We start from the raw sequence: 67,996 nt of genomic DNA, 5'->3' as shown, positions 1-67,996 counted from the left end.
GGTTTTCAAAAGACAATTCTTGATTTAATTTTCTGGATTCAGAACGCCTGGTTGTGAGATACTAGCAATTAGTTCTATAAATTTTTTGCTCTTAAGTAATTTATAAATATTCTCAGTCTTTAATTCTACTGTATGTTTCATTGGGACTAAATATTTTCTATTTTTCCTTTTAAATTATATTAATTCAATTATAGGGCATTACTCCATTATACATTGAAAGCACTAATTAGTGCTTTTCAACATCAAAATCAAAGTAATTAGAAACTTAATGAACCAAAAATAGTATCACAGGATGTCCTCTAATATCCACTAGAGCAGCAATAATTTAATATAAAGAGAGGCACTCCAAGATTTCCCAGAGCAAGAGAAAACTAAAGGGTGGTCAGAGTTGCTAGAGTCATGCAGCCATTAAAAAAAAAAAAAGTGTCTGCATTTAAGTTCAGGCAGAAAAAAGGACCTTAGGAGACCTTGAAAACTGCTTTCTTGAGCAGCACATTGCGTATTGGTGGCATCTTGGTTTCATCTGTAAAAAAAAGTTACAGCTTGTTTCTCAGAGCTACTGCAAGCTGCATTTTACACATTACAAATTTACATAATATAGATTTTTTTTTCGTTGGGGGCAATTGTTTGAAACCCAGACATCTTCCTGTTGCTCATTTAAAATGTGGCTTTTCTGTCCTTTAATCAAGTTGGGACCGGAAGGTGCTTTCTGGATCTGATCCTCTGTCACCCCTCTGCTGTGCACGGCCATTGGGGAGGTGCTGTCTTTAGCAGGTTTGGTGCAAGCTGTGAGACCTGTCTTTGCTCTAACACGTAATTTGCATACATGTGTTCCTGACTGAGCAGCAGAGAGAAGACACGCTGTAAGATCCGGCTTCAGGGAGGTGGGAACCTTTGAGTAATATTAGTAGCCTGACTAATGCCATTTAGGCTTTTAATTCCATCATTTAGGGATACCATGTCATATACTTAAAATCTACAAAAAGCAGTCACTTAGAAGTGAGGAAATGAGGGGTGTAAAATATTTTACATTGCCCGCATCAGCAGTTTTTTTCTCCTCAAGCACATGCATTTCTTCACAATGCAATAACCTTCATGTTAACTCAAAATTAATATTGTTCTGTGAATAGCAAGGCTGACAAGGAATGCAGATGTGACTTCAAGGGAGATGATTGCTTCTAGAAACAAACTGGTCATTATGACAGGATTTATCTTGTCCAACTTTAGCTGTATCTGAAGATGAGTATCTACCATAAGTCAGATATCCCTTGCTTACAACACTGCAGTGCCCTGGACCTTACACCCTCCCACTTACAGCATCACTGCCGATAAAGAGGTCATCTGGGCTTCCTCTGTAGCTGGAGGAAAGAGCATGCAGTTCAGGAGATCTTGTTTGTCCAGTCACAGGAGAGGAACCTGGGTGGGTCATCATGGATGTCCCTCCAGGGTGTCTGGGTCTCCCTCTAACGTTAGAGGGAACCTAGGCAGATTGCAGGGGAAGTGCTTCACTTTCAGATAGCTACCAATAGCTGGGAGGAATGGCTCCATTCATCGAAGGTTGGAAAGATGCTGCTGATACATCTTGTTTAGAGCACAGCCAATTAAATACTAAAGAGAGCCTCTTCCTTGTGTTGCACTTGTTAGACTGCTCTAAGACCTTCCAATTATCCATACTGATCATGAAATGAAAAGCAAAATAACACATTGGATGCAGGAGTCTCTAATTATGTATCACAGTTCTTTATAGGGAAATCCATGGCCCACATTTGTTTACCCTGCATTTATGTTTCTTTTCAGTTTCTTGCAGGTAAAGGTAAGTGGTTGTTTCAATGTGTCTAACATGAACAACATATTAAAATAAACTAAGGGTAAGCTGTACTAATGTGGATATACCTAACACCAGCTAATTCAGAGCAGGATGTTTCTTTCTTTAGAGTTCTGTTGTTAGGTGACCACCCAAAAAATTCCCACGTTCTTCAGCAGCATTTCACTTGCTTAGTGCTTTTGATAACTGGTGTCCGTCACTGTGCAGGTCACACAATGAAAGTACCCAACAGTCAACCAAGTGGGACATTCACATTCCAGCTGTAGCACATCTTAAGAAAACTGAGGTTTCTTCTTGATAGTGTAAACGACCGATACTCCTTTACATAGGAAAGGAGTAGAGATTCCTGCCTAGCACGTGTGCAGTGTGGCTGAATTGGTTGGGCTGTTTGAGCACAGCAGTTTTTATGCCTGCAGTCATTAGTCCAAAATCAAGCATTTCCCAGTGAAATAAAAAAGAGAATTTACTGAGATCTGAGGTTACATTTCTTGTCTCTCTTACGGCTCTGACAAACCGTCATCACTTTTCATGTTGAAACACATGAATAATGGGTTTGCAAATTTGAAGGGAAAAAAATCAATCCTAAAGAGTCAGGTCTTAAAAGCTAACCTGAAAACAGGCGGTGAACTGAGAAGTGAGTTGCCGTGATGAGGTGTTGCAAACTAGCCTGCAGATGCTTTCTAAGGTCTAAAATAAAAACACTCCGATAATTAAGAGGAGGATTGTTTCATTGGCACCAGAATAACTCTGCTGATTACAGCTCATTATCACTGTGCAAATACTGTATGTGTAAAGTAGTTTATAACATCTTCAAATCTGGAGTGCCCTAATTTAATACAACTTAAGCTGGGAAGGGAGAATTTTGAGATTGTTGGTATTGGACATTTTCTTTGGAGATTACAGTCTCCATGTGTGCCATTAGATCAAAACACCAGAAGGTGTAAACTAAAAAAACTTGGAGGTGATCAAGTCCAAAATTGTGAAGCAAAAACCAGAATGCTGGAAAACACAAGCTGAAATAGGAAGATAAATCAGACAGGCTTCTTTTCATAGGGAAAGTAGTTGTATATGTTGAAATGACTGTGAAGTACAGATTTCTAAAAAGCGTGCATTGTCCAGCAGTTCCTGTCTAAGCAGGCAAAGCAGATTATTAAAGTTCCTGGTGGTTGTGTGCAGGGGAGCACCAGATAGCCATCTTTCCTCAAACGGAATGCAACACATTGGCTATTGAAAATGTCCCTATAATTTCCCTGTGCAGGTGAGGTTTAATGTCCGTGTGCCCAGCTGTGTGAGAAGCACTGCTGAGTCTGAGTGACTAATACATTTGCCAGCACAGCATCTGCAATGTCTAATTTATTGCTGTGTGGACTGTCTGGGTAGCTCAGCCTTGCAGCCTTTTATTCTGCCAGTTGCTGATCACCTCCTGAGAGGTGCTAAGACAGCTCATTTGTCAGTGGGTGCTTGGTGCCTGCACTAAGTGATCAGTGCCTTGTTGGGTTTGACCCATGAGTGCTGAAAAATAAAGGTTATCCATCCTCTCACATGGAGAGACAGCTTACACAAAGCTGGCGCCCTTGAAAGAGCCACTTTGACCTCTGTTGTGAGCAGTTCAGAAGACATCACTCAGTCTGCTGAATCTGCTCACTAGCTGCTGAAATAAAGCATAGTAGTTCTTTTAGCTTCTCCTACTCTACCATTTCAAAGCTCGAAGGTATGTTTCTGTAAGTGGCAAATTGTAATGAACTGAGTGCCACCAGTGTGAGGGTCTCCCCAGGCAGACTCAGGCACGGGGTGATGCCCAGCTGAGTACTAAGGGAGGCTGCAGAGGTTAGTCCTCATGCTTCATCCTCCTGCCTGGCTGCCCCTGCTGGCATGCATAGGTTGGTTTGTGCTGGGATCATGTCCCTGGCACGGCTGGGTCAGCTCCCAGCACTGACACTACATCCTGCATCCTTCAAGCTGACCTGCTTCAGACTTTGGTTCTTTGCCTGGGGCTCCGAGTGGCATACTGATGAGGGATCTCTTCCCTACCAGAAAGCCCCAACTTAATATGTAACAGGAACATCACCTGAGGCAGGGATCAGCTGGATCATCTCCCCATCTCCGCTAGAAACTACACCTGCAGCTTGCAGCATTCTAATTAAACAAGTCAGTGCAGCTTTCAGGAGCAAAACGGATGCTGATGTCCTGCAAGAAGTATTTGAAATTAGTTTGTTTGCCAACTTGTGTTGCTACTTCTTTGCTGATTGTGAGAAAATATTTCTTTGAAGTGAGGAAGCAAACAGGTATAACTACTATTTTCTCCCTTCTGCTGGCAAATATTTCTGCCACAGGTTGTATAGCTTTCAGCATCAGCCATCAGGAAAAACATAAGATTCCCTGAAAAAAGCTGACAAAGAAGTAATTTATTTTCTTGTTTCTTTGCCCTCTCCTTGCTCTCTAAGAGTCAAACAGTGGATGAATCTAGGAATTATTTCAATAGCTCAATAGAGACACAGGGCAGGGTGCTGCCTCCCTGCCACCAGCACCACCAGCTTCTCCTCCAGGGTGCCACTGCATCTGCATGGGAGCAGCCATGCTGCAGCACCATGGCTGGCACCCTGGTGTCAGGAACTACATGGCATTTAGTTTCTTCCTATGGAGGGTTATTTCCATCCAGAATTTCACAGGATTCAGAAAAGGACAGAACATTTAAAGGCTAGCAGAGATTTCCAGAGCAAGGAAGAAGAGCCAATACACGTGTCCTGCTACACACATCACCAGTTGTGTGATCCGCAGCTGATTGTGAGCAAGTTGTATGATTGCACTTAAAATAATTTACATTACAGTTGTGTCTAAACCAGCACTGCTGAGAGAACTCTGGTCAGGGATCTCAATGAAAGCAAGTTTTGCCTGGTGTCACTATGTGACTTGTCCTGCAGTCCTAGAGCAAACCCTAGATCTCTTTGCTATATCCCAGTCACTTCAGTATGCCCCTGGCTCTGTTGCTCCTGGCAGACAGGCTGCTGAGCCCAGTTTTGTTTTGGACATACCTAGCTAAAAAAACTAAGCTAAACAAGTGAGGTGTAGGTGCAGAGGCTGAGATCAGAGTCCTGTTTCATTAGGCTTCATATAAAGATGTGTTGATACTCAGCCTGTCTCACAAAGTGTGTGCAACTTGACAGACTGGAAGGGAAACAGCTATAATGAGAAGTGCCTTGCCAAAATTTATGCAACAGATCAAATGCTGAGCCAAAAACATTAGCCAGGTATCCCAGCTCCTGCCATCACTTGTTCAAGTAGACCTGCTTTCAAAGCAGGTAGCAGGTGGATCTGTGTATTTATTCATACCGGTGGCTTCTGCCTCTTAAGAAATATAGTAAAAAAAATTACACTGCTGAATTAAATATGCTTTGGAGAAATTGCTGCCCCCTGGCTGAACAGCACTTCAGCCAAGGAACAGCTCCAGCAACAGCTGCTCCTGCTGGATGATTAACATCACCTTCCTTGAATTTTGCAAAGCTAACAACCTACAAGGACCTACTGAAGTGCCAGATGGCACCATTGACTTCTAGTCCACATTCGCCCTTGAATTCAACAGGGAGTTCTACCTAAAAATAATCACTGGTACTTAGCCTTGAAGAATAAATATGCCTAGGGTTTTCAAGACGTAAGAGTTTAATTCAGTATTCAGATCCCTCTTTCTGCATGAGAAGAAATCACTGGATCTTATCTAGTCATTTCCACATCAAGATTGTGACCTTTGTTTGAATGACAAATTATACTGCTGCAGTATGCATGCTGGCTGAGTGCTGCTCACTTTGGCTGGAATTAAACCATGGGAGAAGGAGTCCTCCTCCCAAACCGCCCTGACCTTTTGAATGAATGTGGTTTGTCTCAAAGTATCACAAATAATTTTAGCTCCTTGTGTACCTGGCAGATTCTACCTGCTCTGCACCTTCCAGTATATTAACTGAAACCAGCTCCCTGTCAAGAAGGATTAGGTTTGGAATTTGCTTTTGACTATGTTGCCCAGTAGGTCTGCCAGAAAAAAAGTACTGCTGTAACTGGAGAAACATAACCCTGATACACTGGATCACTAGGCATGCACTTAGAATTATGTACTTAAGGCTTGTGTTGTGGCTAACCCACTGCATTTTTAATTAGGGAATTCAAAGTCCTTAGTTCTAGTCAATCTCTTTTAACTATTTTGCAGTGAGCTGATCCAATTTGTTTCACCTCAGCCTGAAGTCTTTCCGTGGAGTGTACTGGTGAAAGGGACAGAAGGACAGAGGTGAGGTCCTCAGAATGAAAAGTATAGAAACAAGAAACTGAACTGTGGAGGTTACATACAGTGTTAAAACCCCACAGCCAATGGAGGGAAATCAAGGGTGATGCTGAAGGAAGAACAATCAGAACTCAGGGGTTGTCTGTCATAACAAGGGGGTCAGGGGGGTGTTGTGATACAAAGTAATAGGAATGGAGTTTGCCAGCAAAGTTTAGCTGCTCTGTAGGGCTAGCGCTGTATGGGTTGCTGGTGGCTGTACTACCCAGGCTGCTTTCACAGACCTTCTCCTGAGAAAACTGTTCTTGTGGCCATGACACTGAACGATTATATGAAAAATCTGTGAGTGTCACCAAAATGATGTGTTTTCATCCATTTTGTCAGCTCAGGTATTGGAGACGACGTGTTTCTAAACCAGACAGAGCTTGCAAGTGTCTGCCAGCAGCAGAGAGCATTTTCTCATGGCTCAATGTAGACCAAGTAAAATAAACTTTCTGTCAAAAAAGTGACTTCCTGCCAAGAGGAAGAAGAAGCACAGTTGTGCTGTGCTACAGCAACATAAAAGGACATGTAGGAAATTTGAGGCAGTGCCCTGCTGAGTGACAAGTGGTGATAATTCTGCTGTTGCCCTTCTCCCTAGGTTAGTGAAAGGGACAGGTCTGGTTTCAGGGCCATTACATCTTTATGTGGCCAGATTGTTCATTTTTCTTGTTTGGCTGCCAGTCACAGGGAAAGAGTTTGATTCATTGTACAACCTTTGCCATTTCTGGTTTGTTTTGGTTTTTTTTTTTCCTTGGTCTTTTATAAAATTCTGTATGGGATGCGCATCAATAGGGCAAAAATTACACTTGCCAAAGGCAACAGCTGTTACACTCGTGCTTGAAGAGGAAGAAATAAAATCTTTTTACTATGCCTGCCAATAACCTCTTCATCCTTTTTGGGTAAGAGTGAAACAACAGCTGGTACATACACGTGTTACTCTCCCTTCCTATCTTGAATTATTAGCAACTGTTAGTGCAAGTCAAAATAATGATCATTTACTGGTAATAAGTAATTTTATCTGAAAATAGTTAATATCCTACATGTGTGAACATATTCTCAAATGGAAAGATACAAATTAGTCACAGTCATTTTTTTTAAGTAAATGGGGTTTTAGGCTGTTTGGATTGAAACTTGCACAGCATCTGATGTTTATGGCTAGAGCAATAAAGCAATAATTATATTTTCATCAGATCACTTGAATGAGAGGCTAGAAACTTGTAATGCTCTGTCTGAGAAACTGGTTACACAACACTCTTTGTTAAGCAATTGCAGCATTGCTGTTGGTAGGAAGTGAGACTGTCAACATCTCTTCAGACTGAGGGACAAAAACGTCACAAAAGCACACTTTGCTGTGATTGAAAAATCTTTCCACTGAAGAGAAATAAAAGACAATACCAAAGGGTTTCAAACAGAGCATCAACAGCAGGTTGACACACAGCACTTGTCCCAACCCAGGCAATGTGCTAGTGATGAGCTGCCCCTCCAGCTGTCTGCCTTCTTCACTCTTTGCTCCTCAGAGAGGGACAGGCCCAAAATACATTTGCTTTTGCCATTTTCACTGAGGACAATATGTCATTGCTTCTGTTACCTCGCTCAACTCAAGGAAGAGCAGGAGAAATAAATCTTGGGTGCATGTATCTTTGTTCCAGGGGAAGGAGTCTGCTTTACTCTTTGAGCTCTTCTGAATAAGTTTCTTAACCCTTCCTGCCAATTCCTGGGAAAGAAGCTGAGCAACACATTTTCATACAGAAGGCCTGTCTCCAGTAGGACAGGGAGGGCACTGCATCTACCCTAGGAGAGTGAGCGAGTACCTGGCTCTCACAACAGCTTCCCTGTGACAGCTCTGGCTGGAAGGTGGTAGCAAGAGCTGCTGCTTGCAAGGAACAGCTGCTAAAGCTGAGCAGTTCTCCAGTGCAGATGGAGCCTCCAAAGGAGATCCTTCCAAGTTACACGGAGATCCCTTGGGCAGGTATCTTGGGTAGTCACCATGGTGCATTAATCAACCACAGAACTCTGATCAGAGTCCCCAGGGTGATGCAGACATGAAACAAGGTCAGTATAGTAGTCAGATGGCATTTGTAGCTATCCCATTAAGGCAGAGATTGAGCTTTTACCTGCAATCCTGTGACTCAGCCTGGTCACTCCTGTTCAGAGAAGATGAAGTCAGATGGAAGCAGGTGAACATTTGGGGCATTTTTTGGCAGAGAATGCACTAAAAGGTGCCAAGAACAAGTCATTGTTGGGGTTGCTAGCAAGGAGGGCATACTGGGACTCTCTCCAGTCCCACCACTGCCTGAGTAGACCAAGCCAGCCCTGTGATATAAGGCTGCAGCCAGCAGCCAGGCCTGTGAGCGAGCTCCACCTCTGAGTCATTCCTCCATCTCCAGCATGGCTGTGAGTCATCCCTTCTTGGCTCTTCTTCGTCTCAAAGTGTCAGCACAAAAGTGTGCTGGGTAGAGCAAGCTAGATGGCTCTCATAAGAAACAGTCACACACTCGCTAACTTCCTTGGGGGCATCCAGGAAGACCAGTGGCTGTGGTTAAGATCTTTCCCTCTCTGTAAAACACTAATTGCCCAGGGCATCTGGCATAATCAAACCCTTTCTTTTGATTTACTCTAATTTCAGTTTACCAAGTTCCCAGCCACTGCTACATGCAGGGGAGCACGGATGGCTGGGGCTGGCAAAGACCTCATCATGTCCTCTGAGCAGCCGCAGTGAGGCAGTGTCAGCAGACCTCAGATGAGATGTGTTCACAGCTAGAAAAATGGAGGAAACAGTACTGACTACTGGCAGCACCCCACTTCAGGGAACATAACACCATGCTCAGAGCAAAGATGATGCCCTGAACATGCCATACCATCCACTGCTACCCATCAGAACTGATGTTAAAGGAGCTTCTTTTTTCTTATCCTGAAGACTTAAGTCTGGTGGTGAGTTCTCTGGGCAGGAAGCACCGGTCCTGCTGTTGCTTTCACACCATCCTGAACTCCTCAAAATCCCCAGTGACCTTCCCAGCTACACATATGTAGCTTTCCTGTTTCTTACTGTCATTGATCCTTATATGAAGCTCCTCATCTGACCTGGGCTTACCTCCCAAGCAAGCCAATCCTGCCACAGACCCTCTGGTCTAGTCCAGGAGCTGACTCTTTTGTCCCTCCCAGGGCATACAAGGAAGTTGCCCCTGTGGTGCCTCCTTCATGACCTGATGAAGGGTAAAAATTCAGCTCTCTTCTAGTCTTTTCTGAATTCACTTGCTTTTAGAGCAGGAAACTCCCTTAGTTTTCTTTCCTCTATTGGCTTATATTAACCATCTGAGATTGTAGCTGTTGAATTAAGTTGGGGCCCTAGTGGTGAAGGATATAGAGAAGGCAGAGTTACTGAATGCCTCCTTTGCCTCTGTCTTCACTGCTAAGGCTGACCCTCAGGAGTCCCACAACATAAAGACCAAGAAGAAGTCCAGCAAAAGGAATACTTTGGCTTGGTTGAAGAGGTTTGGGTTAGGAATCAATTAAGTAAACTAAACATTCACAAATCCATGGGCCCTGATGAAATGCACTCATGGGTGCTGAGAGAGCTGACAGAAGTTGTTTCATCTTTGAAAAGTCCTGGAGAACACAAGAGGTGCCTGAGGACCAGAGGAAAGACAGCATTACCCTAATCTTCAAATAATGCAAGAAGGAGGACCCAGGTAGCTATAGGTCAGTCAGCCTTATCTCCATCCCTGTAAAGGTGATCCTTGGCACCATCTCAAAGCATGTTGAGGACAGGAGGGTAATCAGGAGTTTTCAGCGTGGATTCACCAAGGGGAAGTGATGCTTTACCAAAGTGATAGACTTTTATGATGGCATAACTAGGTGGATGGACAAGGGGAGGGCTGTTGACGTGGTCTACATCAACCTCAGCAGTGCATTAATAAGAGTGAGGCCAGCAGGGCAGGGGAGGTTTTTCTCCCCCTCTACTCTGCCCTGGTGAGGCCTCACCTGAAGTATTGTGTGCAGTTCTGGGGTTCCCAGTTCAAGAAGGACAAGGAACTACTGGAGAGAATCCAGCACAGGGCCACTAGGATGATTAAGAGACTGGAGCATCTGCTCTATGAGGAAAGGCTGAGAGAGCTGTGTCTGTTTAGCTTAGAGAAAAGGAGGCTGAGGGAAATCTCATCAGTATGGGTGGGTGTCAGGAGGATGGGGTCAGACTCTTCTCGGTGGTCTCCAGTGACAGAACAAGGGGCAATGGTCACAAACTGGTACACAGGAGGTTTAACCTAAATGTAAGAAAAGAATTCTTTACTCTGAAGGAACAGAGCACTGGAACCGGCTGCCCAGGATGGCTGTGTAGTCTCCATCCCTGTGGAGACACTCAAAACACATCTGGACGTGTTCCTGTGTAATCTGCTCTAGGAGATTCTGCTCTAGCAGGAGATTGGACTAGATGATCTCCAGAGGTCTCTTCCAATGCCTACCATTCTGTGACTCTATGTAGGCTGCATGCTAGGTAGGTGCATAATGGAAGCATGCAGGGTACAGGCTTACATCTCCCAGGGTGGCAAAATCACAACTAGTAGCATCCTGGAGAGCCTGAAGCTCAAATCTTCAAAACAGAGGGCAAATGTTGAGATCTATTTCAAAGGCAGCAGAAGAAAATCCCAAGAGGGGCAAGAGATGGCAGAGCATTAACCCCACAGAGCCAAACCACAGCTGACAGATTGCCAGCTCAGGTGGGGTCTGAAGAGTGATGCTGGACTTGCTGACACAGACCCAAACAACACACCACACATTTGAGAAGACTTCAGAAACCTTGGAGGGGATTGAAGGAGAGGAAACTCTCCGAGGAGGTTGTTCTTGGCACACGAACAAGAGAAAACCAATGCAAACTGTAAGCCAATCAAATGGGATCAAATGTCACAAGGTTTTACCATCACAGGATGCTGAGGGAGGAAGAGCTGTGTGGGTTGGCCTCCATCCACAGGAGAAGTGGCACTCTCTACTTAAGCTGGTGGCTAAACATGACTGGAAAGCATTACTCTGGCACAGGAGTACAATCCAGTCCATTCTGCTCCTCTCTGAGAGCCCAAGACATAGGCGGAGAAGAAATTCTGGAATATGTGTGAAACAGCATCTCAGTCAAAAACCAGGAAAAACGGTAACAGTGCTTTATGAAAAGAAGCTTTCCTGAATTGCTGTGGCTAACACATGGCTGGATACTGGGTAGGAACAGTGCTACAGGCCACTAACGTATCTGAACAGAGAGCACATGGGTGAAAACAGAGCCTTGCTGAAGTCAGGGAGGATTTCACCATTTGGCGTGCAGCAAAGCACAGGTTTCCAAGCCTGACTTCAGTCCAGTGTTACTGGCACAGCTCCAGGGCATCCATCTCAGTTTTGGGACAGCCACCACATTTGGCTGTTTACAACTTCATCTACAGATATGCTAATGACCACCTGGGTTCAAGCTCTAGCTTGCTGGCTGTGAAGCTGAAGTTCTATCTACCACACATGAGAGGACTGACATAGTTCAGTCAGCACTCCCAGAAACATTTCTCAGTGTGTGAGGCTGGCAGGACATGCCAGGGCAAGGTTTCACTTTGCTGCACAGAAGGCAGGATTAGTATGTTGAAATACACATTTTTCTATTTACTACCAGAGTACCAGTTTTAAATTCCCAAGGAGGGAAAAGAGGATTTACATCAGGCTGCTCCACAGATGCAAACATATTTTAATTCCTCCAAGTCAACCTTTTATCCCAGGAGTAATGTTTGCTGGTATTTTTAAATTGTCTGTAGGCCTGCTAAAGCCAGCTTCCTGCACTCTAGAAATCCACCATGAACACGTTTGTTTGTTTGTTTCTTCTACCTGAATGTCTTCCAAGTTTGTAATTGGTGAAAGGACAGGTTTTCTCTTCCTGCAGAGATCTGAAACACAGATTTTATGGTCAAATGACAGAGATACTATTTTGGCAGAGCAAGATATCCAAATAATCTGCAAGCTGCTCTCTTGCCAGAGAGATGGGAATAATTTCAGGAGTTTCCATCACAGAAAACAGATTCACTTGGGGCTGTGTGTTTGTGTACTTGGCCTTTGCTGAGAAAGGAGGACTTTGCTCTGGTGTAACATCCTGAGCTGTGGCAGTCCCCTGTTAGGGAGGATGAGGAACATGAGGCTGAGGATGCGGATGAGGAAGAGGACTCTTGGGGTTACCAGGAGCTGAGTTCCCCTTCACAGGTGTGATAACCAGTGTTCTGTTGGCAGGGGAGCCTGTGACCATCTCCCGAGGACTGGTGGGCACAGCGTGGGTGCACAGGAGTCTCGTGGAGCTTCTCCCACTCTCACCACTCAGTCAGGCAGGGGAAACCTGTTCCACCCAGGCTTGGTTCAGGCCCAGGACTGAAGGTTGCTGTGAACCTCTCAGCAGCCTCCTCATCTTTTATCACACAGTATAAAAATGCAACAGATCTCCATATAGTGAAGGACCTTTGCTCACAATAGCAACACTGCAGGGTGAAAAAAATTCAGGCCAAACAGACATGATATGTTTGGTATAGTAGGGAAGTGTGGCTGTACTGGCTGTGTGGTAATACAATACAGGGTGCTCTTGATTGTAACCACATGTATGTAATCTCACATGGCAAACTTGGGAGAAGTAGGCTAGTGGACTAGAAAACAACCTGGCAGGTGCCTGTGATGCTGGAGCTGGTATGAGAAGAGTTCAAATAGGATAACTCAGGTTCTGGGAATGACTGTGTAGGTCAGAGTGCCCAAACACAGCTGTCTCCTGCCTGGCCATAAGCAACGAATATGCCAGTAGTGGATAGATGTAGGGTCACCAGAGTATACTTCTAGCATCCCTGTCCCCTATGTGGGATTAGAGGCTTCCAGCTTGGGTGTTCTGAAACACTGCCTGGAGGAGCTAATGTCTCCATTGACTCTGCTGGGGGAGGAGGCTTGGCATCCAGCTGAAAGACATGGTGGTGGGATTATTCTAAACACTGCATCAGTTAAGCTCAGCCTGTTATCTTTTTTTTTTTCTTTTTTTTTTTTCAGAAAAGCAAACTTCAGCTTGCTCAGGGCTCAGTTGGAAAGGTTCCCATGGGAAGCTTCCATGGAGGGCAAGGGGCTAATGAGCTAATGAGTGCTGGGAGTTTTTCAACAACACTCCCCTAGATATGCAAAATCGGTTCATCCCCCTCTAAAGACAAGGGAAGTAGGTGGTGCAAGAGACCCTCTTGGCTTAACTGCGAACTTCTGGGTCTGCTCAGAACCAAAAGGGAAATGTACCAGAGGTGGAAAAGTAGAATGTTACCAGCTAGAAATTACAAGGGCATTGCCAGGGTATGCAGAGATGCAGTTAAGAAAGCAAAAGCTCAGCTTGAGCTGACATTGGGCAGAGATGTCAAAAATTTTAAGAAAGGTTCTTCAGATACATTTACCACAAGCAGAAACAGAGGAATATTATTGACCCACTATTAAACAGGAGAGGTGAACTAGTCACCAACAATGCTGAAAAGGCAACCTCAACACCTTCTTCACCTGTCTTTAACAGTGCTCTTGGGTCCCAGGCCATAGGAACAAAAGTCCAGGTTGATGCAGACCCTGACCCACCATCAGTGAAGGAAGAGTTGGTATGTCAACTGTTACAAGAGCTTGACCCATACAATTCAATGGGTCTGGATGCCATCCACCCTAGGGTGCTGAGAGAGCTGGCTGATGTTGTTGCAAAGCTGCTCTCCATAATCTTTGAGAAGTCGTGGAGACTGGGAGATGTCTCTGAGGACTGGAGGAAGGCTAATGTCATCCCCATTTATAGGAAGGGTTCCAAGGAAGACCCAGGTACTTACAGAGTCATTCATCTCACTTCAGTCCCTGGGAAATCATGAAGCAAATCCTCCTGGGGACTGTCAGAAGTCAATTGAAGCAAAGGAACTAACTTAATAAACTTCTGAAAACGGTGTCATTTTCTTTTACCTTTTAGACTTCCAGCACTAAGGACAGGTCCATTGGAAAGGTGCTTGTTAACTTGGGGTAACGTAAAGCAGAACCAGACCTGAACATCACCCTTTTCCAAATTTTACCTTTAGGCACTTGTTGATGTCTGCCCACCAAATTTGCTCCCATGGACATCAAACTTGTTACCTCACTAGTGAACAATCAAGTTTTCTTGAGCAGCTCAATGGCCATCAATGCCTTTACACACAGAGTATGGTACTACTCATGAGACTCTGGCAGGCCCTGACCCTGATCAGATGGTTTTATCAGAAGTTTCCAATGTTTGTGTTTCCTAGATTACATTACTCATGCAGGGACAGCAGTGTTTGAGTTTGATAGGACATGTCTCTAGAAAAGAGACTGCTCTGAGCAAGTAGACTGGTTCAGGAAGAGCCCAGGAGTGGCAGAAGAGAGGACATGAGGCTTCCACAGTTATGCTTGGATTTAAATGAGACCCTATGGTGATTTGCATTAAAAGGGATTTTGTTCAGTTGACAAGTGAATCAAACACAAGCAGGCAATCCCTCTGCTGTCAGCAAATAATCCTAACGTTCAATGGGTGACATGAATTAGCCTTTATCTGTAGTGAAATATCACAGAAATAGCTCCTCAAGATGCATTTCAGTGTATTTGAATATCTTACATGTCTTTAGAATATGCTGCAACATGATTATAACACTGTCTCCCAAGACTATGCAACAGGCTGCATCTTACTTGTGTTGTATCAGAATCTACAGGCCTCAAATGAGTTTGGGACTGCTTTGCCAAGTGCTGCAAAACAAACCCTGGCCTTCAAGACCATTTTCAGAGACAAGCAATAGACAGGGAAACAATCCCAGAAGTGGTGAGCAACTTGCTGGAGTTTGTCAGTTTGTCAGTGACACCCTCAAGAGTACAAAACAGATATTCTTGAGTCCAGGCCATGAGAGCACTCTACCTACCTAGGGAGAGTTCCTCGGTATTTGTGGTTTCAGGACGCACCACGGTTTTCATATTTCTGCAGGAACATTCAGAGATTCTGGCCAAGTGTAAGAGGTTTCATGTTCTGGGAACATCATGGGAGCAACAGTGCAGCTCCCAGAAGTGTGTTTTTACTAAAGACAGTCATTCAAGGGCCAAAATTGGGGTTTTTTGCTTTTTGTGTAAATATATTATGTAAAGTGTGTATTTTAAAATAATAGCCATAAATGCTCTATGTTGCCAGGAGCCAGTTTTCTATTGTCTTGAGCAACCTCTCATCTGAAGCATGGAGTGAAGCCAGGCAAAGGGCTGAAGTGTGTGTGGCACTTAAGAGATGGGAATGAGGGCTGGCAGGTTCCATTGTTCTCCTCTTTGCCTCCCAGTGAACAGCATTTAATTCTGTTTTTGGTTGTCAGAAGAGATTAGATATCTAAATTCTCATATCAATAAGTGGTCTTTCTGATCACTTAGGTGTAGAAAACATGTTTCACAGAAGAAACTGTCAGATGGAGGATTAAGCCATTTGTTTACTACCACAGCAGTGTGGCACATGTTTACGGAAAGTCAGCTTTTGAAAAAAACACACACTTGAACAATACAAAAATAATTAAATTAACAAGAGTCCTGGGGATAAAGGATTAATTTTCCCAGCAGGCTGCCAGAGAGGATAAAGGCTGGTCATCAGCTCCATGTAAGCTTTCTAGCAGAGCAGCAACACTCAGAGCTATCCTGAGGAAGGCCCTCTCCAGAGGAATAGAACCCAAACATATATAAATGTTCCTCAAAGATACATGAAAACTAAACTGTGAATGGTGGAAGGAAGCCAAACAGAAAAACAGTATTGCAAAAGAGGGAGAAAAGGAACAAGCTATTATTCTAAATGCTTACCAGTAGAGGACACTTCTGTTAGCTTTTGCAGAACAAAAGGACATAGCAAAGAAAATCAGAAAAGTGCTAGTTTACAAAACACCATGCAGTGAACCCTGAAATCATATGTGTAGACAACAAGCAGAGGCTTGAGTAGAGAGACATGAAAATATAGAATCATAGAATCATTAAGGTTGGAAGGGACCTTAAAGATCATCAAGTTCCAACCCCCCTGCCATGAGCAGGGAACCCTACCACTAGACCAGGCTGCACAAGACCTTGTCCAACCTGGCCTTAAAGACCTCCAGGGATGGGGTACCAACAACCTCCCTGGGCAACCTATTCCAGTTCCTCACCACCCTTATACTGAAGAATTTCTTCTTAATATCTAACCTAAATCTCCCCTCTCTCAGTTTAAAACCATTACCCCTTGTCCTACCACTACCCTCTCTGCTGAAAAGCCCATCCCCAGCTTTCCTGTAGCCCCCTTCAGGTACTAGAAGGCTGCTCTAAAGTCTCCCTGGAGCCTTCTCTTCTCCAGGCTGAACAGCCCCAACTCTCTCAGCCTGTCTTCATAGCAGAGGTGCTCCAGGCCCTTTGATCATCATAGTGGCCCTTCTCTGGACCCTTTCCAACAGGTCTATATCTTTCTTGTGCTGAGGGCACCAGAACTGTACACAGTATTCCAGGTGGGGTCTCACCAGAGCAGAGCAGAGGGGCAAAATCACCTCCCTGGCCCTGCTGGCCACACTTCTTTTGATGCAGCCCAGGATGCAGTTGGCTCTCTGGGCTCCAGCACACACTGGCGGCTCATGTCGAGCTTCTCATCTCCTACCACCTCCAAGTCTTTCTCCTCAGGGCTGCTCTCCAGCCATTCTCCCCCCAGCCTGTGTTTGTGACTGGGGTTGTGCCGACCCAGGTGCACGACCTTGCACTTGGCCTTGTTGAACTTCATGAGCTTGGCACTGGCCCCACCTCTCCAGCCTGTCAAGGTCCCTCTGGATGGCATCTCTTCCCTCTTGGGTGTCAACCACACCACACAGCTTGGTATCATAAAAAATTTACTGAGGACACACTCAATCCCACTGTCCATGTCTCCAACAAAGATGCTAAACAGCACTGGTCCCAATACGGACCCCTGAGGGACACCACTCATCACCTGCCTCCATTTGAACATTGAGCCATTGACCACAACTCTGGGTGTGGCCATCCAGCCAATCTCTTATCCACCGAGTGGTCCACCTGTCAAATCCATGTTTTGTCAGTTTGGAGACCAGGATGTCATGTGGGACAGTGTCAAATGCCTTGCACAAATCCAGGTAGATGATGTCAGTTGTTCTGCCACCATCCACCATCTCTGTAGCCTTGTTGTAGAAGGCCACCAGATTGGTAAGGCATGACTTGCCCTTAGTGAAGCCATGTTGGCTGTCACCAATCACCTCTTTATTTTCCATGTGCCTTAGCAGACTTTCCTGGAGGATCTGCTCCATGACCTTGCTAGGCACAGAGGTGAGACTGACCAGCCTGTAGTTCCCTGGGTCTTCCTTTTTCCCCTTTTTAAAAATAGGGACCATGTTCCCTTTTTTCCAACCAGGGGGAATCTCACCATACTGCCATGACCTCTCAAATATGATGGACAGAGGCTTAGCAATTTCATCCATCAGCTCCCTCAGGACCTGTGGGTGAATCCCATCAGGCCCCATAGATTTATGCCCCTTCAGGTTCTTTAGATGGTCACGAAACTGCTCTACACCTATGGTGGGGGGTAATTCATTCTCCCAGTCCCTGCTTTCACCTTCTGTGACCTTTGTGTTAAGGTTGGAGCACTTGCTTGAGAAGATTGAAGCAAAGAAGTCATTGAGGACCTCAGCCTTCTCAATATCCGGTGTTGCTACTTCACCCATTTCCTTCAGGAGAGGACCTACACTCTCCTTGGGTGTCCTTTTCTCCCCAGCATACTTAAAGAAGCTTTTCTTATTGTTCTTAACGTCCCTCCTGGCAAGATTTAATTCTAGCAGGGATTTGTCTCTCCTAACCTGATCCCTAGCTGCTTGGACAACCTCTCTGTAATCCTCCCAGGATACCTGCCCTAGCTTCCATCCCCTGTATGCTTCCTTCTTAAGTTTCAGCTTTTCTAGGAGCTGCTTACTCATCCACGCTGGCCTCTTGGAGTTTCTACTTGACTTCTTCTTAGTTGGGATGCAATACTCTTGGGTCTGAAGAAGGTGATCCTTAAATATCAGCCAGATTTCATGGGCCCCTCTACCCTCCAGGATGTTATCCCAAGACACTCTCTTGAGCAGAACCCTGAGGAGGCTGAAATCTGCCCTTCTAAATTCAAGGGTAGTAAGCTTGCTGTGAGCCTTCCTTGCTGCCCTAGGAACCTTGAACTCCACCATTTTGTGGTCACTACAACCTAGGCTGCCCTTGAGCTTAACATCCCTCACCAGCCCTTCCTCATTGGTGAGGACAAGATCCAGAACAGCACCTCTCCTTGTTGGTTCCTCGATTCCTTGGAAAAGGAGGTTATCATCCTTGCACTCTAGGAACCTCCTGGATTGTTTGCATTTAGCAGAGTTGTTCTTCCAACAGATTTCAGGGTGGTTGAAGTATCCCATGAGGACCATGGCTTGTGAATGTGAAGCTGTTCCTATCTGTCTATATAGTGCTTCATTTATATTATCCTCCTGCTCAGGCGACCTGTAGCAAACCCCCACCTTGATGTCACCTTGGCCTTTCTTCTTCTTAATCTTAACCCATAAGCTCTGTGTTGGCTCCTCATCCGCCCCCAGGGAGAGCTCCATTCACTCCAGGCTGGTCTTTGACATAGAGGGCAACACCCCCACCCCGTCTCCCCTGTCTGTCCTTCCTAAAGAGTTTATAACCCTTCATTCTGATGCTCCAGTCATAGGAGCCATCCCACCAGGTCTCAGTAATACCAATGAGATCATAGCCCTGCAGGCTCAGCCTCATCTCTAATTCCTCCCATTTATTCCCCATGCTGAGTGCATTTCTATAAAGGCATTTAAGCTGGGCCTCCAGTGAGGTTTCCTGACTAGCTGACCTGACCACCACACCACCCCTGGGCTCATCTGTAGTAAGCCTGGCTTTATCTCCCACCCCCTTCCAACCTAGTTTAAAGCCCTATCAATGAGTCCTGCTAATTCCTGCCTTAGTACCCTTTTTTTCCCCTGTGGGACAGGGTCTTCCCATCCAAGGTCAGCAGGCCTGGTGTCCTGTAAACCAAACCATGATCGAAGAACCCGAAGGTCCTGTTTGTAGCACCAGCTTTAGAGCCAGGCATTGATCTGTGAGGTCTTCTTGTTAACCCACTCATCATTCCCTAATACTGGAGGGACAGAGGAGAACACAACTTGTGCACCCGAGCTCTTGACCTGTTGTCCCAATGCCCTAAAATCATTCCTTATTACCTCATCACTACCTACCTGAAAGATCAAAAGAGGATAATAGTCTGAGGGCCATATCAGACCAGGAAGTTTCTGGTTCTATCCCTTACCCTGGCTCCAAGGAGGCAGCTGACTTCCCTGTGGGAAGGGTCTGGCTGGCATATGGGAACTTCAGTTCCCCTCAGAATGGTATCACCCATAACTATGACCCTCCTCTTGCTCTTCTCAGAAGCAGTTCTAATCTGAGGAGCTGGTTGCTTTGGCAACTTCTTTGAAGCAGTCCTATTGCATCGAGCTGGCTGCTTCAGCAGCTCCCTGGATGGGGCTTCTTCAGCATCACTGTTTGACTGGTTCCCTATCTCCAGAGCCCTGTATCTGTTCTGTGAGGGCACCTGGAAATGTGGGGAGGGTTCAGTGAGAACTCTCCTGCTACCCCTAGCAGGGACCTGCTTCCATTCCCCCCATCCTCTCCTGGTTCCCTTCCTTCCTCCTGGTGACCAGAGGGCTGGGGATCCTCTACCTCTCGTGAAGCCACCACCCGCTGCCTTTTCCCTAAGGACGGCAGGGTGCAGCTCCACCCATCTATTTCCCTTTCACATTCCCATATGGCCCTTAACCTCTCCGCTTCCTGGTGAAGCTCAGCAACCAGGCTGAGCAAGCCATTTACCGGGTGGCAGCGCACACCAGTGTGGTCCTCACTGCCACCCTGCAGGACTGACAGGCTCAGACGTGCCACGCAGCCCGTCACCCGGAGGGCTGCCTGCCCCTGGGGCAGACCAGCCTGGTTCCAGCCCTGCCGCCACCCGGGTCCTTGGGCGCCCGGACGCTGAGCTGGTGCAGGTGCCGTCAGGGCAGGGCATGAGCCGCGGCCTCTTCGCGCTCCTGGCTCCCTGAGGAGCCCCCGCGTGCCAAGGCCACGTGCCAAGGCCGCGCGGCTGTCCCGGCGAGGGCCCCGCACGCCCCTGTCCCTCGAAGGAGCCGCAGAGCCTGCCGGGCTGCTCCGCTCTCCCGCGGGCTGCCCCGGCTCCGGGAACCCCCTGCCCTCTTAAACCGGTGACGTTTGCTGTTAAGGCAGGGCACCCGCTGCAGCCGCTGCCTTGGTTGGCTCTCCTCCCGGTCTGAGCTGTGTTTCTTCCTTCCAGAGACAAGGGTTATGTACTTTTCCATATAAAAATAAGGGATTGTGAAATAAATTTCTCAGGAGCATTGTGGCCACGCTTAGGCTGCCCTGGGGCATTCCCATGCACGGGAAGTCTGGTGTCCCTGCAGGGAGGGCAGCTGCCACCAGAGCCTGTGTCTTCTCTCCATCACAATGAACTGCAGTTGTTGCTTGTAGGGGGTGTAAGGTGCATGTGTGTAGCTCCTGCTCCCCAAAGATGCCACAGGAGGGGCCAGAAGGAAGACATGCTCCTGTTCTGCATGCAGCTCTTCTCCTTACAGCACAGCCAAGGCCCACGGGAGAGAGGATGGAGTTGCTCCTGGAAGGCATCCAGCACCTGGAGGTGCCCTGCGCTTGGCGGGCGCGGGGGTGCCACGCTGCAGGGCCGGCCGTCTCCCACCTTGGGCCAGCACCAGTTCTCCCACCCTGATCCCCAGCTCCTTGCAGTGGATATCCAGGCCTGGGACTGACAGTGGAAATAACAGTCCATCTGGTGTGAATGTTAAGCAAAACAAAATAAATTGAGGGAATAGTCCTGTTCTGACAGGAGAGGCAGGTAGGAGGGATGGGGAAGTCTGCGCAAGCCCTGCTCTGGTCCGAAGGGTGAGGCAGAGCCTGGTCCCTGCTCTCCCCCTGGCTCAGAGAGAGAGGAGACAACAGCTAGGGATGTGGACACCCACAGGCTATTTGCTCTCTAGCCACTTGCCAGGCTTTTTGGGGAAAAAAGCACATGGAGGAATCATCAAGAAAGGGCTGCTGAGGCAGGAGGTCCTAGGTAGTATGGCCACTGCTTGCACTCAGCATTCTCTCCCTGTGGAAGAGGCCATTCCCTCCCACCTGGCATCCTCATTTCCCCCAGTGCTTCTGTCCGTGACTTCAGACCTAGCGACACCATTCCCAGTGTGTTTCCACATGAAAGATATAGATAAGAAAAGAAAAGCAAAATACATTTATGGTGCTGATGTGAAGTTCACTATCCATGCCATGCCAATTTTGTTCATGCCTTACTTTGCCTTACCTTTGCCTACACGTGGTGTCTTGGTTTCACTGGCATCAAATTCCAGAACCAATTTTCTGTTCAGGGAAGCTGCAATTTCTGAGAAGACTGCAGCATCCAATTCTGTGAGGACAAAGTTGATAAGACACTGTGTTTTAGTTTGTGGCCAGCCGTGCTATGTGGGTTTCTGCAGGGATCAAGGTCTTTCACAGTTCTGAGCTGGCTGGGTGTGGTGGGCTCAGAGGAGCGAAACCTGGGGCAGCTGACCCAAGCTGGCTGACAGGAGCATTCCATACTGTTAACATCATTCTCACTATAAATTGGGAAGTTTTCTGGGGAGAGGTCTCTTCCTTAATGGCTGCCACCCCTGGAGGGCCTCGTCCATTGCTCTGCCCCTATGCCCGCTCTCCCAGTTGCTGTGACCATGGAGCTGTGGTACTCTCAGTGTTGGACATCCAGCTTTCACTGCTGGGAACATGCAGATCATGACCCCTGTATGAGCTGAACATAACTTCGTAGTTCATACCAATATTGGAATTAATAGTAGTTCTTCATTATTATTTTATTAAATCTATTTTCATTTCAATCCACAGGTCCTCTGTACTGCTGTAATGAAGACAATTAATAAATTGAGCAAAAAAAGGGAGGGTTTGCCCAGAAGGAGGAAGCCAGCATGAGCAAGATTTGGTAAGCAACATCACAGGGATTTGTTTCTGCAAACAGAAGTTACAGGCTAGCACAGCTCTGTGTTTTACATAAATTTTATTGTGTTTTGGAGAAAATTGTGTACAGTCAATCAGGCTACCCCAGCAGCAGGTGGTATGTTTAGTATGTGCAGTTTGGTCTTTTTCTTTCCAGCTGCTCAGCATAATAGTAGCAGGATTTTATGCCATAGAGGGTAATTAAAACTATCAGCATCCATGGGGTTGTCTCTTCCTATAGGGGTTAATAACACCTTTCGGAAATTTCCTAAGTATATTCTGAAATGAAGAAGAGATATCCTGTGTTCTTGTGAAAATTCCATAATATTTCTGTATAATTTCCTAATCTGAAATCTGAAAATGCTCTTCGTAGACAAAATATACTGCTAGTGTTGCAGAACATTTTCTTCAACACAGAACTTTCTTCTTTTTTTTCCTTTTTTTTTTTAATTTTTTTTGTATATCACCATTTCAACTCTTTTTATGAATAACAATTGAGTGGTTTTGAGTGGAAAAGTTTTTATTCTGAAAAACAGCTCTGGATTTGCAAGAGAAAAAAAATCCTAATGGAGCTGCAATTGCTTTAACAAAGTACATTTAAAAAAATAACTCTGATAGCTGAAGATTAATCATCTGACAGTGAGGAGAGTATTGCTTAAGGAAGGAAATTGTGAGCTTGTGAGTGCCAGCTCAAGATACTTCCATCTCCACATACTTTGCATCACCTCTGTGCCATAACACACTACTCCCAGCCTTTTACCAACACAAGTATCCTCTTGTTGCATTATGATTCTGGAAGCTAAGCTTGATTTTAGATGCAAAAGAATGAGCTGAGTTATTTTCCTGGTAAAAGACACCCCTACTCTGGTTAAAAGTGTGGTGGCACTTATTGCAGTGCTGGCAGAGCGAGTACACGTGTGCTGCGGCATGGAGGCAGGAAGAAGCAGCTGCAGAAGTGCTGTAAATTGGAGTGGCTGCTGAAGAGTTACTCTGAAGTCATGGGCTTACTTTCTATTTTTCTGCATCAGTTTTTAGCCATTGCTTTTCTCTGATCTCAGTACAGTTATATATCCATTTTGCATAGGTAGAACTCCACTGACAAGCAAACATATTGTTTGGGGAGTCCCTTTGACCATAATTATCTACAATTTCCCCTGTAGTTAATAACAAGAACTTCAGTTCCATTTTACCATCTTGCCTGTTACATCCCCAGGTTATCATTTTGTACAATTAATTATAGTCTGACCTAACATTAAAACTAGGAATTGAAAAAAGCCCTATAAAAACAGAATACAGAGTCCGTATTTCGGTCATTAAAAAATGAAAGGAATCAAGGCTTTCCTTGATTTTGGATAGTCCGTAAATGTCTTGAGATAGTACCTGAAAGAAAATAAGCAAGAGAGTGAACCTGCACATATACAAAGGAACTGCACAGTCTCAATACAGCTCAGCAGAGGAACCTTTAAACTCCTCCAGACTGCCTTGCTTTGTAACCTCTGTGTGTTGCTCTGCAAAAGAGTGTTCCAAAATATTTTCAGCAGGTTTTTTAATTAAGTGAAAGTTGATAATGCTGTTAATATTCTAACTGACCTAAAGTAGAAACTGTAAGAATTCAGAGCAGAGAACCATATCTACTTCAAAGGACTGCAGAGGTTGCAAGGGAACCCTTAGGAAAGGTTTACGTTTACAAAGTTTAGTAGAAAGAAGCTCTAACACAGCAGAAGCCATGGTGTAACTCCTGTTGGATTAAATTACTGTCAAGCCCACTTAAGAGGGGCTCTAGCTGAGTGCCTTACTTTCACCCTCTCACTAATAAGCCACTACACTTCTTATATATAGTGTTAAAATTCAATTTTATCTGGAATCCTGGCCCTGCTCTTCTGCCCCTCCCTGACATTTTGCAAACTGCACTCCAAGAGCAAGCAGCAGCACCTGGCAAGAAGCAGTTTGATACCTGTGATGGTGATAAGCACGTGGCCCAATGCAGCAAAGAGTAAAAAAGGCAAAGGCGAAGGCTGGTAGGGACCAAGTTGCTATGGCGAAACCAAACCATTCCACAATTTCTCCAAAGTAGTTGGCTCCAGAAACATAGGTGAACAGTCCTCCTGCATTGACAGACAAAATACGTAATTTTTACAGTCATCTCATGCACATGAAAAAAAATATTTCCCATAAAGTCAGCAGCAGAATATGCTGCCTTTCTTATTCAGAGCCCACAGCAGCAACCTAAACCCACCGTCCTGAAGCCAGTGGAACCGTGCTGAAGGGGGATCTTGTACAAGACTCTTGCACAAGAATCAAAGGTGAATCTAACCCAGAGGCTTCCAACATGCTCACAATAATTTACTTTCATTTGGAAAAGGCCTTGAAAAAGCCCATTATTAGATTTAAATTTAAATTCTTAACATGAGTCAGTTATCTTCAGGCCCTAAAAATATTTTGCAGCTTGACTACCTTTGGGGAATGCAAAATCTGGATCTCAGTTTTGCATGTTAGCTGATCACAACATCTACAAGAAGCAGATAAGTATTGGAGGTGAGAAACTCTGGGGGAGAGATATTAAAATCTATAAAAAAACCAGCAGGAGTCAACGCTGAAACCAGGGAACTCCTGGATCTCCTTCATTATTGCTCTACAGAGATAGACATTTCCTGGTTCACTGTTCTGGCCCACAGCCACTCTTCCTCACCAGGCCCCACCTTGAAAGAGATGGAAAGGAAATTCTGCGCCTTATGTCCTTGGTGTTATTTTTTCCCCTAAAGCTTACACTTTGAATATCCCTTTTGCAGTGTAAGATGTCCACTACTTCCTGGGCATGGAGGAGAATATTTCCTTCTTTGCAGCTGCCTTTTACCAAGGCTAAAATCCTCTTCCAATGTCCCACTTCAGTCTTCTCTAAATTCCACAGTCCATTTCCTAAAACATCTCATCACAGCTCATGTTTTCCAGATACTCTTGTTGCTCCTTGAGGACATTCTGCAGCCATCTCAAACTAGTCCCAGTAGCTCAGAGGGCCATCTGAGCCAACTATCTGTGCAATACTGGCATCTCTGCTATTATGCTTGCTTTTCTGTGAATTCAGTCAGGAAACAACATCTGTTCTGCTGCCCTACTTTCTCCAAGGTGGTGGGCAATAAGAATATACCTTGAGGAATCTTGTAAGTGACTTCCCCGGGTTTCCTCAGCTGGCGAAGCAGGAGATCACTGTGAATGTTGATTCCCATTCCCAGCAGAAATAAGAGGAGACCTAAGAAACAAACCAGAGATGGATTAGAAAGACAAGTCTGCCTGGTTTCAAGCACATATGTGAGGTTTATCTTTAGAGCAGGCAGATAGGAGACCTAACATGAGGTGGGTGGATTCAGTCAGTCAGAAGATGCACTGCTACTGAGAGAGCTACTGAGCAGAAGAAGCATAGGTGGCTGGTGACAAACAACCCTCTATCTCTGTGTCAGTTGTTGGATCACCTACATTGTATAGCTTCAGTGTGGAGAGCATCCTGAGCATGCTGATTTGTTGGTGAAACAAAAGCACTTTCAGCTGGTGTGAGAAAAAAGATGAACATCCCAGCTGGCCATAGTTACCATTTATTGAGCATGAAGGTGGGGGACACAGCACCCAGCTGACACTGCTGACTGATGGCATCAGCCATGGCTGTGGATGTTACTGTAGAGTAACTACAAAGCTGTGGGCAAGTACAATTAATCTCATTTTACAGCTGGGGAAAGAGAAGCACAGAGAACACAAGCTGATCCAGCCCATCATTGGAAGCGGGAAGGGAAGTTATGTAGCAGGGCAGCTCAGTTCCCTGCCAGCGAGGCCACTTTGCCAGAGCTATGGGCATGCACATAGAGCAGTTAATCACTAGAGGATGCTGAGAAGCTTCTGGCCAGAATGATTCATTGACCATACTCCATTTAGCTGAAAAACTAGAGGGATTTGATTGAGTAACTCTGCAGGTGACATGCCCTACATTTTATGCTACATTAGACACTGAGAAAACCACCTCTGACAATGACTGGGAAGCAAGGAAAGAAATAGAGGTGGTGTGTACTACAAAGTATAGAAAAAAAGACTAAGTGCTGATAAAACCTCAACACTTCCAACAGCATCAGAAGTTGTTAAGACTCTGTAGAGAAAGAATATACTGCTTGCTTTTTATTTAATATTTCAAGTACTGCTAATGCTGAATTCCTTTTTTTTTTCATTAAATAAATATTTTGTTTATCATGCAAATTATGTGATGTGGTGCTTTCTTTGTTGGGTATGGGAGCTCTAACTAAACAATGTCCAGGATTTTTCATATGTGATACTGTCTGAAAAGACTGAACTTGGATCCATTGTCTGAAGCAGGGTTATTTTGTACTTATTTTGTCATATTCAAAACATTTCCTCCAACCTGCATGTTAATCTGCATTTCTGTATGTGCATTTAAAAAACATCCTTTGTGCAGCACCAAATGTGTAATGCTACCTAGCTGCTCTTGCTCAATTTTTCTCTCAGGGATTTTACAGGGTGAAATTCAGCTAAGCTATTAAGTTACAGAATATAAAGGGACTATATTTACATACAGCCCATTTGTGCATGATCTCTAATCTTCCTATGTGCCTTAGACAAGAAAAAAGAGCTCTTTGTCTTTAAAGCCTCATTTATGCTGGGGTTTTTCCCCTTCTTTTCTCTCTCTGTTGGAATAGCTGCATCAAGTGCAAAGCTCCCTGGAGAGGAAGAGAAAGCCACAGCTTGCTCTTGCACATGGTCACTGCTGGGTGGACACTTCTGGCTGAGCCAGGGCATATCCCCATTCAGCCTCCAGTAAGACACGACTGGGGATTTGAGACTAACACATAACATTGAACACCTTCAAAGGTGACTGCCTGTCAGGGGAAAAAAAAAAAAAAAGTGTGCCACTGTAAATTTATTTGTTTTATCTGGGCCAGCAGGCAGGTTTTATGCTGATTTCCATCACAATTGATTTAACTCATGTTGAGTGAAGATTAGGGCATAATTCAAAATGCTTACAAATTGCTTGGAGATTAGATCTTGGGAATCCTGCAGCTATAATTACCTGATGTAAATCTGATGTCAGTGCACCAATCGTTTGGATATTCTGCGCAGTAAATCAGATAGTACCCCTGGAGGAAGCCATTATAGATACAGAATAATGTGCCAAAGAAAAGCAATTGCAGTGGGAAAGGTCTGCCTCTAGTGAAGAAGGGGTAAATAAATGTCCTAAGGTAGAAAAGAAAACAGTGTTAACATATTTCTCATGATAACATTGTATTTGCAGTTCCTCTGCTGTAGGAAAAAAAGCACTTTAACAAAACACAAAATATGAAAAAGGTCAATAAATATTAAAAAAGTTGAAAACAACTGTAACACAATAAGATCAACTAATGGAAACAAGAAATACTGCAGATACCATTATTTTTCTAGTCCTTCAGGACTGAACACAAGATGGGAAGCTAGAAATTTCATCCAGAGGCACTGCTGCCTTGAGAACATCTCTTTTCCATCTTTGTCCCTTGTTGGTAAAATAAAGAACTCACGCCCACAAACAGCAATTTAATTCTAAGACCTTGGCTGCCCTTTGCTGTAACATTGCAGAGGGCCAAGCAAAGGATGCTGTGGAGGCACATGGGCACACTGATGTTCAAAACAAAGTATTGTTGGGCAGTAGCAATTGCAATATTGATTCTCCAAATGCGTATTGCTATGCCACAAGCACCATGCAGGAACTTTGTTATAGAGAAGGCATTTCTGCTCACTGCAGACCAGTCCCTGAGGGCTTTAGCCCATGGTGGCAGATGGAGTTGAAGGCAGTGCTGAGAGCACTCTGACTCTCTCATGCTCTGCAGTATATAGCCTGAGGTGTAATCCCCTTTCTCAACCTCTCCTTTTCCACTGAGCCACCCCTGCTCATCTCCAACATACAGCAGCTCTGTCCTGCTCTGCTCAGACACTTTGATGCAGAAGCAGAGCAACCTTGTTGGCTTCTTGGAGGAGCTGCTTTGCCTCCAGTCCTTGCCTCTTCATGCTTTCAAATTTTTCTTTAAAATGAGTAGAGCAAAAAACCTATGTTTAATACAAAAAAACTGTTTAAAGACCAAGATTCCAGGCAGCTCCAGCACCTAGAGCTTCCTTAGACAAAAGCTGTGCAAACAGTAGCATTAACATGTAGGAACAAATAATTTGTGCTTCTATATAAATATATAAATATCTTTGGTGCAGGTGGGTGTATCCCTCTTGACACTTTGGGCAATCCATATCATGCTTGGGAGAGTGAAATGTAGAAGTATACTTCTATTTGTTAGGTATTTTCTTATTGGCCAATTAGGTGCTGTATGTGGTAAAATCTACTCTCTTAATTTATTTCTTTTGCCCTCTTGGGCTTTGGATGGTGCTCATCATAACATTATATAAGCACTGTTCATAAGTAATCCACATCCTGGGTTGCCAATGTCAACTTAAGCAAACTGAGGCATAGAATGTCATAACACTGTGAATCTGGATTAAATCATACTGAGCATGTCTGAAAATGAGTAAGCAGTGTATAGGCAACAATATGTTAATGTATTCACTGCATTCCAAAGCAAGGTAAGCCAGATTTCCAGCAATTAAGACAGTTGAGATGCAGAAGTTCTAAATATTTCTCTATAAAGTGAAACCTAAGAGGCGTGGAAAATATTTTTCAGACAGTGGTATCACATTTGTCATATTTCTTACAGTACAGAAAGAAATGCTTTTTGGAGTTGTGTTACCAATAATTACTGATTTTGCCCTTCAGGAATGGGAAGCTGGAGATACAAGTAGGTGAGGCCAGAGTTAGCAATCCAACTTTCCTGTTAGATCAATATTGACAAAATGGATCTTAAAAGGTGTGAGAAAAAGCAGCAAACTTGGAAATGGACACTTGGAAAAAGCTAACTGTATAGAAGAGATAATTGTATTGGTCCATACAAAGTGAGCTTAGGAGGGGAATTTATACAACAGATTGGAGTGAAACTTGCACTGCTTTATCCTTCATCAAAACCAGTTATGTTTTGAGTGTCTCATTTTCTACAGCTGATGCAAACAGAATTTTCTAGCACGAGCTGGCATTTCTCAGCTCCAAGCAAAGTCGATTGTTGCCGTGGTGCTTCCTGATGTTGCTGGGGCAGGATAGAGGTTACAGGCCCTCGAAAGGTGACTTGTCGTGCAGTAACAGGAAAGCAAAAATTAATCATAGACCTATATACCATGGATGCAGAGGATGCAGGACAGAAAGAACTTGCATGCAAAATATAAGTAAAGTCACAGGAGAGCCAGGAGGTGTCAACTTCTTTTTGTTGAGGGACTGAAATCCTGGCATCGCTGAAGTCCCACCTCATAGCAGTTTCGAAAATCCTAGTCAGGAAATTTATCCAAGAATCTTCGTTGAGCAACAACTTCTCCAAGGAAATCTCCTTGGGTCTGCACATCCAGAGGTCAGAGTCAGTATCTGAATAATGCCCTAAGTCTTTGTTTCAATGCAGCATAAGTCAGTTTGTACTATGTAGCTACTTGAGGGTGCACAGAATATTCCTGATGGGTTTTAGAAAAGCAACTGAGATAAAGCAGGGACATTTAATAGGTTTAAATATTCCACAGAGGGGTCTACATCTCTGCTGGAATTATTTTGCAGTGTGAAAATCAAAGGGAGATTGAAGGCCACCATTTTAGAATAACAGAACCAAAACTGGCCTTTTGGATTTAGACCAATGACCAATTTGACCTTTTTCTTTCAGTGCAGCATCGATGACTAATCCTTTATTCCTTTATTATCTTTACTGGCCAAAGGCACTGCATCTGACTAAACCACTAACAACAGCTTCTTTTAAATGAGTGAAAAATAAATTATTCATCTTTTTTTCCATCATTTATTTTCCAGAAGAACAGGTTTTGAAAATAAAATCATTTGACATTGCATCAAATTTCATCTTAGAGATATTAGTCCAGTTCCTTGAAAACTCCAGAGACCCTCACCCAAACTGCAGGAAATTATAGGCTTCCTCTTCTTTCCACAGAAGGTAGAAATCTTTTCATAAATGTTACTGCAATCCACGAAGAGTGGGCTCTCAATCCTCCTCCAGCAGCTTGTTAATTAGAGACATTGTGCTGTTACTGTGTCTTTTCCTCTCCAAGGACCAGGTGCAGTAGTTCAAATAGTAGCGGCTCATGTTTTCCGGCCTGGAAACCTGAGGTCTTTCTAGTGCTCATGAGGTGTTTAACACCTGGAGTAACTGGGTCAGGAGCTCAGGGCTGGTGACAGACTGTTTGTAGGGACACTCTTTCTTATTGGTCTTTCAGTAAGAGATTAATAAGAACAGACATATTCGAGAAAAAAATAACATCAATTATTAGAAAAGAATTTGTTTGGGAGAGTTGAATAGCTATGACCAAGAGTTTTCATTATACTGAAAGCAAGGAAGTTTGAATGCAATTATAAGAAATGACTGTTAAATATAATATAGAAACAACACTGAAGAGCTTGGTAGGTCTGAGAGAAGAAAGAGGATAACCACAGGTTACAGACACAGTCAGGTTCTTTAATAAAGAGAATGAAAAGTGTAAATGTTTGGAATGTGTATTTATTGTCATATTTCAGGGGGTAAATTGTATTTAAGAGAGGCAGAAATTAGCAGCTGTCAAGACCAACACACCACCATTTCCTGCATTTTCTTTTAAATGATCTGATACTGGCTTTTGCAAAAGATAGAGTTCTGCCTGGGAGGGACCTCTGCTCTAATCCAGTGTGATAACTGCAGGGTTTCATACTGTCTCACAACTCTTCTAACAACATTACCCTCACACTGAAGAAGTTAAAAATTACAGTAAACTCCCTAGAATAGATAAGCAACTTAAGGAGTGAAGCTTCAGAGTGATACTCGCTATCCCAGGAAGGCTTGACACCACGGATGGCAGCGCTTGCAGCAGCCAGCTCCATCAAAGGCTGATGCTCCAAAGGAATGAGCAACTGTGCTTGACTTAAATACAGACTTGAAGTTGAATCCTCGGTGCTGGATCAGAAAAGCTAAGTTGCTTCTATATTACTGTCAATCTTTGCTGAAGAAAAAGATCACGCATTTGACCTCAGATAGATTTAAGGAATCTGAGCTATGTAATACTTGATCCCAACACTATGAACACCCTAAAGTGAGTCACTCTGAACATCTAGCACTAGTCAGTAGTGCCTCACTGATTGTTACAAATTTTACATACGCTATACAATTAGCAAAGTAATAAGGACCAATACAGCTTAGGGATGAAACTGAGTCCTCTTCACCTTGCATACAGCCATTATTAGATGTGCCATACTTTGTAAAATACAAGTGAAAAAAGGAAGGAAAAAGAACGGGACCTAAGAATTGGTATTTGGTTTTAATTAGTCAAGAAAAATTGTGCAGGCTCAACTCCAAGGAAAAGATTTTTGCTTTTCTATATTCAGTCCAACAGCAGGCAGGTTTCAAAAGTGTTTTGCAGATTTCTTTATAAAGTATTTCCTTCTCTTTTTGTTCTTCCATTATTTCTGAAACTGTCACTGGAAAAATCTGGTGTCTCCCAGTGGTTACCAGCATCCAGTTAGAAAAAGCAAAGAAGAATTCTTCCTTGTCAGTGATAAAAAAGGCACTCAAGCATGAAAAGCATTGATCATTTCTACCTGCTTTAGCATATTACACATTTTCTAAAGGGATACCAAGAACAGAATTGTTGGGTTTGGTGCAGCAGGAAATCACAAACCAGCACCAATCACACAAACCACAAATCAGCACAAACCACAAATCAGCAAGCTACACTCAATCTACATTTATATTGGTATATTTCTTGGTGTATTTCTTATTGCTGTATTTATTTCTCAAATGTTTACACTTTGGTCTACAAACACCAAATGGGTTTCAAATACTCTTAATTATGCAATATTATTTTGTTTATATTTGCTATTAGCTAATAACTTATTTCTTCCTTTTCAGATCAGGAGACCTGAATGAGAGCTGAATGAAACATTGGGAAAAATGGATTGAATGCCTATAACCAAAGGTGACTGAAACAAGAGACTAGAACCAGAAGTTAATAACTTTCTTCACATCACCTGCCAAACTGGGTAAATGCACTGGAAAGGTGGGTATTTGTTTTAAAAATATTTTGCTCTTCCATAGCCAAAGAAGGTAAAATTAAGCTAATAGAGCAAAGGAAGTATGTCCCCAGTACACATCCCTGTTGAAATTGGCACCATCCGATGCAGACACACAGTTTGTCCTCAGATACTACACAGCCAAGTATTGGAGTCCAGGATGTATGGCATGATGGACCTTTTGTCTAAAAACCCAAACAATTATACTTGTAACAGCCTTCTTGACTGGGATCCCTATATATGTACAACAGCAGGAGGCAGAACTTGATTCTATATATAACTTAGGCAATCCTATTTTCTTAAAATAGGTTTGTTGAGTGAAGGAATTGACATAAATTGTATGTATGATAGAGGAAGGATGGTAGCAGCACAAGGTGTTCTGTGTCTTGACCTTAGTAAAATTTTTCACACTGTCTCACATGTTAATCTTCTAAGTAAGTTGGGGGTTCCTGGTTTAAAGGATGTTATTTTAAGTGGCTATAAAATTGATTGATAAATTATATCAAGGAACAGTTAGCAATTGTTCACTATCAAACTAGAATGTTCTGCAAAAGACTTTTCTAGTACTAGTTGGGGGTTTTTCATGAATAATATGCCTGTGGGGGGAAAAATTAATTCTAATGTTTGGGGCTGGCACAACTCTGGGAGATGCTGAGCACACCAAGAGTGAGGGCTAGAGTTTACAGTAATCTTGAAATATTGGTTTCCTAGTTTTAAAACAGTAGGTTTGATTCAACAAAGACAATGGCAAAATACTACACTTGGGTAAGACTGACCAAATGTGACAGATAAGCTCAAGAACAGGCTGGATAGCAGAGGGAGTGCTGGTAGGTAGTAAACCAAGCGTGAGCTAATGATGTCAGGCTGTTGTGAAAAAGACAAATGTTAAAAATGTACTGTAGGAATGGGAATGCTGATGGAGATACCTGAAGAAATATTTCCCCTTTGCATGGCATTAATTTAAATTATACTGTGTCCAGCTCTGCACTTCATAAAATACACAGACAAGGTGGAAGCAGCCCAAAGAAAAAACAACTGTGATCAAGGAAATGTGACATGCAGAAAGGCTGAAGGACTCAGGGTTGTTTAAGCTAAGAGAAAACCAGTGGAAGACATAGCAATGTACAACTGTATAAAAAGTTGCTGCAAAGAAGAAAAGAGTAAAACACTCTCCTTGTCTACCAGGAACACAATAACAGGCCTAAAGAGCTGCATAGAAAATGCAGCTTAGACATTAGGGAAGGACAGAGAAGCACTGGAACATAGTAGCTGGAGGGTTGGAGGAATCTCCACCAATGGCATTTGTCAGAGGACAGGCGAGACAAACGCCCATCAGTGGCATACACAGTCCTTAGACTGATCCTCTTTCCTTATTCTATGTTTTTTACCCAGCAATTGGAATTCTGGGCTGTTGTAGGCCTGGTGTCACAGGGCACTGGAGTTCATAGAGCTCTCTCGCATGCTGATTTCATCAGTACATGCCAAAACACTAACAAAAAATTTTAAGGACTATATGTGGCCAGGAACTCTCTTGGAATGGGAACTTGGAGATAACTAGGTGAGAGAGAGACTCTGACAAGAAGTCAGGGTGCAGGGATGAGATCTGGAATTAGCTGAGCAAAAAAACTAGGATGAGCAAAACATCTTACTTGGACTGCAGACTGAACTCAATGCCAGACCAACTATCTCAGTTGAAACCCTAACTAAACTTGGCTCAGACTTATACTTGTATGAGGATTACAGGGCAGGACTAAGGTCAACATGACTAGATAGATTGTGGTGATGACAAATGTGCAGATCTCATGGTGCTTCATGGTTACTTCTACCACTTGATAGTATCTAAAGAGCAGCAGTACTTAAAGATTATGAGAATGTTTGCTGTTTTATCTAAGCAATGGTGTGTCAAAGGCTTAGCCAGCCAAAGCATGTACTTCAGCCAGGTATCTCACTCTTCTCCAGAAATAACCATTTGATATTTATGAAGACAGATCACTTTGTTCCTATTGCTTAACTGTGGGTGTTTGCCAAAAGCATGAAACCTGTGCCAGAGTAACTTAACCAGACACTATGCTATGCACTTCAAAAAGCTCACTGCTCCACTGGAGCGGAGAGTTCAAAGAGTTCACAGAGGCTGAGAGTGTGAGCAGAACAAAAGGATGCATCTACAGAAAAATGGTACAAAATCCAAGGATGCACAGACCTGTGCTCTTAAACTGCATTTTTCAGAGTAAGTGCAATTTTTTTCCATAACTGGGGCTAAGACATGACCAAAGGAAGCCAGACATTTGGTAGCTATCCCTCTCCAAAGCTAAGTCTTGGTCAGGCTGTATCCAACCAACATAACACTAGACTCTGGAGTTCCCAGACTCATTGCTAATAGTCTTTAAAATATTCTTAACTAGCTTTTTTTCACTCAAGTAATTGCTTCTTTTCCTCCTTTATGCCAAATCTCCTGTCTCCATTTTTCTCATCCAGACTTCCTGACTTTGTCCTTTCTTTGTTTTTCCTTCAGATTCTCACCTCCTTCAGGGCTTTTCATGTGCTTTTTTTTTTCCAGTTAGGAGTTGCCCCTCTTGCTGCCATACCCCTGCATTCTGCCTCTCTTTCATTGTAGTTCTTTCACCTTTGTCTCTCTCTCTTTGCAGTTATCACTGTTCATCTTTAGCAAAAGGACAGCTCCCCTTGGGCTTCCTAGCACGTCTTAGTTACCTCTGCAGCAGCTTTTCTGGATCCTGTAGCTGGGAAGGACTCGGCAGTAACACAGCGTTTATATTGACCTGTACATGAAATTGAACCATGCTTCCTATACTATGTAATACTACATTCTTTTGGTTTGGCACTGACTCCATATTGTCATGTTTCAATAAACTACAAACTCTCTGCATAACTGGGACATGTAACAGCACTGATCTACACAGATGCTGCAATAGAAGCTGGCTGTTTGTTTCAGAACAACACTGGGCACTTGTGGACATCAGGGTAGGTGCAGACCTCCTTGGGTCCTCTTTCCCAAGTGCCCATGCAATTGGTTTGTGCAAGGGAGGAAAAAGCCAGGTGATGCTGCAGGATTTTCAGTGCCAGGGTCTAGTTGCAGAGCATGTCCACCCTTGAGGGCCTGTGAACATGTCTCAGAGTCAGAGACAGCAAGCTCACTACTCCCAAGCACAGTGAGCAGGCCAAGCAGGTCTGCTGGCAAAGGAGGTCATAGAGCAGGACCAATACTTTGGGTCTGCAGGAGTCTCACCCTCAACACGTGAGCCTTGACATATCTGGGTAAACAACCTGCTACATGAAGTAGTTTGGGAATTCAAGCTATGTGTTGCTGTAAAAAAATATATCAGTGAGAAAACTGAGGTTGCAAACTAAAGCAGTTTCTCCCTAGCTCTGTCTTTTAGATGCTCCTGTCAATTACAGTTCTTAAGTCCTCCTTCAGCTGAGAGTGCTTCTTTCACAATGCAGCATGGAAATGGTAAAACGATTTTTGACCATTTCACCACAGTTCACAGAGTTCAGAAGGGCATCACTGGATCTTCCTCCTTATTTTTTATTCTGCAAAGAAATTCTCTAAGAAACTGACAGATTCAGTAACAAACCTCTGCAGCAGTTTAGGCCTGTTGTGTGTTGGGAAAGTCTTCATAACTGAAATGATCAGAAACACTACATAATTTTTCTTTCCAAAACAGTAAAAATGTTAAAGATAAAATTATAATTCTTCAATCCTTGGGCTCATGTTTTGAAGAATATTGGTTGAAACGTCTTACAGTGGGGGAGGTAGTAATCCAAATTTCTTCTGAACCTGTATGACCTCCTGGCATCTGTGGCAGTACATACAGACAGGAATCAAATTTGAAATGGCCAGGTCAGGTCCTGAGTTTCTGCTCACAGTAAAATGATCAGAGGGTTTAATAACCTTTTTGTTTGTGTTTTTTTGTTTGTTGTTGTTTGTTTGTTTTTGTTGTTGTTGGTTTTGGTTTTTGTTTGGTTTTTTGGTGTTTTTTTTTTGTTTGGTGGTTGTTGTTGTTGTTGTTGTTGTTGTGTTTTGTTGTTGTTGGTTTTTTGTAAGGAAAATGCTACCATGGGCTGACACTGAGTCACAGTTATCTTTGCTCCCTCCCAAAATGTGCCAAAATATTTTTTAACACTGAAAGTTGCATATAGAAAGCATACTCAGCACACAGAAAGTATGAAAGTGTCTTTTGATACCTGGATATTGCCATCTCACAACATCTCCTTTTCACTTCCATTTCTTCTTGCTTCTGCCCCACCTTCTACCCTAACTTTTTAACAGTTCTCTTACTTGTCCCTTGCTGTGCTACTCCCTTTCACCTGGCCTTTTTATCTGTTCCCACCTTCCAGCCCTGACTCTAAAGAGCCTCACAGTGTTTTTTATTTCTCTGCATTCAAGACAACTTGTATTTTCCTAATCCATGCTGCCAGGACTCCAGCTAGGAGATGACTTCTTCCCTGTTAAGTACTCTACCAGCCAGAAATGCTCTGCCCCTACAGCGCTGGCCTGGACAATAGTTGGCTGGATTGCAGGCTCATGCACTATGGTCCTGCTTGTAGCCTCAGATGAACCAGAGGAACTGCTCTACACGGGCAGACTCTAAAGATGCTTGCTGACACACTTTGTGTTTGAACAGATACAAACGCATTTCTCAGAAACAACTCCCCCAAGTTTGAACTGCTTTTCCTAGGAACAGCCAGAGACACATCTCTACACTTCAGCAACCTTAACCCAGGCCAAGTTTGAAAACATGAACATGATAATGATTCTTTGAAGAAAAAAAAAAAAAAAAAAAGAAAGAAAAAAAAAGGTTTAAAGAGAAGCAAACACAAAGAACTCAATAGCATAATGTAAATACAATTTCTTCTTCCTCTCCCTTTCAGGAGTGGCAAAAGTTTTACAGATGCCCAGGAATTCTCCTGCCCCACACAAATGACAGGAGTCACTGGATGGTTTGCTTAGGACCACACTGTTCAGAGGTATTTACATGTGCATCTCTAGCAGGAGACCACACTACTGTGACTAGACTGTTCGGCATAGCCCAGCTGGCTTATTCAGAGCTCTCTTCAGCCTTCCTGCCCCACATCAAAATATAACATGAAGACCTAGCTCAAGGGGACTTGGCTTTCTTCTTATATATGGCAAAAATTGACTGTGGGTGTTGCTACTCTGTTACATGTTTATGAAGAGTAATTATGAAGGAGGAAGTAAAAAACAACTTACTTCAAATATGACCTTTTTCATTGTTATTGCAGGTCACATTTTCATGCACCATTTTAGGAATGGTGAAATTTTCTGCCCATCCTTGGGTATTAATACAACTGATGTTTCAAAAGTTCATAACTAGACAGAATTTAGGTGAGTCTTAAAACTAATTTGGTCTATAGAATATATATACACATTCTTCTTACCAGTTGAATTTTCCTTTCCTGCACCACTTACTTTAACCCAGTTTTAGTATTACGTTTTTTTAAATGAAATAATTTCATTATTTTGGAGACGTTTCAAAAATAATTACAATATTAGCTGAGTGGTCAGCAAAGATGAAACAGCTCTCACATTCAAATGTATGTAGATGTACCTGAATGTAATTATTCTACCAAATTCTATAAGGATCACCCTACTGGTCAATCACCTGCCACATTTAAATCAGTATCTAGAGAGAGAGAAGTTCAAGGTGTGTAATTTAAAAATTATTGTTTGATTTATAGTTTGAAAGTGTTTCTTTATTGTAATTCTTCTTGAACACAATGACTTCAATTTTGAAGGAGATACCAAGAACTTCAATCAAGGGAAATAGGGGAAGTTCCTGGGATGGACATTTATTTATAATCATACTACTAGGAGGTTATTACATGAATTTTTAATCTTAACTGAGTTCCCCAAAACAGGGAAACAACGTAATTGTATAAGGTTTTGAGTACACAAAGGAACTTCTGAAAATTTACCCTTTTGTCAAATTATACTTACACACTCAGTAAAAAAGTTCTACCTCCCCCCATACCAGCTGCCTCCCTTACAGTAAGAAATTCAAAAAATAAAAATTTAGGACCTTGAAAGAGCAACACTGTGCATATGGAATGAACCTTAACGCTTTTCCCTTGCTTTTTATTTCCTACTTAAAAGAACAGCCCAAATAAGGGAATACTACAGACATCTCATGATTAAAGCAAGTAATTTCCTTGTTTGGTAAAAGCATTTTTTTGAAAGTAAAAGCCCTTACTGAAATTCCTATATATAATATAATCTTATTTTCTCTCTTAGTATAGCCCTTTATAACCCAGCTTTTCCAATATCAACAGCAGGAATCTGGAAATGTAAATCAAGATCTCTACATCCTCATCAGTCTTTCCAAACCTCAGTGGAGTTTGGTGCTCAGGGTGTATCTTCCAACAGGGCTTTAAACTCCTAGGATACCAGGTGTTGTAACTTCCTCACTGGGCTCAAACCTCACACAGGTGAGATCAGGGGGACCTACTTGTGCCTTGGTAACAGCATCATGCCTGAGACTTCAGGTCTCTGCCCTAGGTCTGCAATTTAAAGAGCTCTCTGCAGAGCAGCTGGGACTGAGCACCCACCAAGCCTTTGTGTGTTTGTCAGTGACACAGCAAATAGGAGTGACATACGAGTTTCAGCAAACATGAATACTCCTTTAGATATGGTCCTGCTACAGGTAGCAGAGATGGAATGAAGAGAAAAAAATTCTGTGACCTTCTCAGCATGTCCTGGACTTGACTTTACTTCTGGAGGATGAAATAGACATTCTGTGTTTGGAGTTCTGGCCAGTGAACTGACTGCAAGACAGCAAATGTAATCTGGAGTAATAAATTGGAATACTGTGCAACACACAAGAATATAAAATCTTCTTGAACAAGCAGATTAGGGAATTATCATCTTAGGTGGCACAGTAGGAGTGGTGGGTATGATAGGGAATAGAGACCAGGAGCATGGCACACAATAATGCCTGGAGTATATATAAAAAAGCATAAAGGGTTGTAAAGCTGCCTGGTAATCACAAAATAGCACAAATGTATTGGCATCAGATAGAAACACACTGTTAGCAGGCATGTTGCCTTGAAAAGAAGTGAAGAAAGATGGATGTCTTCAGTTACTTCTGCAGAAATTCTTCCAGTCCAAGAGATAAAATGAAAAATGACGTGGGTACACCTGGGGCTGGACAAAAACTATAGGTTTCTGTAACGTTAATGTTTCTCATGTTTCCAGTGGGAAAGGAATATATATATAGGGTTATTTGTGCACATAGTTAGGAAGGCAATTAGCTAGTGTTCTATTTTGAGAGCATAATTAGGAAGGTATTTAATAATGCGAAGAAGCAAACTCCACGCCAGCACTGGGAACTTGAACATTTTACACTTCTGTGGCAAAACATGTAAAGAGATATTTTTGTTGACTATTCATTCATTAATTTTAGGAACCTGAGTAAAACTAGCAATGAATCTAGTATTTTCACTAGAGATATTTGATATTCTTACTACTGCAACTCACTGGCATGAATCACAAAGAGTTAAAATCATTGAGAGGGGAGCAAGGAATGCATGAAAGGGGCAGAGCGAATGGCCAACCTCCAGGGGTGTTGATGCCAGATTTAGAGTTACTGGTAAATCCAAACAGCAGGAGACAAGATGCAAATGCATTACTGTGTGGCTGGTGGAGGCCAAAAGGAACCTGGTTAGGGCATCAAGGTGAAGCAAAACAGAGAATAGGATTTGTTGCTTGTCAAATACCTGCATGCTTCGTATTGGAGATTAATGACAGCAGTTTCATGAGGCCAATAATAAAAATGTCTGTAGTTATTGACATTTCATGATGGTGACTTTCTAAGACAAAAGGATAAAATAACTATTTCTATGGGGGAAAAATTAATCTCTGGATTAAGTCTATTGATTATTATATGGTCTGATTATATACACTATTAGCAAGGAGAGTAACAATTAAAAATACATAGATATGCTTCAAACTTAATCTAATCTCTTTGTTTACCTCATTCATATTTCAAAAAAATGTAACTAAAACTCCTTATGGATATGAAATACCTCTAAAACTTATTAGTAAAATAACTTCATAAACTACTTACTGACTCATTTGTGGCCTGCATCCACCTGCATTTCACTGGAAGCTCGAGCTGGGTTTCTTAGTGATCACAAGTAAGCACACTTATATGAAAAAATGACCAGCCTGTCCAGGTAAATGCTGCACCTACCTGACCAGGTAGGCTGAAAAAGAGACTACACGAGACACATTCCACAGAGTTCGGGAAGAGGAAGAGTCTTTTTCTTTCTCCTCCCAACTTAGTTTTGGAGAGAGGGGAAACTGGCCAAAAGCATAAAAAAACTTATGCAAGGACATTGTTTTCAAATGCTCCTGGTTTCCCATGCTTTTGCCATTAAAACCTGCTTTCCCTGATCTTTTTAGAAAGATGTCTCTTTGCCAAAAACAAAGTACAGACACATCAAAATGAGTGATCAGCAAAGGGGTTTGTGGATCCAGTTTGGTCTGAAAGAGCTGTCTGCCAGATTCACCTGAGTGCACTTCAGAAATGAAAACAGCAATTTCTGTATCTACATATATACACACATATATATACACATATATGTGTGTGTATACTAACAGAGTAAAAGATAATGTTTTTGTTGGAAACAAAGTTGCAATAAAATAAAATAAATAACTAAATGTAACAGCAAGTGTGACTTGAAACTGAAATGGCTCTTTAAATGGCTGGTGCCTCAGCTAGTATGAACAGCAGAATGGGGTGTAAGTGAAGCACCCTGTCTTTTACATCAGCATCTTCAGGATTAGCTTTGTAGGTCAGTGAGACAAGGCTTTCCCCCCTGCCACTGCGCATGGTGGCATCTCCTCTGCTCCTTCACACTGTCTTTCTCACTTCTAAGCGAAATGCAGCATTAAGGTTTATATGGAATTTGATGGGAACGGCTTCCTCTCATCTCCTTATATTTTCTTTCACATCGCTGGTTTTTGAACCTCGACTGCAAAACGGAAATGCAGCAAACAGGCTCCTCCCCGCCACCTGAGGGCTTCAGCTGGCATTGTCTCTGTATTCCTTAACCAGCACAGCCCCTCTAGCGGGAAAGGCCGTGTTACAAGCTGCATGTCTAAGCAAAACACTTTGGAAGTTATTTATCACAGGAAGTATTCCTGTACATACATCTTATGCCACTCCTCATTTGCAGCTCATGGCCAGCTTTTCACAGAGACTGCATATGGAAGGCTTAGCATGCCGTGATTTTCTTCACTTTCTTCCTCCTTTCCTCTGTCTTCCCGCCCCATTAGTTTTGGAGGCCCTACCACCATAGGCCCTACCTCATGAAACTAAAGAAACTATGAACTTAATTAAAACTGGTGCAATAAACTTAGATTTTTTGGATATTTGCCTTAGCACCAGAGAGCATTTGGATGTGTTTAAATTCACACCATGATGCGGTAATTAAATGCACATTGAGACAGGAAGAGCAATCTCACAAAGGATAGCAAAGAAGCAGGAGGTGGAAGTGGGGATTCCTCTTTTCCCTTTCTTCTCCTCAGCAGCAACCGTTTGCCTTCAAGCCCTTCATGACAGCCTCAGGCCGCGCTCCATCTTGTGCTTGCCACAAAGAGAGAGGCTGCTGCCTAGTGGTAGCAGAAGAAGAGGGAGAGCATGCTGCTGTCACAGTTCACCACAGGCTGCTGGACTGCTGCTCCTGGACCAAGGCGGGAAGGCAGGAAGGCCTCCTAGCTCCATCCACCTCCCTTTTGCATCCTCTTAGGCAGCAAAACTTTGTTTTAGACTCTGTTTCGGGGAGGGCCAGCAGTTGCACACAGATCACAGAAACACAGAATGACAGAATGGTTTGGGTTGGACGAGACCTTAAAGATCAACTAGTTCCAACCTTCCTGCATGAGCACAGACACCTCCCACTAGATCAGGTTGCTAAGAGCGCCATGCAACCTGCCCTTGAACACTTCCAGGTATGGAGCATCCACAACTTGCCTGGGCAACCCGTTCCAGTGTCTCATCACTCTCAGAGAAGATGACCATCTCATTTATCTTTCAGCAGTGTGCTGGATGGGAGCACAACACCTGTCATGGCTGGCTCACAGGGCTCCACTGGGCAAGCAGACAGGTCCTACAAAGTCCTTGTCATTCAGGAGCCATCAGCATTAACTCAGGGAGTTTCCAGAAGATTATTTGAGTGGTCCTTACAATACTCCAGTACATTCCTCAACTACCAGACAAGACATACAGAATTACCACTAGTAAAGCTGATACATGGCACAAGTTCTAGACAACTAGTGAGTATCAGTGTGGGTAGGACAGCATTACTGAACACTAAGACCATAAAGAAAAGCTACTTCAAAATCAAAGAAATGCAGCCATTCCTAAGGTGCGATAGATTGTAATCTTGGTTACAACTGTGGCTACACCAGCTCTATGGTGCTGAAAGTAGCCTGGAAACACAGGGCTTTCTAGTGTAACTCCAACATAAAATACACTCTCCTGACCTGTAAGCATGGGAGTAGTATATGGGAACAGGAAGGTGAAGTTGTCTCTAGATATGCTACTACATTTTATTCTGCATCCAACACTGACATTGTAATTTTAAAATGGATATTTCAAACAAACAAACAAAAGCAGAGAGGAAAAGAGTCACAGAAATTATCTGAGGACAGAGAGAAACAAATCTCTTGCATGATGGGTCTACAGCTGTGGTTCAGTGACACTATGAAGCTGGTTTAGGATACATACCCTAGATCAAACAAAAAATGTGGCAGCTACTTGACTCCATGGACAAAAGCAGGACAAATAATTCTGCTGGCTTCAACCTGTTCCTAAATTTGTGAAAAGGTAATTTTATCCTGACCAACTTCATGCTGGATGAAGTATTGTGTGTCTGCACCACTCTAGCTCTGTTTCAGTTCACGTCTGTTCCCCTGTAGCTGGCATAAATCCACCATAAAGCCATAAATTCAGCATGAACCCCACACCATGTGCAGTAGCTAGTTCATCAGAAATATGATCATGTGTTCCTGGTGCAGACAGAAGGTCTGACAGCACTGTAACAAGCAAATTGAAAGAGTATCCGATGACTGTGTGATATCATGGCGAGAAAATACTACTGGATACCAAGGAGTGCTTTAAATCAGCACAGAGCAAGAAAAAGCAAGCATCACTGAGAGAAAATCAAGGCTAGTCAAATTCAAGTACGACATTTTAAACAGGTTGTTCAAGGGATAGTAAAATTGTTCAGAAGATCACACTACCAAACAAAACAGTGGATTCTCCATAGAAAATGATGGATTGTCCACCTTCAGGGGTCTTCAGATCAAGGAAGTTACACCAAAATAGATGCTTCAGTTAAACACAAGCTACTGGAGCAGCACAGCTGGTCATAATGTATAGAAAGGCAGAACAGCCAGCACAGTGGTCCTTTAAAAAAATCTGTTTCTCTGTCAGGGACTATGTTGTCCTTCTCCCTTCCACATTCATGTTTATTATAACAGATGAGACAAAATTAGGAATTACAAAAATTTCCCTGTGGAAAGAAATGAGTTACTAAATTATGCAGCACTATGTGAAGAAAATTCTCTCCATTTCATACAAACATAAAGGAATGCTTAAATACAGATGCCAGATGATCAGTAGTTAAGGTAGTAGTAGATGAACAAAACAGATTTATAGATTGAAATGGAACAGCTTTATTCACTTCAAAATTTTCAAGTCAGAAAAACTGCAGTAGGCTACACCCTTTAAGTAGTTTAATTAATGATCAATTGTATGTTTTACTTATTATACTTGCAGTCAGTTTAATCATGGAAGTATTTAAATCTATTCTTAAATGATTTCTAATAAAGATAACAAATTGAAAAAATATCAAGATAAAGTCTGGCTGTTATATCAAAGTACTGAACCTTTTTTCAAATACTGGGTGCTGAAGAGATGCTCTAACCCACTGTGACCAGTATCCCCTGCTCCCAACCCCTGCCAAGATGTTTAGCACAACCAATGCAATTTCATAAGGCAAACAGCCATAATATTTAAGTGCCCTGAACATGTATCATTCCCCATTTCTTTCTACCCCTTTTTCAACATTGTGATAGCCCACCAGAGCTGTAGTCAGGATGAGGTAGCACCCGTTACAGAACATGGAAGTGTAACAGCATCTAAGATACTGCCTATAAAATCCAGCAGCTGCAAGTGGACTTAGATGGGAGCCGCTGCTGGACAGCAAACCCTGCGATCCATCCGTGGTCAGGGCTGCCTCCTCCATTGCTGTCTTCTTCCTCTGAGGACTGAGTAACTAATGTTTTTTTAGGTAAAGTCTGAGTTTACATTACAATAATTCTTTCAAGTGCTTGTTTATTAAGAATTTAATCTGATCTGCCGAGAGTCCAGGAAACTAAAAAGTCTAGGTAAATAAAAATTCTAGATAATAAGAAAGCTAAGCAAATTATTAGCAATTCTGTAACTGTAAACCATGCTAACTGCTAAAAATTTTGTGTAACAATAAGCTATGCTAGCTGCTAGAAATTGTAGGTAACAATCAGCTGTGTTAATTGATACAATTTTTATGTAATAATAAAGTTCTAATTACAACCACAACCTTGTGACCATTAGTCTATTCTACAAAGGATCCCTCAAAGAACCTGCCTGTCCCCATAGTGTCAGGTGACACCCAGAAAAACTCCTAATTTACGAATTTTTGGGTCTTTTACATAACAATAGAGCACTAATATTGAATGTAACATTCCATATATTAATTGATTCGGTAGAATCTCAGAATGGCTTGTGTAAGAAGTGGCTGCACTCTGCAAGAATAATACTGCAGTAACACGCAGTATTAGAAACAACATTTTTTATACAGAATTGGTTAAAATGAGGGCTTTTATTTTTACAATGTAAAAAATATGCTCCAACCACAGATGAGGAAACACCCAAATGACTTGAGACAGAAAATGTATGAAAACACACTGCTTCTGCCTAAGCCTAGCAGTAACGTTGAAAAAGAAGCTACTGACTCAAAAGACGTGTGCATACTGGTAGGGCAACATTTCTTCCAGTTGTCTAGTGGTGCTGGTTGATTTCTGTGTTTCTGAAATGATCGGAAATTCTTGAGAGTAACAGAATGCATGAAATTATACTTAGCGTAATTGCCTATAATTACTACGTCTATCCTTCTGGGATCCACATGTGTTATAGGTAGTGTTTTCCAGCTGACTTAGTGCAGCAAAGGAAAGACAATGTTAGTGGTAACGGATATATCTCCAACATCACATTTTAACCATGTTAAACCATTCTCTGTTTTAAATTTATATAAAACAGTCTACTGTTTCTGTCCCTAAACTGTTTGTAGAGACACTTCAGCTGGATTTTCAACATACTGATTTTGGTTGATTTGCAGATAATTTCTGATCAATTATTACATGAATGTTTTCTATTTCTAAGAAGCAAAATAAAGCATGGAAGTAGGAATTGGGGTTAAAAACGGCAAACCAAGTCAGGAAAAGTTTTGCCTCAGAATTGACACAGCTCTTTCCTGTGTAATGGCATAACATTGTCACATGCACTTGCCTTTTGTGAAAAGTCTTTTTTTCTTTTCCATGAACCGAGAACCAAAAGTCAAATTCCTCATGAAAAACTCCAGAGAAAATGAAAGTGGAGCAGAAGATAAAAACCACTCAGTTGAGTGTATCAGAAGGTATATTCTGGTGTTATACTCCAGAACCAAGCCCCACTGACTGCAGAACCAGGTGACAATTGTAGAGCTATATCACTTCAAAGTTATCACCAACAGTAGGTCAAAACTCTATTTTCATTTTGAGACCTGATTAGTAAATACAGAAATAATTAGAGGTACAGCATTCATTGACATCTGATATGACAAAGTTTCTAAAAAGAAAAGGAAGAAAAAAGAAGGTAAATGGGAATGACGGGTTGAGCATAAAGAAGCAACTTTTGTGCTGTGATACAGAAAGCCTGCAGCGACTGTGTTTTTCCCTGTGCTAACTGCACAGCAAGGCGGCTCATCCCGCCGCCGCTCCCGCACTGCTGCGGGGTTCAGGATTCGGGCCATCCGCACGCTTGTTCCCACGGCTCCCAGCGCGGCTCCCGGCGCTGCATGGGCTGCGCTTCTTCTGCCCGCAATAAGCATGTTGCATGTCCCTTTTACGTAACATTTTGATTAGCTTCATCCAAAAAAACCCAACAACTTTGCTCCAGATTAGCGAAACCTCGTTCTTTTTTTTTTTTTTTATTATTATTACTATTATTTCTTTATTGTAAGATAAAAATCCAAAGCATCCGTCCTCTCTCCCGTGTCAAGCACCCGAGTACCACCTGCTCCTTCTCTCGGCGGCCGGGACGGGGGTGAGACACCGACCCGACCAGCCCCTACGCTTCGAGCCAAGCTGCGGGGAGCGGATGAGCTGCTCCCGCGCCCTCCCGTTCCAAGGGCCGCGTCTCGCACGGACCGGAGCGATGCTGCAACAAAGCCCCGCTCCAGCCCCACGGCCCACCCGGCCCCGGCAGCACCCACTCCCGCAGGGGACTGCTACTGGGTTCTTCCTTCCCCTGTCTCCCGAGGGGAGGCCGCAGCTCGCGGCAGCCGCCTCTCGCCCCCGGAGCGCCGCGGGCCGGTGCCGGGGCGGCTCCGGGAGGCGCTGCAGGCGGGCGGCGGGGGCAGGGGGAGCGGCGGGGCTGCGGGAGCCCAGCCCGGCGGCGGTACCTGTAGAAGTAGTGCCAGCAGAAGAGGCAGCAGAGGAGGCGGCAGCCCAGCGGCTCGAGGCGGGGCGGGCTGCGCAGCGCCAGCAGCAGCGCGGGCACCAGGAAGGAGGGCAGCTCCTGCAGGAACCAGGCGCAGCGCGCCGGCAGCCGGCCCCGCGGCCGGCACAGCCGCTCCTCGTGCTTCCCGTAGCGGGACGGCACCCGGAGGTACAGCGAGAGCTGCAGCAGCGCCAGGGCGCCCAGCAGCGAGCTGAGGGCCAGCACCAGGCTGGGGAAGCACTGCATGCTCGGGGGCGGGCGGGGGCGCCGGGCAGCGCGGGGCAACTAGGCAAACAGCCCTCGGCCCGCGCCAGCCCCGGCCTTATTAGGGCCGCGGCGGTCACCCCGCCCCTCCGCGATGCCTCCCATCGCCCGGGCTCGTCAGAGGGCGCAGCCCCTCTTGCCGTGGCGGGCGAGGCGCCCCAGCCCGCCCCGAGCAGAGCTGCCCCCCGCGGGCCCGCTCCGGCCCCGCAGCCCCTCGGCCGGCGGGCGGCTCAGGGGGGCCGGCGGCGGTTGGCGGCGGTTGGCGGCCGGTAGGGGCCGGGGGCGCGCGGGCCGCCCGCGGCGGGCGCGAGGCAGCAAGCAGCGGGGGGCGAGCGGCGGCGGCGCGGCCCGGCGGCGCGGGGGTGCGGCCCCGGGAGGAGGCGGCTGTTCCCGGTAAGGTGGGAGCGCCGGCGTGTCTCCTCCGCCCCAGGGAGGTGTCGCAAGGCTTGAGGCTCGCGGCGGTCCAAACCCAGGGTCGCTGCGCGGCTTCTGGGCCCCCAGGTGCGAGGCCGCGGGCAGGCCCTGGCACGGTGACTTGCCCCGCAGTGATTCCGTCGCCGGGAATGCCACGCCGTGGCTCGGCTGGTGGTCTGTGAGGCGCTGGCTGAGCAGCCCCTCTGCTCGCAGGGGGTGCTGCTCCGTTTGCGCGCGGGTGCGAAGTAGAGGCAGAGAGGTGCTAAGGCCAGGTGAAAACTGACGCGTGTGGTCCTGCCCATGGCAGGACTCGTGAAACCCGGTTACCGGTAGCTGCAGTAAGTAAAACAGGACAAGGCTTTTCTGGCCTCGGAAACGTGTGGCACATGACGGCTGCCAGCCGCGTGCCAGAAGCACTCTGAGCCCGCAGCAGATCCCTCTCTGCCTCCAAGATGCCGGCTGGAGACTGCCTCTGGCACATGCTGCTTTCCAACTGTGTGTAAAAGAGGGCTAGCTGGTCTGGACCAGAACTCTGCCAGGCATGCTGCCGTAAAACAGTATAGGTGACTGGATGCTAGTGCCGTAGGCATCTGTGTGTGAGAAACGGTTTCTGGCTGTGAAGTGCCAGCGGAGGAAGGTGCGTGTTTCACAAAGCAGATGAAAGCTCAGGAATTAGTTGGGGATGATTGTGGGAATCACTTCAGAAGTATACTTTAGGTTCAAACTAAAACTATCAAGGAGGCATAGGATAAGATGGGGGCTATGATCCCAAACACAGCACTGGTAGCATCGGGTAGTCCCCTGCTCGCTGTCCTGGTTGGTTGGATTTGAGCTGAAGTGGAGTAGTTCTACTCCTTTGCAGGGGAAGACAGAGTGGGAAATCTGATGTTTAAAAAGTGAGCTAGTCACATAGAAGCGATTTCCAGGCCATGGAGGCACTTTTAAGGTGAGATTCATTTCCTCTGTGGAGGTAATAAAACAGATAAATTAATCCTAACGCAGAAAAATCTTGTTTCTCTGGGTTGGCTCTAAAAGGTGTCTAGACAAATGTGTCAGGAGAACTCAATCGCACTCTAAATTATAGCTCTGAAGTAATTTCTGTGGACAGACAGTCGTCTAAGTACCACATTATTTATGTTTGTTGTTAGAAGCAAAGACTGCATGGTTATTCAACACATTACACCACTGGGCAAATCTTCCTCTGAGAATTACTTATTGCCTAAGTGCCACATCAGGGATTGCAGTGAGAAAGGGGAAAGCAGTGCCGCAGAAGCATCCTTTGTATACATCAGTGGGTTTTGAGAAGGTGGCAGTGTGCAGTGCTGAAGGAATGTGCTTTGTGTAGGATTGCCAAAACTTAATTTTAAACTAAACTTTTATTTTCCCTGTGATTGCATATGTGGATGTTTGCTTCACCAGCCCAATGGAGCACCAGGCAGTAATTAATCTTGCCCTGAAATTATCTAGAGCCAGCACTATGAAGCTACAAAACACAGATAATTTCATTCAGACTTTTTATCCTTCAATAAATTACAGATATGCTGAATTACAGATATTTTTGTGTCTTGACAGTAAATAATTCAGTGGGAGTATTTGTTGGGAAAGAATACTTCAACAGTAAAGTGTTTGCACGCCAGCTGAATTTGAAGGTAGTGGGGAAAAACATACAGGCTAAGCCCTGTATGCATATCTGATAAAAATTCAGAACTCTCAGGTTCTTTTGTCTTTGAAGAGAAAAAAATCCAGCTCTTCTGAAGAATTGAGTTGTGCAAAACATGCAGGACATACAAAATTAGATATGTCAGAAGTATGAATAGGAATAATCTGGAGAGAAACTGTGGGTTATTTATGAATCTAGAGACCTGTGGATTTAAGAGGCTTTTCCAAAGAAAGTTTGATGGAAATCAAGGTGGTTTTGTACTACTGCAGGTCTCTTCCCTGGGTTCAGGAGGTAGGCAAGAATCAGTATGGCCCATTGCAAAATCCCAGGATGACTGAAGTGTCGCATTCCCAAAGCACAGCCTGCCGCCTTCTGACACATCTGTGACTCCTCTGATCCCATGGTGTATGTCCCTGCTCTGACAGCTCTGAGTGAGAACGGAATGGTTCTGTTTTATTTGCTTTCTGCGCTCTGGGGAAGTTTCTTACCTCGTGTAAACTAGAATTAGAGCACAGTGGAAGTGAGAAGTGGTCTGTCACTTTTACCAGAAGGACCTGGAGCTTGAGTGTAGAGAGTACCATTGGTTGTGCAGTCCTTACAGTTGCACATATATAATCTTTAGGAAGGGCTGCAGTATTAAGTTATGAATGAGAATGCTCAATAGGGTGAACAGTTGTGTAAGGCGGTTCCTTGGAGCTCCACAAAATTATATGTACACTGATGCAATTTTGAACAAGTATCTTTCCTGTGCTGACATAAATGAGGCTAGACTGAAGTTAAGAAACATTGGAAGCCATCAGCTGCTGTTGACACTTTGCTTTACATCGTATTTATCCCATGCTGCATAAGAAACTGTTCCTTTTGGTTAATTTCCTACTGTGCTATTTTCATACACTTTTTAATGCCACAAGACCAACACAGTTAATAATCTGATGTAGACATTTTCCTCTCAGTCACAAGTAGTCTTTTACTCTTAGCAAGAATTGTAAGACGTAAGAATTTGCATGCCTGTTGCATTCCATCACATGTTGGATCCAGCAGGTGAAATTTAAAACATTTTTTAAAAGAGAACATTCTCTTCATTTTCATGCAGTCAAAGATGTTAGTGCATAGAAAGTGGGAACCAGACAACATGTGGTTAGTGAAACTACATTTTTAAAGGCTTGTTCTGTGACTTGTGCAAGCACTGTAGAAAAGCAATTAGAACTGCAGAACTGTGCATTAATTTGGTTTGTGAACTTCAATAAATAAGCTGCTGCTGTTGTTGTACTCCTAACATGGATGGCAGTGTGAGAATTGGTTTTGAGGAAGACAGGGCAGATTATTCCAGTGTTTGTGAAGAAAGAAGAATAAATGTCCTGCAGGATTAACTTTAACCTAGTGGAAGTTATTTTTAATAGTGTGTTTGCATCATTACTGGGATGAATATAAAAAGTATGACAAATAAAAGCCCAGAAACAATATGGAGAGACTTAATCTTTTAAGGCTGGTTTTCCTTTTACTTCCTTCAGCAGAAAAGGAAGATACCTTTATGTCCAAAACTGTCCCACCTATTCCAGTGTGTTAGTACTAAAAAACCGTAGCCACTGAATGTTACAAGAAGACAAGAAAACACATTCAAATTAACTGCCTGGCTTAGTGAAACTGAGCTGGAGAATCACAGAATGAAAAGTAGGGGGAGCTTGAGGAGCACAAGAGAATCTTCCTCATCTGGTGTCTGGTGTAAAGCACTGAGTCTACATAGCACAGAACCACAGTTTCTGTGCTCAGCAGAAGCTGGGACATTGTTGCTGCAGACAGTCTCTCCTGGCAAATTATCTGTAAACCCTTAATATATTTCTCCTGATCATTGTAAACCACATATTTTCAAAAACTTCTTGCTTGGCCTGTCTCAGATGGGAAAGCCACCTCCTGACATATTTCATGTGAATGCTCCAAAGCCTGAGGGTGCTAGAACTGCTCAAAGAAAATGTCACTTTTTTAAAGTGGTTAGTTACTTTCTTTTCAGAAACAGTTGAATTGTTGTTGACTTTTTCCAAAAACTTTGAGCTGGCACCAAACTTGGAAAACTGCAAACTGTATGGTGAGAGCTGGCAAAGTTATAAAAAATGTAAGAAGAAACCTAACAATGAGAAATGCCAGGCATTATTAATTATTTCTGGTATCTTTTTCTCCCTACATGCCATGTACTGAGGTAACAAATGAGGTAGAGCAGCCTCTATGCTGCTGGTTTCCCTGCCTGAATCCCAGCAGCAGGGGTTGCCACTGTACCACTATTGTTGCCTGCTCAGCCTATGATTCAGTGGCAGGAATGGTTTGAGACAGCAGTGCTTGCCCCCTGTGTAGACACCGGCTACCCTGGATTGCAGGGCAGATGCCTTCCCTGGAGGGGCTAGGCCATCTGTTAAAATCAGGGACCTGCCTGCCGTGTGCCGTGGCTTCCAAGTGATGCAACTGCATTTCTCCTCCATGGAAATGGAGAGTCCAGGAAGGGGACAGGACCTGTGCCTAATACAGCTGGCATCATCACGGAGAGTTGGCAGGGTAGCAAATTCTGAGTACCTGGGTCCTGCAGATGCATATTTCTGCCTCAGTTACCTGTGTAGGGTCTGGTTCCAGCCATGTAAATTAGAGAAGTTGTGGGTTCTGAGCTCTTAACTATGGTGAGCAAGTTCAGAAACAGGAAATTTTATTAATGCTTTAGGTCTATGGCTTGCTAAACATCTAGCCATTGTTTTGTTTAACTGGGAGGCATGAGAAGTTTTCTTTTCTCACAAACAAGCACTTGTCTTCCTAGCTCACTGTGCTGTTTCTTTCTGCCTGTTTCCTCTGCATGGAGGCAGCAGTCCCACTTAGGCATATCCAAGCCACTCCAGTGCCCAAATTACCTCTTGAAGGCTCTCCATATCCAAGGAGACTTCACAGGTGGAGTCTGAGCTGCAGTAGTCCTCAGATGCCAGAAAACCATAGGTAGCCTACAAACCAGGGTAGCCCAAACCCTTACTCACAGAAAGACAGAATAGGCTGCTTGGGGTAATTCAGTGTGATGCACAAGACCCTTGTCATAAATATCTTTATATGATCATCTGTCTGTATTATATGGTGTCTCAAGTTCTCAGAACTGTGATAGCATTCTGCATGTCAATACTTTACGTCAAGTAAGCTCTAATTTGGGCCCTTGTGGCAGAGAAGGCTGATGGCATCCTGGCTGCCTTAGGGAGAGTGTTGCCAACAGGTAGAGGGAGATGATCATTTCCTTCTGCTTAGCACTGGTGAGGGCACATCTGGAGTGATGATACCCCAGGCAGTCTGCAGGCTTCTGGACCTATTTTACATGCAAGCTGTGTATAGAAAACAGATCATGCTAACACTAACTGCCAAAGCATGCATTGTAATCCCAGCTGAGAGTTATTTGGTTTAGGCCAAAATTGTGCCAAGGATCGTTCTAGCAATTTAACAGTTGCCTTCTAGTGCCATTGATGGCATTGCCCAATTCAGCAGTGGAGATGCACTCAAGGGTTGCCAGAATGTGTTTATTTTTAATGAAAGACTAGATTCCTCTACACCAATCTGAAATCAATAACAGATTCTAAAACAAGTTCAATTGTCACAAAGTCAGTATTTTATTGTTTGCTATGTTTTCAAAGAGGTGGGACAATTTAGTAAGTCAATTTCTCATAGTGCAAATTGCGAAAGAGAAATTTCTCTTAGAACTGAGCAAAAAGAGTTATTATGAGGGTCTGTCATTCCAGCCTCAGCATCTGCAGAGCCACTGAGGCCCCATCTGTGAACTTCACTCTTGGAACCTGGATATCCTTCCTCCTGGCAGGACAGCTCCTTACTGATTTTTGGCTTCTCTTTTGCAAATTTGTTCTTTACAAACTATGTAAGATCAGCACCTCACTTATGTCTCTAAAACAAATGTAAACAACTGTTTCAAATGAATTTGCTTTCTCTTGCTGAGACCTAATGGGATGCCTTGTAAGATGAGGACCTTTGTTTCCTAACCTCACATGAAACAGCAGAGTTCTTTTTTCACCTTCTCAACTCTTTCCACATTCCTTTGAGTTGCTTTGGGTACTTTTAAATGCATATGGTATTTACAAGTGATGGTGCCACTTACAAGGGTAATTCTGTTTCCAGATCTGCTATTGATGTTATTATAAAGAATGTTTGCAAATGTGCTGAAATGAGCTATAAAATTATGCTGGGACTGAAAAAAGTCATGCAACAATAATTTAATATTACTTGTTTTTTAAGATTGACAGGTGGCTTTAGACATGTGAGAGTACCTTCTCAGAGGTAAAATACTTGGTGCTAAATGACTCTTTAGCTTATCAGAATAATATATACCAAAAAAAACAGTATCTGGAATTTAAAAACAGCCAACTTCAATTAAAAACTAATGTATCTTTAAAGCTGGAGGTAATTATCATAGAATAAAATTTCAAAGAAAAGCAGTTTCTTCTCCATTGCTTAATGCTTTCCAAGTAAGGCTGGCTGCATTTCCAAAATATATACCTCAGTAGGTGTAATTACTGAGTTCGATGAGTAGTTGGGTAAAATAAAGTGGCCTCTGTTAGGTACTCATATAAGGTGAATTAAGTTTCCTTCTGGCCTTGAAATGACTGTATCTCTGAGAAACAGGAAGAAGCCATTGCTGAATCTATTAAATACACTTCTGTTCTGATTGTAAGCATGAGCTTACAAAGCTGTACTGCTCATATCAAAAACATGATTCACTTCTGTACCCATTCAAGAAGTCAGGATATAGCCTAGAAATAAAATGCTACCCAAAACAGTGTGCTATGCTAACAGTACCCAGCCGCCTCCACCTGTCAAATGGAGCATGAATGAGTTTCTCCAGCAGAAGCCAGAGAAAGTAGAGGCAGAAAGCCACCAATGTGACTATCAACACATAAGCTTACCAGCTCAGTCTCAGCTTTTCACATACCGTATTGAATGGTTCCATTAGATTTGCAGCAACAGTAAATATAATATGGTAGTAGATTATTTAAGAAAGGTTAGGTGATCAAGTAGTCGGGTGGATTGTTGCATGCTTATGATTATATACCTACTTGTAAGTAATTTAATGTGTTTTATTTAAATAAGGTAATGGTGACAGTACAGATTGTTTTTCCAGCTTTCTCCATTGCACAGTCGCATTTGACTTGGTCTGCTATAAGCTGCTATTCTTGATTATACCTCTGATTTTTTCTTGTTGTATTTTATTATCCGCACATGTTCTGTTGGGTTTTTTGGGGTTTTTTTGGCTCATTTACTATTTGGCACTGATCTAGTAACAAGACAGCACAGGTTGCTATGCCATGACTTGTAAAAGCCTAGCTGCAGAATCACTGTTTGACAATTTCTGCTTTCGCTTCTATCAATATAATAAGCAGTGGACAGACCGTTTTGAAAGTATCATGCAAAATAAAAATCAGTTTTGTCTGGCAGTTACAGTAGGAATCTGGGTAATGCGCCATCTGAATAATAAAAGCCACACAGACCCTTGTGTTACCTTTATACCAAAATCTGGAAAAAGCAATTAGATTTCTGTCATTACAGCTGAAGATCTTACAGTCCAGCACCTGAAGTGCCAGCAGGAATTGGAGGGGAGACACATGGAGGGCTGGTCATAGATTGAGCAGAGAGCGGTGGCCGCTACACCTACAAGGGCCAAATGTGGGGAAGAAGAGGTGTGTGACTTAGGGGCAGAGCATCTGTGTACTGAATGTGTGATTAAGTATGTTTGTGTATTCAACCAGAAGTACCTGGTATGAAGCAGTCAGTACAGGGTTTCCAGGTGACATAGTCACAGAGTTACAGAATGGTTTGGGTTGGAAGTACCTCTGAAGATCATCTAGTCCTGACCCCAGCTAGAGCAGGATCACCTACAGTACGTCACTGTAGGAACATGTCCAGATGGGTTTTTAATGTCTCCAGAGGAGAGTCCACAACCACTCTGGGCAGCCTGTTCCAGTGCTCTGTTCCTCTCACAGTAAAGAATTCTTTGCTTATGTTTAACTTCAGCTTCCTGTGCTTCAGCTTGTGGCCTGCTATGCCCCTTGTCCTGTCATGAGACACTGCTGAAAAGAGACTGGACCCATTCTCCTGACACCCACCCTTTAGATATTTATAAGCATTTATTAGATCCCCCCTCAGTCTCTTCTCCAGGCTAAACACACACACCTCTCTCAGACTTTCCTCACAGGGCAGATGCTCCAGTCCCTTAATTATCTTTGTGGCCCTGCGCTGAACTCTTTCCAGTAGTTTCTTATCCTTTATGAACTGGGGAGCCCAGAATTGGACACAGTATTTCAGTTGTGGCCTCACCAGGACAGAATAGAGGAGGAGGATAACCTCTCTCAACCTGCTGACCATACTCTTCTTGATGCACCCTAGGATGGTATTGTCCTTTTTGGCCGCAAGGGCACATTGTTGGCTTATGGTCAGCCTGTTGTCCACCAGGATCCCAAGGTCATTTTCACCAGAGCTGCTCTCCAGCATGTCAGCCCCCAACTTGTACTGCTAACATGATGTAGCCAAAAGGACTGTTTTCTGCGCTGTAAGCTAACACCAAAGACTATGGCTTGCATTTATTTTTTTGTAATGTACATGTCTATGCTTTTCATATTTTAACCAGCATAGCATCTGTTTAACATACACTTAGTCTCTGCTACATGCCACCTACCCACCCCCATAAATTAATTGTAAATTCATTAAGATTACTTGGAAAGACTCCTCATGACTTCAGAAAAGTTGAATATGGCCTTTTCTTAGATTTCAAGGGAATATTATGCCAGTCATTGGCTACCATTTTGTGTTAGATTTAATCAGTACCATTCAAGTGGAGACCCTCAGGACATGTATTTTCTCATACTGTTTCTTTAGACTTTGCTATTTTACTAACTATACGCTTGAGCAAACAATAGAAGTTTAGCAAGAGAAAGAGTAATTCAGTATTTTACCCAGCACTTGGGAGATGTATGTTCACTTCTCAGATCTGCCAGAAACTCCCCAGGTAGTTTTGAGCAAGTTACTCCGTCACTTTTTTCCCTCAGTCCCTGGTATGTGAAGTGGCAATTACAGCACTCTATGAAGTCCCTGGTTTGTAGGATGGCTAGTGTGTTCAGAACTGTTGTAGACTATCTTGAAGTCTACTTGCTTACAATAGACCACAAGGAACTAAAACAGAGGACTTGTGTATCAGCAACCCTGCAAGACCTTGTCATTAGCAGCAGTGTTTAACGGCATAGCCCATGCATGTGCTTTAGTGCACAAAGCAAGTTGTATCAGTGATGAAGTGTTTCTGACTTCACAGTCTGTTGGGCTGGCATATTCCTGCCATAATCTTAAATAAACAGCATGGGCCATATTGATTTTATTACTCTGCTATTGAAATGTAATTATTTGTTTTACCCTTGGCAGAATTCTTTTAGGAATAGTTTGTCATTGTTCTTACTTATGTTATAAGCAGCTTTGGTTGTTCTTTTTCAGCATTTGCCTTTTGTGTGCTTGCAAGCCTGTGATACAAGTAGTGGTAATAATGTACAAAACATATAACACCTCAGTTTTGCCAGGCTGCTTTGATTATTGCACAGGAAGTAGAAATCTCTTGGTTTGGTACTTCAAGCATTTGAGTGCTTTCTGGTTGCTCACTTTCTGGAGCTGCTGAGCATGCCTACCTAAAGGATTGGCTGTAGCTATGAGATGTGTCAAGCTTACACTGACTGTTTAGATTGTTATTTTGTTGAATGTGAACTTGATGTGTCTCATTAGAGTGTGCAGAGATACTGTCTATCCTTCTGTCCATTTGGGAACTACAAACTGCCCCAACTCTTCCAGGAGCGCTTTTACACCACTCTGATATCCTATATTCTCTGCAACAATGCCACAGAGTCCTGGGTAACATTTATTGCCTGGTTCCTTTCATCAAGTCCCAAGGACTTGTAGCAAAGGTGGGTTGACTGGAAAGGAACTTGAAGCAGGAAGCATGTGAACCAAAAACTTCATCTCTGGAGTAGCAGCTTTACAGTCACATTGTCCCCTGCAAGCAGATTTCCTCCCATGTAAAATGGGGTTGCCAACAACCATCCCAAGAGACTTGGCTTAGCTTGAATGCCTCAGCAGAGCAGAAAGGCCCTTTCTCCCAAGCCTCCTCTTGGGTCAGAGTGGTGAGATCTGTGGCTTTCCTCTATCATCTCCCTATAAGTTGCCCTCACCCTCACAGTGAGCTTACAAGCCTGGTCCAAAACCAACAGAGCCCAACAGCACACTGAGACTTGGTGTGGGCTGGGGAAAGAGAAGAGAACATAACCTCTTTTTGAGCATATTCTGGCAATGTCTTCTAGAAGTTGTATCTCTTCTGTGGTTGGAGAAAGGATCTTGCTATTTGGGAGTACTAGAATCTAGGCTCTGCTCCAGAAATATGGCATTTGCCGTTCGTCTTGAAATCCACATATTTGTTCAAGTTAGAAGTCTTGTTATCATTACCTAGAGCTAAAATAAAAATTTATTGCTTTTATTAAGAGAATTAGAATAAGATCAACATGATTCTGGCAGAATCAGAGGACAACTATAGCTGAAGTGCTGACCTACATAAAGAAAAAGAACAAACTGAAAACATTTTCACTTGGTGACAGTGATAGGAGAAGAAGCAACCTTGCCTGCACTAAGCCTTGTGCCAAGTGCCGTAACTTGGAAGTTCTACATATTGGCAAGCATACAGAACTCATACACTTTTAAAACTTAGCAAATGTCTACTTACAGCTTTATAGAAACTCTAAAAATGTCTAATTTTAATAACAAGTGGGATATGAATTAAAATGGACTAAAATTAAATTTCCAAAACTAGAATGAGCACTTAAACTAGTGCGTACCCAGGAACAGTTCAGGGTAAAATTTATTTCTCCTTAGGAAAACATTCTGAATTCCTGTTTTATAGATCAAAGTGGCATGTATTTTTACAAATACACAGGTAATTCAACATATGCAAAATTGTAGATATGTGTTTCTACTTTGTGCTTTTAATATAAATCTCAACAGTCCCACTGAATGTATCTAATTGTGTCCTGTTGTTAAGGGAGTGGCTGACTGACCTGTGAACTTGCTGAACTGACTCAGTCGGAAGCCACACTTTTCCCTTGTTGTAAGACAGAACTCGACACAGGAATGTCTGCTTTTCTTGAGCAGGCACAGATTACCTGTTAAGTGATCAGCCAGCTGTCTGACTACATATATCAACTATAGTTCAGTTAATGCACATAGCTAATAGATAGCTTCTGGTTGCATTAAGAACTGAATGAGAACTGATTTGTGCACAGGATAAAATATGAACTGGAGCCAGTTCATTACTCTGGAATTAAAAGACTATGATTGGAAGCCTTTGGAAAAAAAAAAAAAATTATTTAAACATCATATTCTAACTTGAACACTGAAATAGACAAATGTTTTCATGTGGAATTAACTGAGCTGTCACAAAGGCAACCAGCACAATTAGGACCTACAAAGCCACAGCAACTTAATTGTGCCTTTGTTGCTTTAGTTGATAGGACTAGTGTTAAAAGTAGCAAGTTGCTTTTGGTGTTCACCTGCTGCCTTCTGAGAAGGGATGGAGGCATCCACACATGCTGTCACACACCACAGGTGTTTGGGAAACTCCATTAATTAATTGCCAATCCTGAGTCAAACCGTGACAAAGGGTGAGAAAGATCCTACTTAATTTTCAGGTATGGGATAGTGGCTGTTCAGCCGTTTGATGGAGATAAAGTATAGTCAGCCTTCTGGGAGGGACTGGGCCATACATTACAGACAGGTGTTTGGAGAATTATCTGGCAATTTTTTAAAAGTTTCTAAAAGCTTACAAGTCTAATCTAATGTGCAAAATTGGGACACATTTGACTACATTTTAATGGGGATTGGCACCAGAATAAATCACTGCCAAGTGAAAACTACCATCTCTGAAACGTAGAGGTTTCGTCTCTTTTTAACAAACCAGTTTTAAGTATTGTCTATGAGAAGACATTAATTTTCCCTTCAACTCATCCCCAGAAAGGCAGGTGTCTTTATCAGAATTTTTAAACTATTTTACTTTAAATTACCACATTTTAAAATAATTTTGGTTTTCCCAAAACTGGAAGGAGATGAATTGGTTTTCCCATATGAATGATGTCACCAAAAATGCTGACCATTTGATCAGTCTTAGGCAAATAGCAAGCAGAGAAAATGTAGGAAGGAAGAAAATAGGGAAGTGTCAGCAATATTAAGCAGAGACATTATTATTGGTGCTACTGATAATGGATTCTGGAATAGCAGAAACATGCTGGGTCTTTTTATCCCCTTTTCCACTATATGTATGTTATTTTATTTAAGCAAATTAATTTTCTTCATCTCTGTTATAATATGAACATTCGGACAGAGAAGAGATACTGTGAAAACATTATAGGGAACTAAAAATGGATAAAATAGTAACTGTGAGCGTTTTTTCCCTGTAGAGAAAAAAAAAAAGGGACTTTTACTGATATCTCTTATTTTCCAATTTAACCCATATTTTTTCTCAACATACATGACAAGAACTCTGCCACTTTGTTAGGAATTGAAAGCAAAATATATAAAAATGTCATACTGATACATATCCAAGCTTGAGTAACTGCAGTTGCTGCCTCAATTATTGCTGCCTCAATTATTGCTGCCTCAATTATTCCTGCCTCTGCTATCCCAAGACCTTAGCTTGTACTAGGCTTGGCCTGTCTAATCATATTATGTTGGCACAGCCTGGGCTGAGTATCCCACTTTTCTCTGAATGTTGTTGGCATATGCCATTGAGCTCATAGAGAAACTTATGGAGGATCAGACTCTATCATAACAACTTGTTGAGGGATCTTTCCCTGGAGACATGCCTCCACGTTGGCTTCTTTCCCAGCAATAACAGAATGCTAAAATATACCAAAAGCAATAAACAATGTGTGGGGAAAAAAACCCACACCTGAAATGCACTAGGTGTTGAGAAGAACACAGTGAATTGCCTTAGATCTGTACAAAAAAATAAGGATCATGTTATCTAGTCATTATCAACAGAACATCTCCAGCAGAAGTCATCTGACAAAGGAGTGTTAAATTAGGGCACATAACAATGGTGCAAGAAGTTTGCCAGATTTAACTGGAAAAATGCCTTTCCATTTTCAGGCACTTCCCACAATGGCAAAAGCAGAAAGAAATTAAGTTCCCAAACTGAAAAAAAAAAAACCCAAAGGGAAAATAACATTTTATCTATGCTGGCAGTTGGCTAGCATTGTTATGCCATGTAACTGTGGTTTCTCTGTTCTGGTAATGCCTGCCTGGGCATGGCCTATAGAAATGCTCCTTGATCTCATGAGTCATTCCCAGGAGATGGCACACATGACTACAAGACTGGAAGACAAGATACATGCTACAGGATGAGAATCAAAATAACTGGAGGGTGGTTGAAACTATGAAGAGAATATCTATGCAATGACTGTGAAAGGAAAAGGGCATGAAGGAAAGCTGCAGAACGTGATCATAGCATGCCTTGTGCTCCCATTCCTCCATAGCTGCTGCTCCTGTGCAGAGAATCCTTTGCAATCCCACGTCAAGCTGAGGAGGGAGACAGTTGTCTCACTGGTTCCATCCCCAAGACAAGGAGACCAGTAATGGTCCTCCTGGCATATACTTGCCATTCTTCATTACATATATGCTAAAGAACATTAGTAAGTTTTTCAATGGTTTGCTTGGCTCAGGGTTGACATTGTCTTGCTGTTTATGTAATCAATAAAAGCTTTTTGTTTCTTGAGCAGATGTTCTTGGTTAAAAGGTTTGTTGAATCACTCTTATCCTTTTTAAAACGTGGATATCTTTTGGGGTGAACAGTCAAATTTTTAATGTTGCAGGAGGTCATATTGAATTGCAAATGTCATAGCATATTAATAGAATATGTTCAGCAGCTTCATAATTGATAAGTTCATTAAAAGTGTTGGAGGATTTTTGTTAATCAATGCATGAAGAACAATTGGGGCACATTTAATGCCCCTGCACCCTACTTTTGAAGATAGAAGTGTCTCCACACGCTTGACCAGCTGATGGAGGCACTGAGCAGTCACATCTCCTTCTGTACTCCACAAGGAAGAGCTTTTTGCTGTTCTGGCACCCACTGAGTAGGCATTTGCCTTTAGAAATTTCTAAAACACAATATGCATTGGTAACATGAGGCAGAATTTTCTCAGATGCTTCAAGCTATGTCCTGACGTGTTTCCATTTTTCTTTCCAACTTCCAGAATTCATAGTCATTCTTCAGATGTTGGTGTTGTAGCTTAGATATTTTTCTCAGATTTCCAGTTACTGAAAAGCATATCGCCCTGAGAACAGATAAGATCAGATTTCTCAAAATAACAGTACCAGTTAATTTCTACAGTATGAGTCTGAGAAAAGTGAGGGGGTGCAATATTTATGCTACCAAAATAGAGTTTTGAAAGACCTTGACATCAGAGACTATTCCAGTACTTTGCAGACCATGTAGATTAAAGCAATCCTGGGAGAGAGCTGGAGAAACATGTTTTCAGGCTTAGTTCAGCATTTCAACAAAAGTGAATTGAATTAAGAAAAAACATTAGTAAACATAAATCAATTATGCATTTCAAAACAGTATTCTAATTTAAAACCTGAAAAAAATAGTATTCATACTGCAGCTGCTTAAATATACAAAGCATAAGCTAATTTATAATTATTTTTAATCCCATTTTGCCTAGTTTATGTTTTGTTGTAAAGAAGGCCACTAATCAGTTATTTCTTTAGCTCTGTCTGAGGCTGGCTGCTGTATATTTTTTGTTCCCTTTGTTTCAGTTTTAACAACTTTTTTGTGCTTTCATACACACTATCTTGTCTATCTTGATCTAATTCTGCTCCTTTCCTTCTAGATTAAAGAAAAATGAACTTTTTATTTACTTCAAATTTAACAATTAAAGATTATAAGTAGATATTTTGTATAGATGTGTGTGTTTACCTGGACAGCAGAGATAACATTCTCAGCTATGTTCTTTAACAACAGGTTTTGACCCAGAGTTTTTCGTAAAAAGACGAGATAAAAGCTGTCATTGAAAATTAATTCTACATTACCAAAAACATGTTTTAAAAACACAGCAACTGTATATACTGTAATACGTCATTGTGTTGAATAATTTCAGCCAATGTGGGTTGTTACTTTATGTTATAAACATTTGAGAGGTGAAAAAGTACACTAAGCATATTAAAGATAAATATATTACCATTGATTTATTAGTTTTAAAATGTGGATCAGTTGGCAAATTATAATTTTCTCTTTCTTGTTGCAGAACTTAATAAGAACAAATTGCAGTAGATCTAAGCATCTGTGGTTTTTTTGTTAGCACAATTACATTTAAAACTATGTCTTCATTTCCTAAAGACCAAGTTATACATGCATTCAGCCATGGTGTTACTGAATTTCCATTTCTGTCAGTAGCACAATCAGTTGAAACACCACCACATTCTTGCAGTTTTCTTTGTGGAAGAAAGAAAAGCAGGTCTGGCAGTAAAGAAATGTTGCATCAGAGAGGTTCACAAGATAATAAGAACTGGCTGAAAAACAGGATGCTCATTGTGCCAAAAAGTAATCTAAATTGTTTTTATTTCAGATTTAAAATGTGTTTTAAATTTAATTGCAATTTCAGGGCAGAATTTCTTCTTGTAACAATAATAGTGAGTTTTACTTTGGAAAAGTAAACTGGATTTTGTGAAGACACTTTTTCTTCCTTACCATAGCATTGTCGGTATGGACTGAATTTCGTTTCCTTTTGTATTTTTCCATACTCTTTGCTCATTTGAAAAGCATCAAATAAATCGTCTTTTCTTGAGAGAATGGCATCTAGTGTTCAATGTTACAAGTCAAATGTTAACAGAAACTCCTCCTCCACATAGAAGCTTATTTTTTTCTAATTGCAGTGATTTCTGTGATGCATACAGTAGAATGCTCAAGTACGGTTTGGAAAGACTCCCTAGCTCTAGCAGATGATAGACATAGGGTGACTCTACATCTTCTGTTTGCTTCTGAAATTACAGTGCTTTTAGAAGTATTTTATTTTGAATTCTTAGTAAACTCTGAGACCTGATCTGAGTCCAGTAGAAATACTTGTGTGGGAGAAGACATCAGTGTACTTCAGCTTTGTATTCCTATTGCTCTGAGCAGTGACTCTTGAAATACAGGTGCAACATTTTGGCTCCTGTGGAAATCCTGCTGACTCCCTCCCTGTGACCCCTTCAGTAGGGGGCCTTGCCAGCAGGCTGTGGGGTCTCAGGGCTGCCCAGCCCTGAGGTGTGGAGATGGATGTGTGATAATGCAGTGACCACAGCCCTCCATGCTGACCAATGAACACTGGGTGCCAAAGATGTCCTAGATCCATGTGGCTTTATCTCCCTTTCATAAGAATATTTTTAAGTCGATATTCCTTCCCATGTCAAAAGGAAACAGGTTCCCCACAAAAAATGGATGACCTCTTTCTGGTCATCACTGTTGAAGATTTTGAAAGGCACACAGGAAAGTAACATATCATAGTCCCACTGGATGCCAGTGAGAAGCACCTACCTAACCATTTGATGTACCTTGGAAAATCTTGGACTCAGCTGTCCTCACACATTCCAGCAAAGGCTTTACATGTCTCATTTGTGGTCTCCAGACTGTCTAACATTTTGTGTCGCTCTTTTTAGCATGGGAACAGTGTTGCTGCAAGGCACAACAACACGTTCCTGGTGCATTACAAAGTAAACCCCTTGCTGTGCTGAAAACGCCTGTGGCCTGCAATGTGGGGACAGCAGATTCCACTGATGATAGTTTCATACTCTGGGTGTCAAAATGTTTCTGAAGGACTATGGCTTCCCGTTCAAGCTTTTGCTATATTCCTAGGTTTGCATTTTACCACTCTTTCTTTTTTTTTTCTCCATTCTTCTGCTGCTAGCTATTTTTTCATGAATATCTAGCCAGCAGGAACCTACTCTGCTTCAACTTTACAAGAATTTTGACAATTGAAATTCATCCCATTATGTGTTTCAAAGCAAATCTCAACAATTCTTCATCTATTCCTAGCTGTGAATTTCACAGACATCTGACCCAAATTATGGCTTCAACTGACAAGAAGAGGAATTTGCTCAATGCAGATTAATTTCTTCCAAAGAGTTGGTTTAATCCATGCAGTGTTTTAAAATGCAAGTTTGAGGACCAGACTGGTAAAAAGGCTTTGTTGTCGTTATCAGTCATTACCAACTAAACACCGTGATTTCCTCCACTATTTTCAAAACAGCTGGAAAATTAATTTCCCTGCAATTTCATTTTTTAATGGGAATGTATCAGTTCTAATGCAAAATTTCAAAATAATAATATTGGAATGACTTAAAATTAAAATGGTAAATTGCAGCCCAACTTTCTAATTTTATTTTCAGCCTTCTTGTTTCCCCTCCATTGTTACATTGCAAATTTCCTTATTTCAGAAATGCTGTTATAAGATATCTCTATGTCTTCAGATACGTTTTTCTCTTTTTGATTTTTTATTCTAGATTTTTAAAATCCATTTAAATTTTGACTTTTCATCCTAAATTAGAATGAAAACAAGATTCAAAATGCAAAAATTTGCCTTGATATTTAATTGCTTCCTTTCACTAGCTCAGAATCATCCCAGTAACAGGTCTTGTATTACATATCAGATGCCAAAGAACTGACTGCAGTTCATCTCTGTCTCCAGACATGCACCGTCTTCATCTCAGGCTGCCTGAACCTGGGTTAGTACCCATCTGCCATACTGAGCAACTTTCAGTGAGGGCCCCTGTGCCTCTAGGCAGATGGAGTGCGGTTATAGCTCATCAGCAATTTCAGCTCCAGGGTGCCTTCTGCCAGTCTTTCCTTAGGACATGAAACCCTGTATTGAAGCCCTCCCAGAAACAGAAATCAGTAGCACAGGTCTCTCAGTTCCCTTCTTGCCTAATCTCATGTCATGGAGATCCACCTATGCATGGGAATTCACATCTCATCGCTCTTCCTTCAGGACAACAGAGTAAAAAAGAATGCAAGGCAGGTGCAATGAAGGATGCCTTAGCCACTTTATTATCCTAGGGATTTATAAAAAGAAGTATCCTGAGCTGTGATGTCCCCACAGCAGGTCTTATCCCTGTCTGTAAGTCTGAGACAGCAGACACAGCAAGAGCTGTGATGGAGACCACACTGTACAGTAAAGTCCCACTTACACTCCCCATGAATCCACACAGGCTCACTGAAAAGTAAGCACAGTTTTGCAGTAATTTTTCAGACCCTCAGCGTTTGATTATGTCCTGCATCTCTTCTTCATTAGTATCTCAGTGTCTCTGTAGTTTGTCCTGAGTTTCGACAGAAGAGTTCATGTCTTGCTCAAATGCTGTGCTTTGTGTGTGATAGCAAACGACTCTTTAACAACACCTTGTAAAGTCTTGTGAAAGCAATACTGTCAGATGTGCCGTGTTAGCTGTCCTGACAGCTGTAGCCTCAGGAAGAGACTTGATCCAGCTGCCATAAATGCTAATGTAAACAGTGGGGGCTGCCACAATGTGCAGCCAGGGTGAGATGACACTGCTGGGATGGCCACCCATGCCCAGAGGTAGAGTAACATGAGCTTCAGCACTTCTTAGCTCTTTGGCTTCTCCAAGTCAGGATATCATTAGAAGTTAAAGGAAACCAGGAAGCACTGGAAGGTCCTTAAACATGGGTGTCTGCTGCCCTTTTACACATATGACCTACATGAGCTTGTGCATGCAAAGAAGCATAGAGTTTTATAAATCTTGGTCTCCCTCTCTAGTGCACCCATTAGTCCCATTCAGCTTTAATACATCTGCACTGGACTCTATCCACATGCCATCCCTTGTGCTTTCACAGCATGAGTCCTCCAGCAGTGGTAATGGCCTCCTGGTGCTAAATCAGGTTCTCACTGATACTCTCCCTGCCTGTATAGGGTCAAATTTTTCCACAGCATGGCTTATCTGCCAAGGATAATAATTCAAACAACACAGGTCATGGCTGGCACAATAAATGGTATTTGGTGACACCACCTGCGTTTCACTCTTTCCAACACACCTCAGTGTTTCTGAGTGCCTACCTTGAAGCACGTGGTTATTGAACCCATTTCAGAAAAACAGCTACACTAAACATGGAAATGATACAGACAAAAGAGAACAATAGCTGCTGTGCATGTTGGGCCAGTGATGATGCTGGGGATTAGTGACTATCAATCATTTTAATTTCAGTAGTTTTTCTGAGGCTTGGCAGTTGGCTCCTTTTTAGTCTCTGTAAGAAGTGCCTTGTGAACAATTAGAAGTGCAGGTCTCTCCATATATGTTTCTTTAGAAAGACTCAACTCTTCATCGTACAATTTTCAAGAGGTGATAGGCTTATGTTTTGTGCCAGAGGTGTACCTGGGTAAAGTCTGGTTTACTGAGTAGGGAAGGGAAGTTTTTCTTAGTTGTGGTGTAGAGATTGCATCTCTGGTTTGACTTGATTTCTGCTCAGGAAGTTATTCTAGGTTGTTTATTGGTGGTTTGAGTTCCTCTTTTGATCAACGGAGTATTTTCTTTGATTCATGTTTGTGTTTCTTCCATAGGGATAATTTATTCTTTTGGCAAATTGTTTAATGGCTGACCTTTTATGCTGGGGAAGTGATCTGAAGCACACTCAACTAGATGTTAACATGGGGAACATTTGGAACTGCACCCTCTCTGCTCAGTGATTTAATTTTGGCTCATGTTTGGTGACATTTCCACCCTGAGGAAAGACAGTGTAACTCGCAGAGTTTTAGTGCCCCTCTCTTTGTGGCACTTGGATTGGACAGGTTCTGATGCAATGGTAGAAAATTTCTTTTTTATCTTTATTGTCTCTAACAGAGATGTAGGTAAGAGTTTGAACTGATACTTCATAGCTCATGTTTTCTTTCAAACCTTTTCCTTCCCTGACTTTCTAAGATTCACCTTATATAAAACATGTTATTGTGACACCGTTGGGATTTCTTCTGAAGAGATGGGTTTGCTTTGAGGGATGACTTTTGCTCGATTTAATGAGTGCTGGAAAGTGGGAAAATGAATATAAATTTTCTGTAAGCAACACATGGACTTGACAGCCCTGGGTCTTTGCCGCTGTGTGGAGAAGTTCTGGGATTCACAGAGCTAAAACATCCACTTTTGATGTTACCTCAGGCACTACCAAGAGTATGAAATGGAAAAAAAACGGATGTTATAGGAGGTGTGGGATAGCAAAGTTTGGGCTAAGTGGTCTGGACTTGGCTCATGAGTGCCCCCAGACTTCTGCACCAGTTCCCTCTTGCCTTTCTCTGGACTAAAGTGTGGGACACAGAAGGCACGTGGCAGTATCAAGGGCCTTGGGAGATCAGCTCTTCTTGGACCTACATTTTGCTGAACATGTGTCACTGGTGACTCACCAGATCTCATCAAGATCCTCACAGTATCTCAGCTTTGGTCCAGTAAGGAT

At 42.8% G+C, this 67,996-nt stretch overlaps 1 protein-coding gene across 1 annotated transcript; it reads right to left on the bottom strand.

The window, feature by feature from the left end:
- Positions 1-23,482: 23,482 nt before the first annotated feature.
- Positions 23,483-47,385, bottom strand: SRD5A2 (steroid 5 alpha-reductase 2). The gene is made up of 5 exons (XM_051614368.1): positions 47,095-47,385; positions 27,268-27,431; positions 25,348-25,449; positions 24,157-24,307; positions 23,483-23,582 (listed from the first exon to the last, which is right to left on the bottom strand). Exons 1-5 carry the CDS (start codon positions 47,376-47,378, stop codon positions 23,516-23,518), a joined length of 768 nt encoding a protein of 255 aa, XP_051470328.1. The 5' UTR covers positions 47,379-47,385; the 3' UTR covers positions 23,483-23,515.
- Between the last annotated feature and the right edge of the window lie 20,611 nt (positions 47,386-67,996).

The sequence above is a fragment of the Apus apus genome, chromosome 3 (assembly GCF_020740795.1).
Source record: "Apus apus isolate bApuApu2 chromosome 3, bApuApu2.pri.cur, whole genome shotgun sequence".
NCBI classification, from domain to species: Eukaryota; Metazoa; Chordata; class Aves; order Apodiformes; family Apodidae; genus Apus; species Apus apus.
This window is presented reverse-complemented; position numbering and strand designations above follow the sequence as displayed.

What these genes read in the sequence shown, in the direction of transcription:
- SRD5A2 (XM_051614368.1), bottom strand. Translation starts at nt 47,378, where the DNA reads ATGCAGTGCTTCCCCAGCCTGGTGCTGGCCCTCAGCTCGCTGCTGGGC. An exon ending in TGCTGGCACTACTTCTACAG is followed by an intron (nt 27,432 to 47,094) that starts GTACCGCCGCCG and finishes TTTCTACCTTAG; the next exon opens with GACATTTATTTACCCCTTCT. An exon ending in CACTTACAAGATTCCTCAAG is followed by an intron (nt 24,308 to 25,347) that starts GTATATTCTTAT and finishes CTGTCAATGCAG; the next exon opens with GAGGACTGTTCACCTATGTT.